Below are 70,333 nucleotides of genomic sequence, written 5' to 3' on the forward strand. Positions count from 1 at the left end.
GAACAAACGCAAAAACATACGCGTAAGCTTACAACAAGCGCAAGCAGTTCTTATTTTTCATTCCCAGCGCGAGATTGAAGTCTTGTTTTCGATCCTGAAAAATCCACCTTTTCCGTTAGCTCAGAGCATAAAACTACAAACAAGCGCCCTGGTTCGTATTCCCTGCCTTATTCCCTGCCATCACGGTGAAAAATACGCAAGAGAATCCCGCAACTCTCACCATTTGATCACGCAACGTGACAGCATCCACGCGAGAGCCCCCGACATGTGCGTGGATCCGCGCGGATATATGACGTCAGGATGGCACAATTTGTTCTAAAAATAGAAAAATTGTCCCATATCATGGGTGCGCGCGGATCCCAAGACCTATGGTCTCCGTCCCCGATTATGGCTCCTGATGATAGTCAATCTTCAACCAATTTTCGTTAACATTTCTTTCATTCAGCTATCTTGCGTTGACAATAGTCCTTTTCACAGTTAACTTTTCTCGTTTGCATTACAATGTAACAATAATTAAATTTGCAGCAATTTTCTTCTTCTTGGTTTTTTTTTTTTTTTTTTTTTGCCGCTTTCGCACGATCAGAAGGAACGAGAAGACCACAGGAAATAAAACTTGTTAAACCTATATCATGGAATACAGATATCGTGAAATATCTGTGGTGCTCGGCTTTGTCCCGTCAAAGTAAGTTACGTGTTGGCGATCTGTGAGAACTTTTGCGCGCGGAAAACACAACTGCAGTGTACTACTTTAGTCCTTATTTGGAACTGATTCAAATACGGTTTACACTACATGATTGCAAGAAAAAACCTTACCTGTGTCGAGATTCGTCTTCAATTGCTTTGAATACAGTTCATATTCTGCGAAGATCAGCAATACTCCAGTTGTTAAAAGAGCCGAAAGCAACGATTGCTTCTTCCACTTCATCGTCAGTACCTGCAACAATGATTCGACTTGGCCAAATTTAAATGTAATTGTTTCACTGTCTTTTCGTTAGCAGATCGATTTAAGCGAAGATTGGGCTTTTCTGAAGTGAGAAATAACCCTTTTCACGGTTAGTTTTCTCATTTCCATTAGAATGTAGTGCAAAGTAATATCGGACAGAAGCTACAAAATAGCCCGAATTTGCCTCACAAATGAGCAAAGTTAACCGTGAAAAGATATATTGCAACCCGTAAACGATCGATCAACCAATCACGTAATTTTTCACGCATTTCTGGAAAAGTCACGTGGCTTACAACACGATTGTCAACGGTAACACAGAGAGGCTTTCTCTGATTTTTTTTCTTCCGGTGAGGGCGGCTGTAACGTAGCACAGGCTAGCTCGAGTTTCGTTGCAATCCTCGGCAGGGCTGTTTAATTGTGAGAAGGAAAACGTACGTTACCGACCTACAATACTGCTTGTAAATTCTTCCATCTGATATGTATCATTTAGAGAGCCTCATCACCTGTTTTAATTACGTTAATTCAAGTGCTCGGAAATTATTCTAACTGAGGATTTTTAATTTTTAAAAGTGGATCGACCCATCAGGGGGGAAAAGTGATTGGAACCCTTTATTAGCCATGCACATTAAGCAAAATCCGCGTATGTAATGCTAATTTTCAGTTAAATTCTGACACAGTTTGGCGACTAAAAATTAGCATTTATACAAACACATAGGTATGATTTAGTTGCCAAATATCCAAAGGAGCGGTTTAATATTAAAAGATAAAACCCGTGAAATCTCAACTCCAATTTTCGACTCAAGCTGAGGTACTAACTTCGGGTCACAAATACATTTGAAATAGTGGTTTGAAGTAGTTTGAAGTTTTAACGCTGAAGAGATTGGCAACAGCCGAATAATTTATTAGTCGTTTCCTAGTAACGGTAGGTATTCGACAATAATTTAATTTCATCTTTTTGTTCCTAATTTCGCGCCACTTCTGAAACATACCATATTGCTTTAAAACCGGTAGCTGTTGCTTCCCGTGTTGTGTTAGCCCACCAGCAAGGACGCGGAATGTCCTTCAGATACGGAGGCTTTGAGGTACTGCGTAGTGGACCCTGCATGGGTTGCTGGTAGTATTCCAGGGTCTAATGGAACCAGTACAGCCTGATACCAACGTAGCTCTGAGCGTAGCTGCGAAAAGGTAAGAAGTGCCTCGTCCATTCACCATTATGGTTCCACTATGGATCTTTGGTCAGGTTTTACTCCTCGTTTTTATTTTACTCTTCACCCGGCCTCCCAAGCCTGCTAGATTTGACGTGCTGGCCGTTGACTTAAGGTGGTATGGTACCCTCAATATGGACCAAAAAGTTTGTTTAAATATGGTGAAGAAAGATCAGTTGCGTGCTATTGCACTCAAGAAGAGAAATTAAATTTCTAGAGTTTCACCCAAAATGGTTGCTATGGAAACCAGCCACAGCCTTTTGAAGTAGTGTTTTATAGTACTGACGCCAACACTTCCTGCTCTTTTACAAAACAAGAATTGACTGTCAAATAAGCATATCATGTAAGTTTCTGTTTTGTTCTGTGATATGAACCTAAGTTTTGACAGTTAACTCTTATTTTCAGTGCTTTTTACAGCTTTATTTGGAAATAACCTTATTTTTTTACCACACCCAGTGGACAAATCATCTCATGTCACGTGACAGACCTTAAAATGTTACGATTTTTTTGGTTTATATCATCACGACACTATTGGTCTTTGATGAGCCCAAGTTTCAGAAATTCTACTTTAAAACCTTGCAAAGTAGAAATGTTGACGCGAAGTCAGTCGGTACAAAAGTAAACTTTTGAGAAAAATGCACTTTAAGTTTTTTATACGAAGTATTAAGCATTTAACGAGCCACAAATAGTGGGGGGGGGGGTGCAGATTGGATCTCGGGGGAGGGGGTGCAATGGTTGTTCTATTTTGTAAAAAGTTACCGCAGTTGTGCGAAATATTCCTTGTCATAAGGGAAATGAATAAGGGAAATGAATGAGCCTGTGATGGCAATTTGAGGCAAAGCTTTTCACAAATAATTATACCAATCGAGTTTTGCATGTCTTAAAAGTTTTTTCTAAATAGTTTCGTTCATATAAGTTAAAAATAATTTATATTTTTGGTCACGTTCTTATAGTAAACAGTCGTTGCTATGGCCGTTGCCACGTGAAAAAACTTATACCACTGTGTACTTTCCTTAAATTTCACACTCATCTGGAAGGAAATTCTGCAAGATCGTTTCAAAATGTTTTTGACAAGTCCTCAAGGATCTTAAGTCTTGTATTTCCAAGAAATTGAATTTTTCATGAACATCGCCATATTTTAGGGTACCATACCACCTTAAGCTGGGCTCATCCGCCCTGTGATAGCTGTTGTTTTTCGTCCTAATGAATAGCCTGCGAGCACGCTCTTCGCGTGGAAAGAATGAAGGAGAGGAAAGGGGAATAAGAGGCTGCCATCATAGTAAATAGCTGCCATCGACCGCTTTGAATTTTGAATCGGTGCGCCCACATTTGGACGCAAAATGCTGATTGACTGAGATTGATTCGTTGGCATGATGACGTTACCTAACTGTGATCGGCTTTTGTTTAGGAAACCAAAATGATGGCCCGGAGAGATGAAGTTCAGAGCCGTGTGTGACAAAATTTCAGAGTGGGTCTTCAGAACATTTTTTCATGATTGAGATGCCCTAGACACACAACTTAAGATACATACAAACCCGATTAATGTTTTCTGTCAAGGCCTTAACATTTATATTTGATATATCAATAAATGTTGAATATTTAACAATTTTTTGCCTCAGCCTCAGTTAACCTTGGTGAATATTCACCAAGACAAAGTAGAGGTGAATATTCACTAATGCTCACTGGGCCTGAAGCGAATAATTTTTGTAGTATGATTTTCAGAGGTGAATATCAAGGAGCACAAAATAACGGACTAAATCATAAAAACACAGACGCAATGCATGGTTCCTTTGCAGACAAATATACAGCCGTAGTTTTAATAAGCTTGCATTAATTGGGTGCCCATTCTCTTCCTCAAGTGCAATAGCAATCGCAGCCACACTCGTGTCAGTAACTTTTACCGAGTTATAAAGCCTCAATCTTGTAAAATGGGGTTTCCTTGAAAAACGTAATAGTCTCCTTTGAAAGAGAGTTTCCGGAATTTTCTAGTCACTATGGTAACTCGATCAGAGTGTACAACTCGTTACTTGGTATAAGTTCTACGTAATATCGACTGGCTCCAATAACCGAACATGTCCTGATGTCTTAGGCAAATGCTCCTGAAATGTTCATGTTATGTCCTAAAGTGTTCATGGTATGTCAGGTTGCCAGCCTTCGACACTGTTCTCTCTTCTTTTACTCAAAAAGACTCTCAAGAGGTCCCGGAAAGTCGTAATTAAACATCTCAAAGCTAGCTCTGTACAACTGACCAAGAATGTCGATCCATTCTACGGGAATCTGCGAGTAATAATTGAGTAAAGAGGAGGCGGTATCGGATTTATTGCTGGCACGAGCATTGAATCTCTTTGCCTCTTCAGGTGATAACCCCGCTGCCTCTTTGAAATCTGCCAAGTCTTGATCGAAAGTTTCGTAATGACCTATAAAGTCATAGTTGATGGCACACATTCCACATATGTTGGCGTAATTATTCCAGTGCCAGTCCATAACACGCGTACTCTTGTTGCTTCCTTTGGTTACTAAATACTCTATGAACTCACGAAAAGTGATGTCATCAAGCTTTTCAAGTGCACTCTTTGAAGCGTTTGGACGGAAGTTCTTCAGGATCTCTCTTCCGTGAAATTCAAGAGTTCTGCGGTCTCCCTGTCTTAGATGAACAAACTTGTCTTTGTAAGCTGACAGAATGCGCTCGAACGGTTCACGAACAAACGTGAACTTGAAATATGTTTCCAACATCTGCTTTTGCTGGTCAGGAGGAAACTGACCCAATTTTATGATCCTTCGACCCTCGTTAAAAGGATACAGCATGCTCCTCCACTGCCTGGAAGCCACTTTAGGTGTTATACAGTACAGTATTTTGAGAGACGGAATCACTTCAATGTGAGAAGGGCGTTTCATGCCAATATTGTGCCCAGTCTTTTGACAATACGTTTTAACCAGCTTTCTACGTTCTTGTTGTCTTAACTCTCTTGGAGTGCTGAAATTAAATGAGTCCTATGAATAAGAAAAGAAGTAATAATAATAATAATAAGTAAGTAGTTTGTTAGTCTCAGCTGCAACCAGAATTACAAGAATTGCTCGTCCTAACAAGTAGTTCGAGAACTAATCGAGGCGGGGGAAAGAATTCTTGCTTTAATGTGCCTTCTTCATCCTCCTTTCTTTTCTTTCTATTTTTATTCGAAGAAATAACAGTTATTAAAACCGCTTCATTTCCGTTTTAAGTTGTTTCTTTTAGTGGGTCAAACAAAGCTTGAGGTCTCCCTTAGGAGTTTAATTCCAATTTTCCGACGAGCATTCCAGGCCTGACCTTTTCATATGGACACCCCTCCCCCGGTGAAAGATCAAGCAAGGTATTCTGGCCATGTACAATTAATTTCTAAGCCAAGCATGCACAACATGTCGACGTTATTGATAGGCGGTAAGCCTCTGTTAATTTCGCCATGGCCGGTCCCAAGCCCGGATGAGAAAGAAGGAAGGTTGGGCGTGAGGCTAGCAGCCTAACCCCGTAAAACAGCTCCTTGCTACAGAAACACGTACAAGAATCACTTAAGATACCTCCGCTATTGGGAGAGGAGGACCTTCACAAAGAAGACGGATGACGCCTCGTGGTGAATGGCGGAGGATTCTGGAAGTTACAAGGCCGAACACCCTTTTCGATAGAAGAGCTATCTGGATGGGAACTTCAAATGTCAGATCTATTTATGAAACTGGAAATACTTCCAAGTTGAGGCGGTGGTGAGGGCCCACAACCTAACACTGTTTGGAATCAGTGAGTCTCGATGGACTCAGTCCGGCCGAAGGAAACTGAATTCAAGTGAGTTGCTGCTGTATTCAGGACATGACGATGTGGAAAGCCCGCATACACAAGGTGTACCCCTGATGTTATCAAAAGCAGCACAAAAGGCGCTCATTGGATGGGCAGCGCATAGGCCGAGAATAATCACAGCGTCGTTCCATACCTCGAAGAGGAAAATTAGCATGAATGTAATACAGTGTTACGCTCCGGACAAATGACAGTGAAGATGAAGTTAAGGATCAGTTCTACAACAGACTGCAGTCGGTGATTGATACGTTTTCTGAAAGCGATGTCACCATTTTAATGGCGATTTTAACGCCAAGATAGGAAGCGACAACATTGGATATGAGGAAGTAATGAGGCAGCATGGGCTTGACGTTATGAACGACACTGGGGAAAGACTAGCAGACTTATGTGCTCTTAAAAAGCTGGTCTTAGGTGATTCAGTGTTTCCTCAGAGACGGATTCACAAGGCAACGTGGCTGTCACCAGATCAGTAGACAGAAAACCCGATTGACCACTTTTGCATTGGTAAGAAATTTAGAAGATCACTTCAGGATGTGAGAGTGAAAAGAGGTGCAGATGTTGCCCCAGATCATCATCTAGTTGTTGCAAATCTCAAGCTAAAACTAACGAAGAACTGGACCGGTGCAGTACCTCAACGAAATAAGAATGACATTGAAGGTTTGAAGAAAGTACGGAGGCTCGAGAATTTCAGGGCACAGTCAAGAACAGGTCTCAAATATTGCCGGATTTGATAGAAGACGACGGGACTGTTCATAGTACTTGGAAGGTGGTTAAGTAGTCCTTTGTGTCAGCTTGTAAAGAGGTGTTCGGCTCCAAGAAATACCACCACAAGGATTGGATCTCTGCTGAAACGCTTAGCAAGAGTAGGGTGAGAAAGGAGAAAACGGCAGCTAACAAGAACACCAAGAAGAGCATCAGAGCAGATGAGGGGAGATACATAAATGGACTAGCTGAGGCAGCTGATCCAGCAGCAGGAGTAGAAAATATGAAAGGTAGGTATGACACCACCAAGAAGTTGACAGGGAAATTCAGAAAGAAAGACCAGTAAAGTATAAGGCAGGTAGACAAATTTTGGGGGAGGAACAGCAAAGGTGAAGATGGGTACAACACTTCGAAGAGTTGCTCAACAGACCAGGTCCACAAGACCCACCTGACATCTTGCCAGCAGCCGAAGACATCGATATAGAGCGCGGCACACTGACCAGGGATGAAATAAGGACGGCAATCAGACAACTGAAGCATAGCAACGTAGCTGGACCCGACGGTATCCCTTGTGAGGCACTTAAGGCAGATATAGAGACCACCATGAATATACTATACCCCGTCTTAGAGAAGATCTTGGTAGTGGAAGAAGTTCGACTTGATTGGAAGGAGGGATATCTTATTAAGTTGCCAAAGAAAAGAGATCTTAGTAACTGCACAAGTTACAGAGGGAACACGCTTCTGGATGTTTCAGGGAAAGTATTCAATAGGGCCCTTCTAAATAGAAGGAGGGATGTGGTCGACTCTAAGCTTAGGGAGCAGCAAACTGGTTTTCGCAAGGATAGATCATGCGTGGACCAAATCGCCACACTACGGATCATCATAGAATAGTCCAGTGAGTGGAACTCTCCCCTATACATTAATTGGTTGATTTCGAAAAAGCGTTTGACAGTGTGGATAAAGATACACTTTGGAAGCTTCTCCGGCATTATGGTTCCTCGTATGAGGAGTTGACGTGCAGAGTCATTCATAGAGGGCAGCCCTCTGAAGCACTCAACGTGAGAACAGGGGTCAGAGAAGATTGTTTACTTTCGCCATTCCTGTTTTTGCTTGTAATTGATTCGATTATGAGAACAGCCACGGCACAGGCAACAAATGGAATCCAGAGGAGACCGTGGCTGCAGCTTGATTGTCTGGCACTATTATCCCACACACATCGGCAAACGCAGGAGAAGACCAACGGTGTAAGAGATTCGTCTTACCAAATTGGTCTTAACATAAACAGGGGAAACGCCAAGGTCCTCAAGATTATCACTATGATCACCGAGCCAGTTCGGCTGGATGATGACTTCTTGGAAGAGGTGAATTCTTTCACATATCTGGGTAGTGTAGTCAACATCCAAGGAGGCAAAGAAGCTGATGATTAAGCCAGAATTGGCAAAGCAGGAGCAGCTTTTCTGCAGTTAAAGAATGTCTGGAGCTCCAAAGATCTGACACTTCAGACCAAGATCAGGATCTTTCATAGCAACGTCAAACCTGTCTTACTGCATGACTCGGAGACCTAGAGGACAACCTTAACAACCACAAAGAAGATGCAGACCTTTGTCAACTCACGTCTACGAAGAATCTTACGGATAAGTTGTCCAACCACCATTACCAACAACGACCTGTGTCAAATAACCAACCAAAAGAAAGCCTGTAGATGCTGAGATGATGATGAGACGTTGGAGATTGGTAGGACACACTCTCCGGAAGCCTTCTACCAACGTCACAAAACAAACCTTGTCCTAGAACCCCAAGGGAAAGAGGAAAAAGGGAAGGCTCAAGGACTAATGGAGACGGGACTTGGATTTAGGCATCCAGAGATTGGGGCTGACCTGGAGTCAGATAAAAGGAAAGCCCATGACAGAGATAGCTGAATCGAAGGACTCTTGTAGGTGGACTATACCCCAGGAGGGGTACAAGGCGTAAATTAGTAAGTAAGTAAGCCTCCGTTGCAAAGTTCTCAGTAACACTTTAGTCCATTCGTTAGTACCAGTGTAATGACCATACCTGTATAATCCGAACATTTGAACCCTCTTTTATCGCTCGCTCATCTTGACTTGGCACTAGAATTAACGAAAACAGAGAAAGCATTATTACTTTTGTGGACTGGGTAGCTTGGTCTAGCGGCTAATTAGCTATAAGATGGATGGGGAGGGGTGGGAGCCCGGGAGAATAGGTAGCGGGACGCGGGAGAGGAAAGAGCGGGAGGTGGGGGTTCTAAGAGGGAAAGAATCGGGAGAGAAATGCAAAATGCTAATTTTTGTCATTTATTAAGCGTTAAAATATATTAACCGTCGGACGTTGAAGCTAACTCGGCGAGTGGCTAAACTTAGTGCAAGGCTTTTATTAGCGTTTGCAAAAAATTATCTTCTCCTTTAAAAGTCAGTGATTAGCGATATGATGATATTAGCGATATCTGTTCTGGTATTCCTGGCTTTAGTACAGGTTCATTTTAAACTTGATTTGATCACAGAAGAAAAAATTTGCTCTCATTTTAGTCGTGTACTTGGTAGCGTAGTTGTTCAGCCTAGTGCGCCTGTGGCATATAAACCATGTTTTGCGTGAAACGTAATACGTGTGCGTAGGAATTGTAGATGCCATACCAAAAGAATGGAGATTAATTATCAAAGAATCACATATTCAACATCAGCAACTATATCCTCAACAGCATTTGGATACAGTGTATATTTATATCGACGAAACCAAATCGGATCTGTTAAAAGCCTCTTCAAAACTTTTGTATAAAGGATTTAAAACAAAGAAACAAACTCCTCCAACCGCCAAAAGGAAGTTGAAGGACAAATATCCAGAGGTTATAGAAGACTGGAAAAAAATTTATTCTTTACCATTCACTGTCACACTTGAAACAAAAATTAGAGAGTTCCAATATAAATTATTAAACGATATAATTTTCACAAATGAGAGGTTATTCCGTTTTAAAATGATTGAATCACCAATGTGCACCTTTTGTTTGAAAGAGGTCGAGTCCCTCGAACATTTGCTCTTTTATTGTGATACAACAAAAGACTTCTGGCGGGCTTTTTCTTCTTGGCTTTCAAACCAGAATGTATCTTTGGACACTTTGACATTTGAAAATATATTGTTTGGAGTGTTCAACAACAACGAAGACTTTATTATCCTGAATCACTTGATACTACTAGGAAAGTTTTTTATTTATAAATGTAAATTAAATAAAATTAAACCAACATTAACAATATTTTTAGCAAAGACAAAAACCGTTTATTACATTGAAAAAAAAATAGCTACCAAAAATAACCAACTTTATAAACATTACAAAAAGTGGGAAAAACTAATGCCATCTCTTAATAATAGTTGAGCTTAATTTGTAATTTCTCCTTCTCAGCATGTCACTAACTTACTTTCTTTTTTTTTTTTTTTTTTTTTTTTTTTTTTTTTTTCTGTATTTGGGTAGCTGCACTTTTGTAAACAACGCATTGTATATTCTTTAGGTATAATTAGGCTACGATTAGTAATTATAATTTGTTGTATGTAATCTATTGTAGTTATGACGTATTGTAAGTATTGTAACTAGTGTTATGTCTTGTGTTGTATTGTATGTATTATAACCCAAAATGTTGAAAAAAAATAAAAATTACAAAAAAAAAAAAAAAAAAAAATACGTGTGCGCATTAACAAACGTATTTACCGTCCCTAACTGTACTTACTATAAAAGTTAAAAAGCCGTGAATACTTTGTTCTGATTTTGACATGTTGATTGTGTAGCCAACAATTAAATGGGAAATAACACCGCAAACAAAGCAAACAAATTAACAGTGTCTCTATCAGTCACGAAAGCACACTTGGATGGTTTTTCCTCCCGAAAAATGGCTGTTGCCCCGTAGTTTTATAGTTACTAATTTAACTTGTTCTATTTGTGTAAGCAAACTGGAAATTCGAGCGTCTTTAAATGAAGTGTGGCTCAAATTTGCACTCGAGGACTTGTAGCCTAAGGCTACAAAACAAGACAGCTCTTCTACATTCAACTCGATCCGCTGCTATGTTTGGCGACAAAAAATTCAAAAAATCTTTGCGCGGCCATGTGATACCTTCTATTTCTCTGGTGTAGTATGGATAGGGCCTGTATTTACACGTTTACGTAAAGCTGGCCTAAATTTCTACTTTAAACCAGCGTTACGTAGAGTTATAACGCTTTAAGTTTCATGTATAATGCAAATGCAGCGTTAAGTTATGCAAATCCACTGTTTTCAAGATACTGGCCTGCGATGTTTACGTGATCTTATAACAGTAAGGTGCTCCACTTTTAACCTTAGGGGCACCACAATACTGGACCTTCCAAAAGTACAATCAACAACTTTCGGCTTAAGATCATGGAGATACGCTGCATGGAAATTGTGGAACGCTATACCGGACGAATCTCGAAAGATACAAACGTACACTACTTTTAAAAACAACTTTTAAAAAAACATTAGATCTCACGGAACTCTGAGTGCGAAGTGGATCTACTCTAAATCAATTTTTACTGCTTTTAATGTTCATATTTTCTTATATATTTTACTTGTGACCACATTGTTAATTCTTATATTTTAATATTAGCTAGTTCTTAATCTTAATTTATTTAAATTTATATACCTTCAAAAGGCTCTTATAATTTCTTTTTTCTGTTTTTTTTTTTTTCGTGGCGTACCTATAAACTAGCTTTTTATCTAAGCGTACCGACCACGTTAAATGTATTGATTTTTTGATTGAAATCAGAGCAACATAGCAGCTTCACGCTGAGATTACGCCAAATTAAATTTTTTTTTTCTCGTGATGGGTTTCAGTCAGTGTTTTCCCGAAGTCTTGTCATTATCACAGTGCCCTTTCCAAGCTCCGCATCAGAAAAACGTCTATTCCATACTTCTAAAAAATAAACTAAAACCCAACTACGGTTATTAATTAAGACCATTATCACGGTCCAGTTCACATGCGAAGCAAAACATTTACATACCATTACTCTAGACTGACTTAATGCGCCCTCGACCTATATCCAGGATAAAGTGTGTTTTCAAGATCGCGAGACAAAAAAGGCAACAAACTAGCGATTGATCATTGATAATTTTTCTTTTCCTTTTTAATTACATATACCTCATTAGATGTGTTAGATGTAGAATAACTGTATGGCTTTCTGACAGCATCTTGGCGAGTAGTCGAGATGCAAATCACTTCACTTCACTTAGCTTCTTTGTGCCTCGTGGCACATAAGGCCTCCACAGAAAGCCTCCAATTTTCTCTGTTGGCTGCAGCAGCTCTTGCCTCATCCCATGTACGCCATCCTGCGCTGTTCCTCTCTCTCTCAACTGTTCTTGCCTTGCCCTTATACTTCCCTGTTCTTTGGGTTGTTGTTTTCTTAGTCTTAGCTTCACTTTCGTGCATACAAGATGGTGATCGCTTCCGATGTCTGCTGATCTATAGACTCTGGTGTCAATTACTGAGTTACGAAACTTCTTGTTTATCAGCACATGGTCTATTTGATTTCTCGTTTTTCCATCCGGCGATACCCAGGTGGCTTTGTGAATATCTCTATGTGGAAACCACGTTCCTGTTATTATCAAATCATTCATATCACAAAATTCGCAAAGTCTTTCTCCATTGTCGTTCATTCTCCCAATTCCTTGTCTACCCATGATTCTCTCATAACCTCGGTTGTCTTCACCGACCTTTGCGTTCATATCACCTGTGATTACCAGCATATCATGTTCTTTTTTGTTATTCAACACATCCTGTAGTCTCTCGTAGAATTCGTCCTTTACAGACTCTTCTGCATCCTCTGTTGGTGCATATACATGTACAATCGTCATCTTAACATGCTTGGAATAGAACCTGGCTGTAATTATCCTTTCGCTTATTGGTGTCCAATCTATGAGTGACCTTGCTGCGAATCTGGTCATCAGTATTCCTACTCCGCCTCTGTGGTTGTCATCTTCTCTGCCAGAGTATATGATAGTGTCTCCCCCCTCCAGTACTGCTTTTCCTTGTCCTGTCCAATGTGTCTCACTAATTCCCATGATTTCAATACCTCTCTTCTTCATCTCTCTTGATGTCTGTGCTATGTTTCCACTCTGGTATAGCGTTCTCACGTTCCAGTTCCTATCTTCACGACGTTCTTTATTTAACAATAATTTTATCTTCCAAATATTTTCTCAGTTCTCGAAAGTTTGACTTCGAGCAGTTTTTTGTAGCTCTCAAACGGTTAGAAGGAGCGTGAGGACCACAGGAAATAAAACTTATAAACCTGTATCCTAGAGTACAAATTTCGTGACATACATGATTTGTATTTGTTTCTCGTGATATTTGCAATCAGTTGGGTGTTAAGTTGGGCAATGCAGCAATGTGGTTAGCAATCTGTGAGAACGTAGAAGCTAAAGACATATGGGAATAGAGAACACAAGATCGGAGTGTGCTCTTTTAGTTCTGATTTGGAAAATTCCAACATGGTTTACATTGCGTGATTAGAAGACAAACCCCTTACCTGTGTTGAGATTCATCTTCATTTGCTTTTCATACAGTCCGACGATTAGCAATATTCCAGTAGTTAAAACAGCCAAAAGAAAAAATAGTTTCTTCGCTGTCATCGCTACCAACAACAATTCGATCTGGCCAGAATTAAATAATTTTAGGGAGCTTAAGCAACCAAGACGACGACCGGAGGACGACGAGCTGAAGTAACGTGAACGTCACTGCGCAAGCGCGAACCAAGAATTCTGTGGTGCGACTTTGAGATTTTCAAGTGCGCTTGGGCCAAGTGCTTACTTGAAACTAGCATAGCTTCTAATGTGAAGTCAAGTATTTTTAACTCCTGCCGTGCGTAAATTATTATAAACTAGACGCTTTGCTGCGTGTACCCAGGCAGTCGTTATACTGAGAAGCACTAGCTATATTGCAATTGAGCTAAATGTTCTACATTTGAAGTTGTACGAAATTCAATTGAATCGATGTGCTTAAGCTCTTCTGCTTTTGATTGCATTTCTTGTCATCGATTAATAGCTTATTACACGTTTGCAGGTCTTTAGGGCGTGAAAAGAGTCAAGGTCTTTCTATCAGCCTATAAACGTTTCAGTCTATTTTCCTCAGCCTTTGACGTTGTTATTTACGTTTCTCAAGCAAGCGAGACATTTTAAATTTCCGAGTTATGGCGGTGCGTGACATAGACCTACGAACGCGTTTGTCGAAAAACATATACTTATGTCGTGATTTTTAGCCCAATCAGCAGTTAAAGTACTAGGAAAAGAGCTTATGTAAATGTTTGTTTGTTCAGTACAGATAATCAGTCGCCTAGATAGCCAAAGTAAGCTCCAGATGATTACACTATTTTCCGGCCGCAATGTTGGCGTACCGCGGAGGTACTGGTCTCTGTAAATTTGTGCAAAATATTTCGACGAATATCTGAGCTTGGGAAAACGCACAGACTTAAAAATTAGCGAAGTGTCATCTTTATTAATCTCCTATAAGATCACAATTTCTTGATTTAATCCACTAAATGGTTGTCGAATAAATTTTTTATTGCGTCAGGATTGCGTGACAGTGCAAGCCAAGAATTGTTTTGCTGGGGTCAACATACATGTACATTAGTTTCTTTCAGCTTAAATGTACAATAATTCGCTACATGGGTTTCACTCTTGTAAAGACACATAACTCTGTTACAAGAAAATAACGAGAGAATATCGTTTAGTTCGAGATTTTATCTTTATTATACTTTACGAAGTTTCTCAGAGCGTTTTACTCGAACAGATACATTCGTAAACAAATCCTCTAACCTTTCTGCTCTTGTTGCTCAGACGTTCTTGAGATCTTGCTGGGATTCTACTTGGTTCACGATCATACGATGACGCTTTTGAAGATGCTTTTTATCAAGCTGAAGAGTTGATAGCCTCGGTTGATGGCTCCTTTGGTATAACACGATTCTTGATAAATTCACCCAAAATGTTCGCTCGTAACTTGATCTCTCGTAAATCTTGCAGACCGACCCGTTGCGAAAACGCTTAAAAAGTCCTTTAGTGTTGGTCTACTACGAACGGTGTGTTCGTTTGTATGTGATTTCATCGCCCTAGAAATCAAGGAATCCGTGCTAACTTTTCACGACGGCAACTTCTGTAAAATTCCATGTGCTGTACGCATGCAGGGGTGACGTATGCGCGTTAGAGACCAGACGGCGATTTGTGACTGAACGAGGAAAAAAAAAAAAGAAAAGAAAACGGAGCCGAAATTTAAACCCAGGCCTCACTGCCTGGGTAATAAAGATTAAGCTTAATAATTCCTTGAAGACTGCTGAAGTTCAAGAATTGAATAACCTACTCTCGAACTTTCGACATATAGGTGGAAATTTCTCCGCAAAATTAGATACCGTAATGCAGAAAAATGGCTGAGACATTAAAATTCTAGCACTCTACAATCTGAAATCTTTTCTGTTTACACTTTGGCAGAAATCCGCTTTGTTTGGAATAATGACCACGACATAGCTATGTGTCGGGAAGTCCTCGTAGAAGAACCGTACTCTTTTAAAATGAGAAGTACCGAAAGAGGCCATGCATGGGAAACAATAGCAGAGAATTTAAACGCAATGCCATCCCTAAAGTTTAAAGTTATAGCAAGGTCTGTGCGTGACCGGTATAACTTACTAACTAAGAGAATGCAAGCTAAATTGAAGATGGAGGAGAAAAGTACCGGTATTGATGTGGAAACTTCGGAGCTTGATGTCCTTCTAGAGAAAATTCTAGAAAAGGAGAAAGCGTCCAAGGAGAAGATGGAGAGCGTCGATGGAACTAAGCGTAAGATAATTGAGAATGCATTGACGGCAGCCGAGGATATGCGTAAGCAAGCGTTGGAACGTATGGAGCAAACTGCTAAAGAGAGAAAGGAGGTAATCCCTTAGAAGCTCCAAGAAAGAAAAGTCGCAGGAGCACAGCGGATGCTGTTGAGTATTTAAAGGAAAGGCGGGCTGCTAAAGAGATTGCTATGAAGGAGCAATAACTGGAACTGAGGAAGAAATAACAGAAGAACATGATGGAGAGGGAGAACGAAAAGAACCAATATCAAGAAAATTTGATCTCCACTATGCTCCAAGAACAACAACAACAACAGCAGCAACAGATGATGATGGCCATGATAAATCAACAACAGCAACAGTCGTAGGCATTGTTAACTTTTATGGAAAAATTTGTCTTCAAAATAATTTTTCCAGTTGAGTTTAGTGTTGAACGCCTCGTCAGAAAACGCGGTTTTTATTTTAGTATATTCAATACATTTATTAAATATATTTTATACGGATTACAAAATAAACTTTTCGTTGATTTAACTAGGAGAAATACTCTTCCATTGTTGGTGGATCATGATCAAGATAAAAAAAAGTAGATGTGTTGCTGCCATTAAAGGACCACACTCAACCAAAATGCATTGCGGGCGAGCACTGTACCGGCGCCATTTTCTGTAATACAGATAAGACGTATTTCCCGATTGTGTTCGATCATCGGACTGTATCATTGCAATCCGCAGAGACAGGCTGCTGTAGATGCCTCCTTGATGTTCTTTTAGAATTTATAGTTTGTATTCTGCGTATATTTGGTAGTTTTCCTTCGCCATTTACGAACATGAAGCGTTCAAACAGAGGACGTCCGCCGCGTAAGGAAAGTCGCCATATTGTATGGCTTACAACTTCTACGCTAAAGTTGTGGAACGAGCGTAAAAGAAATCTAGGATTCAAGGATAAATCCAATAGTGAATTCGCAGAGGCCTTGCTTCATGGTATTGCGCTAGGGGAAGGAAAAAAAGCAACAAGTCGATCGGAATCCAGTAGCCATAATAATCGAAACACGGGTCAAGGAAGGAAACGTGGAACGAATGTGGTCAATGTTAGCCCGGTTCCGTGTAAGTGGAATTATTTTGTTTACGATGTTGTTTGTTGTTGGACGCATTGAAAGCTGCATGTACATACAATACATATAGGCTTAAGTTATTACTAAATACTGTTAGCGTTGGGTAGCATAATATTCGCTATTGATTCATTCTTCATCAGGTAAGAGACCTTTATTTGAGTCAACTCCTCTGCCAAAGACACGTTCACAAGCAAGGCACACTCTTGCTGAAAGGTATGTTAGTGTTTTAAAATGTTTATTATTTACATATATTAGATATCTATTTGCCATAAGTTTATTTTTTTTTCCTTTCAGTTTGTACAGTTTTTGTGTGATGGTTTACTTTTGCACTTCATTCTGCCTTTTATGAGAGTTTCCGGTGGTCATAAGAAAATGTAATAATTTTTCTGCCTGATCCTATTTTTTTCAAGTCTAAAACAAGCATGCAATATTTGCCCTTTATCGTAGTAAGAATAATAGTTATTAAGTAGTTCTCCATCTTCATATTTTATTAGTACTATTGAGGTTAATGTCACTGGCTCCACCGTAGCTAGTCCTCAAGTGAATGACTCAAGGCAAACCTCCATGTGGAACCTTTCCACCTCCTGGGAAAAGGCAGCAACCATAAATCCTTCGTTTGCTTCGCTGAAGGGAAATCCTTTCAAGGACAGCCCTCTCTCAGAATCTGAGCACTCTGAAACTACATGTAGTATTGATGATGAAAGGTGTGTACTCATACATATTTGTCAATAATATTATTGTCTCATTTGTTTACAACATCTACAGTATATGAATTGAATACATGCAGGTGAGCCCACTGTTTGTGCATGCCAATTTTGACAAAAGCTTAGAAAGGCAAGTCACAGAATGGTGCACAAAGGAAGTAGGCTTGACCTTGTAAGGTGTATGAAGCACTAGTGCAAGGTTGTCAGCAAGATCTCTGTATAACCTTGCACTTAATTATAAAGCTGCAGACAGTTTTGAGGCCCACATTCTATTCATGACTATGCAAAGGATAGTACAAAATCTTACAAGGTTGTCTCTTTATTTGTGACTTCTGGAAAATACCTCATGCTACTTTTCCTTAAGTAACTTCATGGGCCTTTTACAGTATTCTGTTGTCATGATTCTTCTATTGATTTTAGTGAAATAATTTGTGAGTTTTTCTGTCATTTTCATCAGTTCATGTGAAAGTGGCCTATCTGAAGACGAGATGGATGATGACTACATCAGAGAGGACCCTTCACTTGTGTCATTCAGCCAATCTTTGTAAGTACAGCATATGGTACATTCATTGACCAAAGCTGGGATGTAAACAAGCTTCATTTTGTAGCTAAGTACATGTATTCTACATCTTTGAAAAGGGGAAGTGATGCATTTGACATTTGGCCCTAATAATTTATCACAAGTTGTAATTGATTATTGAACAATTATTGATTGAAGTTTGCATTCTTGTCTAGAACAATGCATGTAAAATTATGCATGGAGTACAGATTTGACATGTGGCTGCTATTGCAATGTTGGCTAATCTGCTAAAGCAATGAAATGTTTAGAATAGTGTCAAATATGAACTAGTCAGCAGTGATATAATTTTTTCTATTTTCAGCTCAGAGAAAGACCAAAGCACTGACCTAAGTGTGACTTTGAGTGCAATTTTTAGCAGTTACTCGGACAGTGAGGAGGAGGAGGAGGAGGAGGAGGAGAAAGAGGAGGATCCAAATAGTCATTCCATCAACTTAGAGACACACTCTACATGCAGTGATAAAGACCTCTGTCTCAACCATGGTGAAGCTGAAGCAAAAGCAAATGGATCTGTAGTAGCTACAGCTGTTGAACCTGAAATAATACTTCAACAGCAGAGTATTCAATCATCTAGCTCCAACCCTGTTACAGCCACAGCTGGTGAACCTGAAGTACAGCCTCAGCAGCAGATTGTTGAATCTTGTACCTCCACTCATGGTATTCCAGATGCTGCTGTTACAACTGATGAAAACACTCCTCAGAATAATATGGAAATGCTTCAGAAAAAAGTAGAGGATGTTATGAAAGAGGTGTGCAACATGGACAGTGATCTTGATGAATTTTTGTCACATTTTCATAAGGAGAGAATTATTTCTGAGGTGCAGGCGATTCTCAATTTATTTGAGAGAAACTGTCAAATTAATGGTTGTGTTGGACAGTGTTCTGTGGTCAATACAAAATCTGAAGGGGGTGTATTGATTGTTAGCTGGAAATGTACTGAGGGACATAATGGGATGTGGGAGTCTTCTGCTGTGCTTGGTGTTAAAAGAGGCCAAAAGGTCTATGCAGCTACAGTTCTTCTTGCTGCCTCAATTGTTGTGTCAGGGAACAACTTTGATAAGCTAAGCATGCTTATGAAGTTTTTGAATGTGAGTTTTTTGTCAGAAAGTACATTTTCTCGCATTCAGACAACATGTGTGACCCCAGTTGTAAAGGAACTCTGGGAAGCAATGAAAGAGGTGTGGGAGGTCCTTAAAGGTGAAGAGTTGGCTTTGGCAGGTGATGGGAGAAATGATTCACCAGGGCACAGTGCTAAGTATTGTGTTTATACTATAATAGAGCACTACTTGCATCTGATTGTGGACATAGAGGTGGTTGACAAGAGAGAAACTGGAGGTTCCTCAGCCACTATGGAGAAGCTGGCATTGAAGCGTTTGATTGAGAGAGCAATGACAGATCTGAAGATAGTAGATTTGGTGACTGATGCCTCCAGCATGATCATTGCCCTTATAAGAACCCTCAAAGGTACATGTGAGTCCATCCTAAATTTTTTTTAGTCCACATTAGTAATACTCCAAAATTTTTTTCAGTCCACTTTAGTAATACTGGAGTGAATAGATTTCTTTCATGATAAACTTCAATAGCACATTAATGACAGTAAGCTGATTCTCCTTGTAGTATAGCTTTTAAGTGAAATTTGCAAAGAAACCTATTCTAGTGGAAAAAGTGAAATAACATCCCAATATGGTTTGTAAGACTTATTTTCATTGAATGGTTTTTTGTTTCTGTGTTGTTTTCAGAGCAAAATCCAAGCCATCTTGAGGATCTATTCCACTCTTTGGACATGTGGCACAAGTCATGTAAATTGACTGCCAAACTGAGTGCTGTGAGTACTGCACACTTATGATACAATAGTAAATGAAGCTGATAACAACTTATAATGGCCTTCCCTTAATAGTTATATATGTATATGTATTTATATCATGCCATAGAAAATATAGCCAATCATATCACATTGACTCAAATATGGTATGCTACTTATTATGTTGAATTCTTATTGTAGGCTGCTAAAGTACGAGGGTGCGATGATATAAGTCAGTGGATTGAACCCATTAGGAACCACTTTTGGCACTGTGCAGAGCAGTGTGATGGCAGTGAAGAAACCCTCAGGGTAAGTGTCGAGTATATTCAATGTCTCCCTGAATGTACTTATTAGAGAAAACATTGACATACTTCCATCCAAGCAAAAGATTGTACTTTTCCTTGTACAGGAAATGGTAGCATTTATATCCAGGTATAGATTGGTACAAATCTTAATGGTTAAGACTTTGATTTGGATGTTTAAAAGTTTAAACCAAAGACAAATTTAAACTACAACATGCACATGTACATGTGAACAAGTGGGTAAACTGTGACTGTTTTTTTAAATAGTTTTTTAGCTGTATGCTGTTTGGTTTTGTTTAGGACATGTGGCTCGGTGTCATACATCATGTGTGTGGGGAGCATGAGTGGGTTGAAGGAGAATGTTCACATGGTCCCCTTGTTTCAACTGAAGAGGGGAAGACCTTCCTTGAAATGGACTCTAAGTCACACAAGGCTGTACGTGACATTGTTATGGATCGTGCTTGGCTCAAAACATTGGCATTTCATGTGAAATTTAGGTAAGTAAAGAAATTTTAATTAAAAAATTAACAATTCTTGGCATTTCTGTGACTCAAACTCAAATCAGTGTAAAGATTGATTTACACTAGTGCATAAATTATTAGCACGAACAAAAAGTTTTTGTTGGCACTAACAATTCATTCACTAGTGTGTGCATTGAACTGACAACAAGGACACAAAAGTACATTGTATTTATCCCAAGCAAGACTTTAGATTCTAAACAAACTTGTTAGTAACAGTAACTTTTGTACTTATTGTTCTACTCATTGTTTGCGTAGGCATACCAGTAAACTCGAAAGTTTCAATTCCATGATGCTGAAGTATGCTTCGAAGAGGATAGCATTTAGGTAAGCTGGCTCATTTAAAATATACATGTACGTGTACATTTGTCCGAACTACTAATGTTTTCCTTCAATAGGGTTGGCATCTGTCATGGCGAAATTGGTGAATTTGTTTTAACATTTATTCTTTCCTGGGTAGTGGAAAGTGTGGTAAATAACCAGCAAATGTTGTGTTCTGGAGTGTGAACCCTGTGCCAGCAAAAGAGTCAAAACCTACAAGAGTAGAAGTCACAGATCATAGTAACTTATTTTTGAATATGTTATTGAAGATCAGTTCCAACATTCCTTGTACCCCATGTTTATGTATCATAGAGAGAACTTATAGCAATGATTGTGATTAATCTTTTCACATTTCTCATCATTGAATTTTATTGCTCTTTCACATTGCAGCTATGATGTTTTTATGACAAGGATTCTTCTGGCAGCATTGGATCACAATGTTCATTTATTCCGAACTGATTTGGAAGACTCCAAGGGCCAGGTCCGGTACAAAAAAACCTACAGTAAGAGGTCCAAGAATTGGAGGGTGGAGCCAGTAAAAGAACCCAAGAAGTACCCACACTGGGCAGTGATGGCAGCTAAAATCCTTAAGAAGAGGGCTTCTGACACTGAAACAATTGTCAGACATAAAACATTTCTGCCAAATCACCCAAAGAGACTGGCAGCCACTATTGCTATGAAAGAGGCCCCTAGCACAGCAGAATTAGTTCAGGCTAGACTTTCCCGTTTCAGTAAAAGAGGTATCAAGGATTCTTCAAAGTGAAATTTTCTTTGCTTCAAAATGACTTTGTTCAGTGCGGGGAAACCGCCAAAAAAATGCAGGAATAAAATTAATCCTAATATTGTTGTACACATCTTGATTTTAATCAATGAAGCTCTCACTTACTATTGAATTTGACACCAGACTTTAATTAATAAAATCAGTCAATAGAAATTGAGAGTAAGTAATCTAACAATCTTTCTTATTGTTACAACTCCTGAGTATAAGGGCTTTAGAAGAACTATTGCTGTTCAGTGTCTTCTGAATCCCATATATTCCCCATCAGGAGCAGGATATGTTTGTCTCACTAGTCTAACAACACAAGATGGGCAAACTCTCCGATTGCCTTTGCCCAACTTTCCATATTCCAAAGGATGTATTGCCTGTATGCAGCCTTGCGATAGCTGTTCATTTCAAAGTCAGCATTTTCTGCTCTTATGTCACACCGTGCCCTGATAGCTATATTGAGAACTTCCCTGTCCAAAACAACATTCCTGAACATCTCGTATGAGGTTACACATGACCTCTTACCACAGCATTTGTTCTCTTCTTCGCTGGCCATATCAACACAGACATTGCAGACACACCAGTCTGGAGAGCCATCTTCACCCATTGGTCTGTCAGGTTCGGGGTCCTCGCTATTCACCAGCTGCCTTGCATATTCAAGACTTCCTCTCCCCGTGCATAACACTTCAAGCAGAAGTCTGTTGCGTTGATCGACGGTCAGTGATTCAATGAAAACCTGATAAGTAAAAAAAGTACTTTAGACCTGACAAATGCATCTCTGGTGTGAAGTCCAAAGCAGATAATTTATGTGGTCAGGGGTTTGTATGCTGCGATAGTTTAGGCTTGTGCTACGAATTCATTTTTGTTTTGCTTTTATTGTATTGAAAGATTTTTGAGCAACTGGTGCTCGAACAGAAATAAAATGAAATGAAGGTGGTATTTATAGTAAGGGAATTATAACTTGAGGATAAAAGTTTTCGTTCAACAAGGAAAGACCTCAAGGAAATTACAAACGACAGCAAGAAGATAAAATATTACAACGGGGATTGACTTTTAAGACGCGATACGAAATGTTTCCGGCATAAAAACGTAAATTAGAAGAGGTGCATTAAAAACTATTAAACTTGACTATGAAACTGGTGCAAGAGCAGTAGGAATAAAAGTACAATATTAGGATTTTCATCACAACTTTGACAACACTAGCTACACCAGTACACTGGAATTATGGCACACGTTTTACCTGGATACTTTCTCTTTCGCGTTCAAGGGATAACTGGTGCCTTTCGAATGCATTGCTAGGGCGTTGAGTTGTTGCAGTATTGCCTGGAGAATTCGCAGCAGGCACAGATTCTTTATTGTTTCTGCACGGCTTTGCAGAACTGCCACATACACATGTCGCCGCGCACCTCAAACCAGCATCACGACAAACACATCCACGGAATTTCCCACTTTTCCTGCTACAAGTGTTTTTGCACTGGCAAGTCTGTTCAAAATCATTAGAAAAATTATGAGTGTTACATACCCATTTAGAAATATTGCCAAAATCGATGGAACTCACCACTCGTGAACCTTCTCGAGAAGTTCCCGGTAGCCCGGTGCTTCGATGCGAAACCGCAATACGACCTACTGGAGACCCGTAACAGTTTATCAATCCTTCACCAATGTTACTATCCTCGCTATCATTAGTCACATTAACGGAAGTTCCTTCGCTTTCGTCCATCTTCTAGATTTCTCTCACTTCACGCACGTGTGTATGACAAGTCGACATGTGAGAAATGTCCGCGAATTCCCGGATAATAACAATCACAAAGGCGCGCAAAGCACACTGGTTGCGTGTGGTCCTTTAAGACAAGTTAGGGCATTTTGGAGAAGAGCAGAAACAATATACATTTAGGCGATGCTACTAAGTCCAAGTTTTATATTTTTGTTGAAGTCCAAAACTTGAAATAATTTACTATTTCCCCAAATCGCCATTCCAGAGAAGACCTTACAGTACTTATTGTTGTATTGTAAGCCTTCATTTCGTCGGTCAAAACTCCAAATCTAAAAAGGGCACCCTTAGCGGATAGACGGGATCGCCGTAAAGGCACATTGGCCGATCACCATGGAGAAAAGCGTGCCTGTAAGGATTGACGGATCACGTTTTCTGCCTGAAACAAGCAGATGAGAAAAAAAAAGTCAATAACGGGACCAAATTAATTTCACAGGAATTTGAAAACAGACACATAACGTTTCTAATTTATGTAAAAAAAAAAAAAAAAAAAAAAAAATACAGCTACATGGCTTTACTTCTCAGCTACCGGACCGTACATGTTTCCAATTAAACCATTTGGTAAAACAACGGACTGGAACTTTTTAGGCATGGACCTGCTTGTGTCCATTGTACAGAGATGGAATCCGCAGATTCTCTCCTGGTCGTGCGATTGGCCGTACGGTCCCATCGATAATAAATCTAAAACAGTTGTCTACAGGTGAACCGCTCGACGTGATGGCTGCCACGTACATCTCAAGATGATCGGGACTCAAGATGTCAAGACTCCACTGGGTAAGCCGTCGACCATGGATAGCATATTTGTGGTCAATCAAGATATTCGTAACCGTGCTCAATACAGGGACTGGCTTCGCAAATCGCTGAATCTGCAAGGATATGATAACCGCCTAAGCAACATACATAGCCCCTCTATTCCACCACAAATCGATCTTTGGTCGTATCGTATGGTTTATGGAATTTCCCAAAACTTCTGTCAGCGAGAGAATGTCCCCCTTCCTGAATCTACATGTAAACTCCGCGAGACTCTCAGACTCAGCCATCTCATCTAGGTTGAATTTGGCGTAAGCTTCGTGAGGGAAGTCCGGATTTCTTGGCTCGAACAGGTAGGTAGGTAGGTAGGTAAAACTTTATTTATGCAGGGTGGCCCATTCAGCACAGTGGCTGGTATCCAGAGGGGCCCTGCTAAATAAAATTTCTAAAAATATAAAATGTCTAATAGTTTAAAATAATTATAAAAATAGAGTTAAAAAAAAACTAATGTCTAGTAGTTGAAATAGTTATATAAAAAGAGTTTAAAAAATTGAAACGAGTTACAAGCATGAACTGTTAGGGAAAAAAAATAGATATCATAAATAAAAATAGATATCATAAAAGGTCGTATGGTATCAAGAATTCCGCATCTTCAATGAAATTTGATCCATGACTAAGAAGAAGAAGATTTTAGACGTCTCTAAACGATGTCATTTCTTAAACTGACGAAGCGAGAATAAACAAGATTTCAGACGTCGTCGTCCTTGAGCAACATCGCTGCTTAAGTTTCATTTTTCCCGCCAAAAACGACGTCCTCGTCGAGATCATGAGAATTTCAACAACGACAACAAAAACAACTAGCTTTTTGAAGGTAAATTGACCAACATGACACGAGCGTGGGGCAAAGAAAAAATCTGAGTCCCCGAAAGGAATCGAACCCATGACGTCACCATTCACATTTCATTACCGAGCTTAAAATTCATCATCTTTATTCACTTAACAACTACGTTTATTTCCATGACCATAAATACAAAGAGAGCTGCAAACGCTTTTGTAAACTAAAGCTAAAACGATGATTTCCGTGAACATGTAGTAAGGCTATGCAGAAACATATCACCTAGAACTAGGTGATATGCTTCTGGGCTATGATATAGCAATTAAGTTACATCGGTTTGATTTGAACGTAGAATATCGTGTTGATCAAAGCAGGATGGAATGAACTTTGCTCATAGACCACTCAGCAGTTGTCTGCTCAGTGACCTGGCTTTTGAATGGCAGCGAGGTTGTTTAGATACAGACCTCACTGCTCTTGTTGTGTAAATCAAGTAGTTCTAATGCGAGGTCTTAACATTTATATTTTATATATCACCAAGTGTACCATGTTGATTATCAATTTTTACATTCATCAGTACTTACAATCATGCAGAGTACGTAAGCCAAACCTATTATCATTTCTCTTATCTACAACTGGCAATTTAACAGTAGTTTGACCTACACATCGCCTTTTAAAAACTTTATCACCGCTTAAACCTGTGAAAATACCTAGAAATCAACAGCAGTAGCCACTGATTGCAACCACACTCGTGACAGTAATTCTTTGCCGTATTATAAAGCTTCAGTCTTACAAAATGGGATTTCTTTGAAAAAAGAATATAGTCTCCTTTTAATAGGGAATTTCCCAGGTTTTCTTGTCGCCTCAGACATATGGCAACTCGATCAGAGCGTACAACTCGCAACTTCGTATGAATTCTACGCAACATCGACTGGCTCCAATCTCCGAGCCTATCCTAATCCAGTCTTAATCTCTTAGGGAAAAGTTCCTAACATATTCATGTTACGTTGTAAAGTGTACATAGTTTGTTACGTAACCAGCCTTTCTCACTGTTCCCTCTTCTTTGACTCAAAAAGACTCCTAAGAGGTCCCGGAAAGTCGTAATTAAACATCTCAAAGTTGGCTCTGAACAATCGACCAAAGATGTCGATCCATTCCATGGGAATCTGCGAGTAATAATTGAGTAAAGAGGAGGCGGTATCGGATTTATTGCTGGCGCGAGCATCGAATCTCTCTGCCTCTTCAGGCGATAACTCTGCTGCCTCTTTGAAATCTGCCAAGTCTTGATCAAAAGTTTCGTAATGACCTATAAAGTCATAGTTGATAGCACACATTCCACATATGTTGACGTAATTGTCCCAGTGCCAGTCCATAACTGGGGTGGTCTCGTTGCTTCCTTTGGTTACTAAATATTGAATAAATTCACGAAAAGTGATGTCATCGAGCTTTTCAAGTGCTCTACGGGAAGCGTTTGGACGGACGTTTTCTAGAATTGCTGTGCCGTGACGTTTAAGTTTGTGTTTGGGAAATCTTGGATAAACAAACTTGTCTTTGTACGCTGACAGAATGCGCTCGAACGGCTCACGGACAAACGTGAACTTGAAAAATGTTTCCAACATCAGCTTTTGCTGGGCAGGAGGAAACTCACCCAATTTTATCTTCTTTCCACTCCTGTTGAAAGGATACAGCATTCCTCTCCACTGCCTGGAAGCAACTTTAGGCATGATGCAGTACAATATTTTTAGACTTGGAATAGCTACTATGTGAAAAAGGTTTGGCAGGGCATTGTTCCCAGTCTTTCGACAAAACGTTTCGGCCAGTTTTCTGCGTTCTTGTTGTCTAAACGCCCTCGGAGTGCTGAAACTATATGATTCCTATGAATGAGAAAAAGAATAAGTAGTTTTTTTTTCAGTCATAACAATCAACAGATTTTTTTAATGAGTGACATTTGTCAGCTTGTAACAAACTAGGAACACTGGGCGAAAGTAAAAGTGTCGTAGAGTAATCAAGCCGGAATACATAATTTACACCGCACCTGGAATATACAAATCAATAGCCAGGCCGGAAAAAAGATCTGATTCTAATAGGAAATTCAAGGTAGATTTCGAGTCGGGCGTTCTTGAATACCTCAGAATATTATGGTATACGCGGCTTTTGCTGATCCATTTAGGGTTTTGCGCAGTATGCGCTAAGAATGCACATATTAGCTTTGTGTTTAACCAATTTTCTAAATCAGCTGGTATAACAGTCAGGTCTACAATCTAATTATCTTTCAATACTTACGCTAAACTTAATTTGTTCTACCCGTTAATAATTCAAATCAACTCAATCCAAGTATCAAAATTTCTGTTTTATTGTCATAATTAATTGTTGCCCCCCGATGTTTGTCAAATTGCTTGTAGCAGAGATGGAAGTTCACAATAAGTACATTTAACCTCTTTCTCAAAGCGAGTCTTGTTGCCCTTCCTGTCATATGATAATGAGATTTCATTCACATGCGAATTAAACTTATTTTAATATGAATGGTTGTGCACCGGGCCAAGCTTTGATAGAGAACCTTGAGGCAAGTCGAAAATGGGCTATTGTGGCACGAGAATAGCCAGTAGTTATCGATCACTTCCCTGTCGTTTCATAGCACAACACATGTATGTTAACTGAACAAGGTCCACAACCAAATTACCTTGACTCAAAATGAACTGCTGATTCACGTATGCTATACATATTATAACCAGCTCCAACTCAATTCAGGAGATGTGAATGTGGCGATCATGAACTATCATTTAATGACTTCAGTCTGCAATAGACTGTGGTTCAAGTTGGTTTCATAACAGTGATCCAATGCCAATCAAAATTAATTGTATTCCAATTGTAATTTGATTTTTGTATTACTTGCTTAGTTACATATACTACTTGAACTTTCCAAAAGAGATTTAAGTAATTTCAAGAGTTACCCACTCTTAACTAATTATATCACGTAAATGTAAGCAGGCACATGTATTCTATGCAGACCTATATTTTGCCCTTTTTATGGAATTCTTCAACCTTCCGAATAACTTTCAATACTTCTTCTCAATCCACTAATTCCTCTGTTTTATTCGACCTACGTTTTTTTACACCTATCCAATTCATCCATGGGCTGTCTCACAGGAGCCTTAATTTCTTTGTATCATACCTGTGTAGTCGGCTCATTTGAGTCCTCCTTTAGAGCCCGTTCAGCATGACTTTGCACTAAAAGCAACGAAAACACAGGAAGCATTATAAATTTTATGTGGAGGGAGGCCTAGTAATTAGGATCCTGAACTTGTAATCCGGTATTTCCTTGAATGTAATTTTAAAATGATTGCAGAACAAATTCGTTGAATAATTCGCTGCTGCTACAATTTCTCCCACGATAGAATCAGCGCCGATATACAAATCCTCTCTGGGAAGGCGACTCCCATGCGAAAAGGTCAGGGATGCTTGTCTGAAAATTTGGATTAAACCTCTAAACGAGACTAATCTCGGCGTGGCTCCAGCGTTATTGTACCCCCAAAAGATACCATTTTAAACGGACATGACAGCGCTTCGTTATTTTGTCTTCGAGTGCAACCTTAAGAGATATTTTGACAGCCAAAAATTGTGGCGTCGTGTCCTGAACACCCCATAGCTAAGTGAGACCGAAATCCGTAAATTACAACCCAAAGCGAGACGACCAGCGTCCCTGACCTTCCTCACATGAGAGTTCCCCACCCCCTACCCCGGGTACAATTGTTTCAACTCAGCTTCACTTCGGACATTCCAAGGAGTCTCATCCATTCCGTCTTGGACCCATTCACCGCTAGCAAAGTATGCTTGCTGAGTATCAGTCCTCTGACGAGAGTCAGTTTCCTTTCCTTCCTTTTTCCTCCCAAACAAAGACCGTGACGCCGTCCCGGTTTTAGTGAATTGTTGAAGAGAGAGAAAATCAGTTGTAATAGCCAATTGGTCTGCCTCCTGCCGGTTAGGATTAATTTTTAACCATTTACGTTTATTTGAAATATTTGTTTCCTTTGTTTCAGTGGCATGCCTGTAGACTAGCTAAGCTTAATGCTTGTATTACTAAGTGGATGACCGCTATAAATAAGATTTACATTTACATTTTTACATTAGTTAAATTTTGGTTAGCGTTCTATCACGATTCCCGTTACTGGCTACGCTACACACTATCTATTTTGTTGCTGATAGTGAGTATCTTGAGCTCATGGTAACTGTTAAATAGAAATCTCGAGCTCATAAGACACGACACATGAGAACAGGCTTTCAAAAAGTGTACCACACTTTCTCAGTTGGACATTACAGCCTTGCGCATAGGGCAAATGAACATAATAATACCACTTTTGTAATTTTGTAGCGTCAGTGCGCGTATAAGATAATTTTTAACAATGTCACAATAGCCGGGTTTTTTTTTAATAAGAAGGTTTAAGTAATAAACATACGATCACTCAGTGTTTGTTATACGTTCGATCCTGTATTCATTATGTTCACGAAGATGCATATGGCTTTCGCTGATCGCGAGACAACCGAATGAACAAACTAGTTCTTAATAACTCATCATTTTAGTCACATACATGTCATTAGATGCGTTAGCACCTTGACGAGCCCTCGGACCCGGATCGAAAATAAAACATTTAGAGTCATACTTTACTGCTCAGTTCAGTAAGAAAAAAAAATTCTTCCGCGAAAGTTTGACTTCGAGTCGTTTTTGTAGCTCTGGAGAGAAAGGAATGAGAAAGCGGGCATGAAATTAAACCTATTAAACCTATAAACCTGTATATAATTCATTTGTATGATATTTTATTGTGTTTCACTAGTAGCAGGTAAATTCCACACGTAATTCAGTCGCATGACTGCTAGGTGTGTATTTTTTAGTAAAAGATTTGTCTATCTATCTAAGCATTCCCAGCCTTCGAATTTAGACGTATTAAGCTCCGGCCAAACGATCGCAACATTGTTGGGCGCAACAGTGTTGCGCGCGTTTGACTACGCTGTAGCAACGCGTTGTGACGTGTAGAGTGTTGCTGGCTAAAGTTTGAAAATGGTCAAAGTTGAACCAACAGATCGCAACACGGCGCCATAGGGTGACCAAACTCGCAATGTTGCGATGTATGTTGGTTTCAAAAGTTGCGATCTTTTAGTGTATTCCATTCTCGCGTTCATTACATGCACTCAGTTGGGTATTAAATTGAATTATAAAGTCATGTAGTTCACGATCTGTTTAATGAAACTTAAAAGCTGAGGGCCTGTGGATTATAGTAACCACAAGACCCGGGTGTGCTCTTTAAGTTCTTGTGTGGAAAAATTCTAACACGGGAACACGCTTTACATTGTGAATTATAAGACAAACCTTTACCTGTGTCCAGTTTAATTTGCCCTGGATGGCGCCCTAGACACAACTGGTATCTCGCGTAGATTAACAATATCCCAATAGTCAAAAGAGTGGTCAAAAAAAGAAATTGCTGTATCTTCCCGTTCATCGTTTCAACGATTCAACGTGACCAGATTTAAATATAACGATGATGAACTTAGGCTTCGAGAAAAATGAAAGGACCCCCTGGACAGAATTTTTGTGGAGAGCAAAGCTCGTCATGGTAATATAACAATGGACTGATGATTTGGAGCTAGGCAGTAAGTTCTTGAACACGAGGTACGGTAGGGTTTGGAAGTTTGTGCAACTGTTCAAAGAACACAGGAGTCCCTTGTAAGATGCTCTCGATTTCTTCGTAATATTAGCCTTGAAGTCTGACAAAATAGGTCACTAGCTCTTCGTTTATCTGTGCGGCGGTTTCAAATGGCTCTTTGAAAGGTTAAGTTTTGTGAAAACGTTGGCAACATTTGGAATTATTAATGCAACAGATTCATTTATACAAAATATTACTAGGGTGGTTTGTCTCCGTTGATTCATCTTTGATATTTTAAACTAAATATCCGTTAGACTATGCTGATTTACGCGCGCCAATTTTTCAAAATCAGACTAGTTTTCCACACGCTTTATCTCTGAAACGAAGTCCGTGACCTTAGTAGACGTTCGAAGAAAATATATCGAGTAGAACATTTTCGCGCTAACGTCCTTAAGTCTTTTTTTTTCAGTAATACCTAATGAACAGCTGTTGTTTCCACGGTGTTCATATGTTTCGAGGCCAAGGCGTGACAAACCTTAAGGAAGTTTTACTGTACCTTTCAATAACATGCGGACTCTAAAATTCAAATCTCGACCGACAAATGCGTTTTTCGCTACCGTCAATCAAGTGTTCGGCGGCTCCTCCTAGCTTCCGACTACTGCTGAGCGCGCGGTAATCAAATAGTTGAGCAAAGTTCAGACAGCGAAACAGTGCTCGGCAGTAGTCGGAAGCTGGGAGGAGCCGCCGAACATTTGATTGACGGTAGCGAAAAACGTATTTGTCGATTGAGCTTTGAAATTTAGAGTCCGCATGTTATTGAAAGGCGCAGTAACACTCGTGTCTTCTCTTTACATAAATTTATGGCATACGTGAAATTGAAACATATAGATTGTCACAAAATGTAATTCCGAAGATTGCTACGGACAGTATGGAAGAGGTTTTCGTTTTTCTCCCGCAATGGCCTTGGAGAAATTGTTAGGTACCTAATCTGAATATTGATAAAACCTCACGCGGTTTTGTAGAATAGCTCCATGTGATTGATACTGGGGAGGCAGCCCCGGGGATGCTGTAGGTTTGTTTTGTGCGGCGAATTTGATACCCGATTGTGCTCTTTCATGTTTACACGAACATGTTTTGTAAGAATATTTTAAGAATAAACTAGACGCTAAGATTTCGAATAGAATATAATTTTGTGCGTTGAAAATGTATAAATTCAATGCAAAGATATGTTTTCAAGGAAACTGTGTAAAGTTAGTTCTTTCTCTAAACAGCAAAACTAGTCAAAAACCAACAAAAACAGCATAAGACATATGCTCAATGTTAAAAACATTTCTGCAAGAAGTTATGTGCGTGATATGAAGTTTTAATGCCTGCAGGCTGGCTCCAGTATTCACCAGCCAGACACCAAATACATTCGAAAACAGAAATGCCATACGCTATAATAATAAGAATATTCGCAAGGATATTTTCAGCCTAAAATCGACAGAAAGAATATTCAGCCTCGGCCGGAAAAATAATATTCTCATCAAAAAGAGAGTACTTCATTGGAAGTAACGTCCGTTGTTTTGCGCTTCTAGGTCGCTGTTTTTGTGCAGTTTAGATGAAATCGGAGAGAAAAAATTCTTATAAGCCAGCATATATTTTAAGTTTTGCATTAATGGATATATAATTTGCGGTGGTTCACTTTAAAACGGTGCGTTGTCAATTGTTTTTAGCAAAGAACACCCGCGAAAGGTAACCTCAGCAACTGTTTCGTCTTCTAAAAATGTGTAATAATGGTAGCCCAGTCTTCTAGTCATTAGAAAAAGGGTGTTAGGACGCTCAGGGTGTGAGCTTTTCCTTGGAACCCTGCTTGAAAACTTAGTACTATCACAATGGGGATTACCAATGTGAAAGACGAAGCCTAGGCATTGTCTCCGTGAGAAAAACAAATGGTTTTCGACTTGACTACTCTCCTCTAAGCGTTGTTGCGTACACTTTTTTTATAATAATTTTGTTTTCCCGACAGAGGCTGAATGTATATATTCTTATTTTTCTACCGATTTTAGGCTGAAAATATTCTTGTAAATATTCTATAGCGTTTAGCATTTCTGTTTTCGAATGTCTATAGTGACTAGATGGTGTTAAAGTAATTTGGAGCCAGCCTGCACGTATTGCAGCCTGCTATGACGCACATAACTTCTTGCAGAACTGGTATTTGCTCTCACATGCGAAGATGTTGCTTTTTGGCTAGTTTTGCCGCTTGGAGAAAGGAAGAATTTTATACGGTTTAGTTAAAAACATAAACGATTATGCATTCACAAATTTTCAACACACAAAATTGTATTCTTTTCAACATCTCAGCCTCAGGTTTATTCTTAAAATATTCTTAAAATTTCGTAAATTTTAGCCTCCATATTCTTATAAAATATATTCTTACAAAAAGAAAAGTGTATTTGCGAAATAGGGCTGACAAAAGAACGAATGACAAAAGAAATGAATGAATGATGATAATCTTCTGAATAAGGATGCTTACTTCACTAAGAAAAAGAGATTTACAGAAGGGTCCTTTAAGACTAAAAACGTTTTAAAAATTATAATATACATAATAAAAGTTTCAAAACAATTAGATGTATATCAACAAGGAAACAATGCATTGTGCACATGGAAATCGAAGCCGTCGATTATGATGAAACTTAAGGTCACTCTAAACAGAAAAATACTCTCTAACATCATTTCAGGTTTGAAGGTTTCTAAATAATTTGGTGGTATAGATGTGACTAAAAGGAAGCCGCGGGAATTATTTTTTAAAATTAAAGAAAATTATTGTCGAATATCTACCATTGCTAGGAAACGATTATCATTTCAGTTCACTACAGGTTGGACTGTGGAATCGTTTCCATAATGAAGGTGATCAAGGGTTATGTGCAAGTTCGATAATTACAAGAATGTTTATGGCCATCAGGCCAATTCAGATCTAAAAGCGGCCTTAAGGTGGCCGAACACAGTTTTCGCGCGCGCTTTTGCTGATGCAATTGAGCGCGCGCACAACGATTGCAAAGAGCGATCATTTTATTTACTCAACACCCGCACTATATGCGCTATTTTTTCTCTATTATTGAACGCAGTGTATTGATGGCTTTAGTCTTTTATTACAAAGATATGTTAGAAAAGGTAACGACGCAAAGAAACCAGCAATTCTCAGCTTTCTCTTTGTTACCGAAAGAACCCAGTTAAATGCAGCGCATGCGCAGTTGCTCGAAAAATTGAGACCGATTGCTTTTGAAGAAACTTGCGGATTTCTGACGATCCAGTCGTTAGAATTTCAAGAAATTTGGCAAAAAAATAGTTCAGAAACCACGTGAATGATCTATCGCAAAAAATCTGGATTTTGACATAGGGAATTTTTAATAATACAGAACATGCGGTGAAAACGATTTACGGCGAATTACGAAAATCGCCTATGTCAAAATTTTATTAGAACAGTGTTGACAGAAGGGATTTAATGTCAATTCGTAGTGGGCAAAAGATGAAAAAAATCTAACGACTGGATTTTTTTTAAATAAACAAAAATCATTTTTTAAGCCTTGTTTTTAACCAGCCCCGTTGCCATGGCAACAGTACACACCTTAGCCAAAATGCGAGAATAAACTTTTCTGTGGTTAACCTTGACTCTTGCAAAAAACGAGAGCCAAAGTATAAATAGCTTAAAAGTAATGGTGAATTAAGCATAGGCTCTTGAAAACTGTGTTCGGCCACCTTAAATCTCTTACGTAATTCTTAAGCTGTCTCGATACAGTCTTTTTTTATCTGGGGTACACCAAGCATTTTCAATCAGCTTTTTAACAATCTTTCCTTTATCGGATCGATATGAAAATCAAACCAGTCATTGGAAGAGGACTGAAGTTTGGTGTTATGTATTTCTCAAGGCAGTCGAAAAACAACAAAAAATGTAAATCGGTAAAACCTGAATTTTGCTCGGACCAGATGTGATATGAACCCTCCCCCCTCCCTCTCACCTCCCTAGATCCGCCCTGGACGGACTTGCCCTTAGATTGCCGGGAAATCCCATTTCCGAGGACCTCAATTTTAAATTTTTTTCCGGGGGAGGATGCCTCCCCGGATACCCCTACAGGGGATCGTCATCAGGGAACAGTATTTCGAACCCCTTCGGAAACCTTTAATTTTGAATCTTATCGACTAGTGTCGGACTAGACTCCAGCGTAAAGCCAAAGCTCTCCTGAAATTACAGTCACTTTAAAAGTAACACCATCTACAAAACATAGGGCTAATTTCCACTGGCGCAGAGGCATAACTGACAAGCATAAACATAAGTGCGTGAGGGCAACCGAAACAAAAGAATTAGCGATACCACCCCTTCAGTTTGGGATAATCTGCGGAAGCCTGGATTAAAGTGAGCTATGATTGGTTGTCTTCTTTATGCTTCTTTTCATATGGCTTATACTGAACCAATTGCGAGGTCAAGATGCCTGGGTGTTGGCCAAGTTTTTGAACCGAGGGCCGAATACCTTCGTTGTACACTAAAATGGCAGCCGGATAATAGTGTAACCATCTTCAACTTACCTTGGCCATTGATGATCTCTACTCAGGACAAACAAACATTTACATAGCCCCTTCAGCCACTACTTAAAGTTCTCAAATGACTTAAAATAAAGTAGTTTTCGACAAACGTAATCACAACTTTGTGTCACTTACCACCATAATCCTGAAATTCAAAATGCGCTGGTTTCCAAGCGAAGGAAGCTGAGTGAGCTGAAGAGTTGCATACAGATATAAATTGAGCGCCTCTTATGCCTGACGAGGATAACATATCTCTTTCCAGTTCTAGATTTTAGTACTCGATGATGTCACGTGCAAGCGATCTATACTTATGCCTTTGCTCACTTTCGTATGCTTATGTTAAAAGGGGAATGTCTGTTTGCCATATTTACCTAATTAGTATGAGGGCTTCAGTTACTTAAGCAATGTAAAGCTCTGAATCTTGAAAGGTATGGCATGGTCAACTGGCTCAAGATATTTTAGGCCGATGTAGAAAATAGTTTTTGTTTAACGCTCATAACATTTTTCCGCATCAATTTTTGAGATTAAGAAAACCAAAGTTTTATTGGCGTAGCTTGATAACCAGGCATCACATGGGACGATGAAAAACTAGTTTCCAGGCTTTTCGCCTAAAGTAGGTTGGAACGCGTTTCTGGAACACTTGGACGTTACAAATTCGTCACGAACGAAACGGTGTGTCTTCGTCGCCGTTTTAGGAGTGAAACTACTTCAAAATAATCAATCTCTTCGAACGCTTCCCTTTGTATCAACAAATAAACTCCCTTCGAACGCTTCCCTTCGCATCAACGAATGTACTCAACGAACGGTCAAAGCACGAAGTCGCAGATTCAAGTCTGTCCATCTACGCAGTGGGGCCTGGGAACTGCTAACAAACGGATAACCTGAAGTCGAGATATCAGGACAGAAAGAGGAGGCTGCACTATGCGGACAGCAATAAGCATTGTGGCTTCACTATTCCCTTCAAATTAACGTCTCCTAATTTATAGCACACTAATACTTACTACATGTTATTTTTAGGACTGCTCGGATAAAATCGGTGCCCAAGGCTTTCATGTAGCACGATATCTTTATTTCGCATATAATAAGCCAAAGACCTTCATTGGTGTAAAAAATTTCCCTTCCTGTGAAGGTCTTTCACAAATGAACAAATTTCTCGTCAAAAAGGGCGCAACACTACGACAACGGTACAGAGCGACGTAATAGCAGCGCTAATGGACTCGCGTAAGGAGAATACCTATTGTCTAAACACACTAACAAATATAGCCTGCGTTGAAGGCGCAAACGTAAGTCACTTAGGGTGCGTTTCTTTAAGAAAATCCAAGAGTGGATTCTTACATCGGAAAACGGATTTTGCGTTTCTTTTCTAAGCAGATTAATCCAAGATCTCTCGGAACATGGCGCGTCAAAAGAACCGAAGAATCCACTCTGGGCAAGGATTCTTCGGTTCCTTTGATGTACCATGATCCGAGTGATCTTTGATTGATCTGTTTAGAAAAAGAAACGCAAACTCCGTTTTCCGATTTAAGAATCCAATACATACATACATACATACATCCTTTATTATCTTTCCCCATGGGGGCTTTTCGTAGACAATATGATACAATACTACAATTAAATACTAATATACTAAAATTAATAATATTACATTCTAATTTAGATAATCACGAATTTAAAAACTCTACAATTAATTTACGTTTCAATGCTTTTTTTAAAAATTGAAATAGTTCTACTGAGTTTTAAACAGGAGCCATAATCGGGGACGGAGACCGTAAGTCTCGGGATTCGCGCGCACCCATGATATGGGACAATTTTTCTATTTTTAGAACAAATTGCGCCATCCTGACGTCATATATCCGCGCGGATTCACGCACATGTCAGGGGCTCTCGCGTGGATGTTGTCACGTTGCGTGATCAAAAGGTGAGATTTGAGAGATTCTCTTGCGTATTTTTCACAGCGATGGCAGGGAATAAGGCAGGGAATACGAACCAGGGCGCTTATAAGTAGTTTTATGCTCTGAGCTAACGGAAAAAGTGGGTTTTTCAGGGTCGAAAACAAGACTTCAATCTCGCGCTGGGAATGAATAATAAGATCTGCTCACGCTAGTTGTAAGCTTACGCATATGCTTAAGAATATAGCAAGAAAACTCTCTACTCTGGTATCGAGTTTATTTGTGAGTTTCTCAGACAATGTTTAATCATAACTAAAACCTGTTTTGATGGTTTCTTATTGTCTCTGCTTGTTTGGTGAGTTTGCAAAAGTTTTTGAAAGGAAAGTCTGACGCGTACAATTAGCTCATTTGCATAGTGCATGCAGCTCGTGCACTTTCAAGTCCGAGTCGGTGTTTTCAATTGTCAACAAATCTCGACAAAGATTTCTTTCGTTATCTTTTGTGCTGAGATGCTGCAACAAATTTCACGAATGCAAAAAAGGCTACTAACATCATGTGTGTTTGTTCAACATAAGCATAGTGAAGTTTTACACTGCGAAAATGAAAATAGGCAAGGAGTTTTGATAACTCGATCATCAAAATCGAAATCGTTATTCCAAGTTGATTAAAGAAAAAGCGTCATCGTAACTTTGCTGATTGTTTCTGCTTTATTCACATATTTTCAGCTTAGCTTTTAATATGTTCTCAAACATTTATCAATCTTAAACATATTTAAGAACTATAGAGCTATTGTTTGAGTTCGATGTACGCTTTCACACGAAAGTGCGGCGCAAGTACAATTTGTCATGTTTACTGACTGTACAAAACACGCATCGGCGGGCGCTCTCATTCATCGACAACAGAGAATTTACTGGATTTTTACACGAATAAAACTGAGCAGTATCTACGGACGTAAAGTTATTAAGTCTTGATGAAACATCAAGCATTGCTTACAATTCAAGCGAAACTCAAACTAGCAATTATTTTGTCTTACTTTTCGGTCGCGATAGACTGACAAATTCCTCGCAAGCGTGTGGCAAGAGGAGCTAGGAAACTATGAAGTCCTGAAGCTCTGCTATATCTAAATATGTCCAGCTAGTATTTTGCTGTGTAATGGAAAAGCTGTTAATCTTCAACATATGTGAAATTTAAAGTGGAGTAATGTACAGCTCATGTAAAAGAAGCGTCAGTCGGAACACAACTTGGTCAGCGATATATATAAGCTTACAGCGGAACATACCTAAATTCGACACAGTCTTACTTCACTCAAACTGGAGCAGCTTACGACGAAAATACTTAAGCAAAATTCCAACAGACGTAAACGCGTTGAGTTGTGGGGCAAAAATATGAAACATTTCGGGAATTTCGGACGCCATTTCCCCCGCGCGATATCCGCAAAAATCCTCGCAGCATGTACGCGCGTGTGCCACAGGTGATGGCGCAATCTGTTCTAAAAATAGAATTATTGTCCCATATCATGGGGACAACCCCAATACTTGAAATGGCGCGCGCTTACGGTCTCCGTCCCCGATTATGGCTCCTGGTTTTAAAGTAAGGTCTAATGAGTTAAAACGCACCCTTAATCACGCCACTTTAGGATCCAGAATGCTCAGCAGCCATATAATTCATTCCACCTTAGCAGAGCAGAAAAAAAAAAAAAAAAAACAGAAGCCAAAATGATCACATCCTCACTGTGTTCTTTTCTTTTACTCAAACAGACTCTTAAGAGGTCCCGGAAAGTCGTAATTAAACATCTCAAAGTTGGCTCTGAACAACCGACCCAGGATGTCGACCCATTCTATGGGAAGCTGCGAGTAATAACTGAGTAAAGAGGAGGCGGTATCGGATTTATTGTTAGCACGAGCATTGAATCTCTTAGCTACTTCAGGCGATAACTCTGCTGCCTCTTTGAAGTCTGCTAAGTCTTGATCAAAAGTTTCGTAATGACCTACAAAGTCATAGTTGATGGCACACATTCCACATATGTTGACGTAATTGTCCCAGTGCCAGTCCATAACAGGCGTGCTCTTGTTGCTTCCTTTGGTTACTAAATACTCTATGAACTCACGAAAAGTGATGTCATCCAGCTTTTCAAGCGCGCTTTGGGAAGCATTTGGACGGCAGTTCTTCAGAATTGCTGTGCCGTGAAATTTAAGAACTGGGCGGTCAAATGGTCTGGGATAAACAAACTTGTCTTTGTACGCTGATAGAATACGTTCGAACGGCTCACGAACAAACGTGAACTTGAAATATGTTTCCCACATCTGCTTGTGCTGATCGGGAGGAAAATCACGCAATCGCAGCTCCCTACCTCCACCATTGTTAAAGCGATACAGCATTCTCCTCCATTGCCTAGAAGCCGCCTTAGGCATCACACAGTATAGTATTTTGAGAGAGGGGATCACAGCTATGTGAAATGGATCTGGCATCTCATTCTGGCCGGTTTTTTCACAGAACTTCTCAACCAGCTTTCTACGCTCGTATTGTCGCTGCTCTCTTGGTGTTGGAGTGAATGAATCCTGAGATTGACAAAAAATGCAAATATTTAGGTTTCATTTTTGGTAAAAATCAAAAATGCATGTACAGCTTGGTGTGTATGGCTCAATTTAAATTTAACTTGGAGCCAACGTTTTTATCAGTTGCCATTGAAAGACATCTTTGGCGATACAGCCTTTTTCGCAAAAGAGAAATTTGTACCATTCCCAGGTTCAAACCTCAGCATTAAACCGGCGTAGAAGTCATTACAAAGGGAAAAAAGTGCAGCTAAACTCAAAGCCTTTTGTTTGGATCACTCGTCGTGTCGCTCAGGGGTGCAAATTACGGATTTTGGTCTCACTTTGTGTGTTCAGGACGAAACGCCACAAGTTTTATATATTTGTCAAGGTATCTTTAGGGGTTGCACTCGAAGAAATGCGCTCTCATATCCGTTATAAAATGATATCTTTTAGGAGTTAACCAAAGCTTGAAAGATGAATTAAATAATAAAATTATTAACTAATTTAGTAATTAATTATATTTTTTTCTGTCTTCTTTGTGGGATTATTTAATATTTATTTTCTTCATTATTTTATCTTATTTGTATTTAGCTTATGTAGGAAGGTCCAGGACCGTGCACGATCTTTTCTTTAATTTTGCACAAACATCTAGTTTGTTTTGTGCAGATTGTAACTGTTGTTTTGCTGGCTTCTTAAGGAGTAGTGGAATACTGTTTCGGCGAATCTTTGTTTACAATATTGCCTCACTTTCTAACCTAGATACAAAAATGTCAAAAGAGCATAGCTTGATGAACTGTCTAACGAAATTTGACCCCGATGTAATAGATGAAACAGTTTTTATGCCGCGAGCCACCCAACAAACTTCTTTTCGAAAGTCATTATTAGCCAATCACCATGCGAGATTTGGTTGATTGATGGTGTCGCCTCTTTGAACAGTTTAAAAAAATGATAAATATGTAAATATGTAATTTGTTTACCCGAGGAGCATAGTAATGGTTTTTTGTTACCCTTTGTAGTCATTTTCACATAAAAGTTCTGGGAAGAAAATCAAATGCCACTTTAAACAAAAAAATTAACAAAGAAATGTTCCAACAGGAGTCCTCCATTTCCTCAATCTGAAACCCGACACGACTTATCAAGCAAGATGTCTTCTCTACGCAAATCCTATATTTACTACGAAGGCAAATATAAACGATGACTTCACAAAGGTTCCTCTTTTGCTTGTTGCAAAAACGAGTGCATGCTTTTCGTTTTGTCCCAGATATGTGGTCAATCTCAGCTTCCAAGTTCTTATGTAATATGTCAAATACGAGAGACAGTGTTTCATCGGGATATCCAAACATCAAGAAGAAAGTTGAAATACGACGCGCAGCGCTGTATTTTTGATGGAATTCGAGGTGTTTGGATAGCCGATAAAACATGTTCCAAGTGAATGATATATCTTCTCAATTGAAACAAAAACTAAGGAGTGAGAGAGGTAAAATCGTCAAAATCTATGCTCATTAATACCAGGTATCCAAACCTCCTTCACTGTTGTGATTTTCTTTGTTTTAACTTGATGAATTATTAATTAGTCTAAGAAGAAAACAATTCTGAGTACCTTACCTGTAAATAAGTATCCTTTATTATCGGCTTCTTGATGTGAATTTTCACTGCGTAAAGATAATGAAAACAAAATATTATCAATCCCTTAAGGTGGCCATGTATTTTATGCTTATTTATAATGGTTCTCTTTCTTTCTATATTTTTTAGATTGGTTCAGTAGTGATCAGTCATTGGTTAGAAATCTCGCCTCCCGGTTATGTGGTCTGGGTTCAAATCCTGGGCCGCTTTCCATTCGAACAGTTTTCGTAAAAGAAGACAACGTTGCGAGGAATGTACCGAGATTTTCGGAAATTTCTTTCCGGGAATTTCGGTTCCAATTGACTTCCTCCCGATTGAATAGTTCGCTTTACTGATTTCCAACAATTTCCGGATTTTCTGACAACTTTCCCAGAAAATTTCCGTTCCACTGATCCCCGTCGAAACTTTCGGAACTTTTGGTTGAGTGGAAAGCGCCCCTGGTGCCGGCGTCATAAGTAGGTTGGGTTAGCTGTTTGAACTTTCCTTTCTGCGAGGGTTTTTACCGAGTACTCCAGTTTTCTTCCCTTCGCTAGAACTTCAAATTTTGGCTACGTTTATGCAGTTAGAATCGTTATTGTTGATTTATATAAGTACACAACGCAGATAGTAAAGAACACGGCAGGAGTCATAGAAAAACTCGAGGCGAAGCAGAGTGCTTCTTGCATTTCACGAGCTTTCTTACGAGAAAAAATCACAAGTACTTATATAAATCACTTGTATAGAAATTGCGTTCAAACTTGTGAAGTGAGCAGCTGCGAACCTTATTTACTATAATTAATTATTTACCGAGATTGAGGTCTTGCTGTGTTAACCAAGGATAGCGAGGGCAAACACAGCAAGACCGAAGCTTGAGAGTTTTCCGTAAAGACCGAATGCTCAAGGTAAATAGGTAGTTTACTCTTTAAAAGAAAAGGATGATTAAAAGAGACGTGGTTAAATCCCTCTCTTTTAAAATTCGCCCTGCTTTGATGGCTGTTCAGTCTCGTTCCCAAGCCTTCACATTATTTAGGAAACTGATATACATGTACCGTTGCAGGTTTAATAAAATTGCGCTGCTGGAAACCTTACAGTGCAATTACCTGAACAGATTGTGCACTCTCTCGGGTACAATCTTATCAGAGCGCGCGTTATATAGCTGGTTTTCACATGACGTCACTAAAATTCGAACTACAAAACTATTGATATTCCTGAGATTTTACTTTAATAATGTATAGGAGCAGCTGAAAACTAATATTCATACAAATTTTCGCTCCGAATGGGTTCTTGGTTTTGTGATACACGACGCTTGAATTTCTAAGCTTTTGCGTGACGCGACATTTACATGACGGCCTAGAGAGCTGACGTGATGGTTAAAAAAGTGACTTATTTCGGGGAACGTAGCTATCTGAACAGTTCATGTCTTAGAAAAAAAAAATTTTAATGTTTTAGAGTTCCTCGAGGGATAAATTCACGCTTTTGTAGCAAAACTCAGTGACAGATGTTTCTGTTGGTTCCGGCCGCCATGTTGGTGCCCATACGGATGGGCACCAGCATGGCGTCTCCATACAAATCTCTATAAATTTGGGTGAAAAATTTCTCCGCATATCTCGCATAAGAAAAATTGATGTGACCAGAATTTTGGCGAGAGTCTTTGCATATTTACCTTCTTTCATTTCCCGGATTCTGGACTTTATCTATTGAGCGGTTTTGATTTTTATTTTGATCTATTTTGAATTGTGTGACACTGAAAACCAGCAATCGGCTACAAACACAAGCCATATAATGAATAGCCATAAAAGTTTAATTTTGTGTCATGAATAAAAGCATCATATCGTATTTATTTTGAATATTGAAGGAGTTATCTATCACAAATGCATATACAAAATGCGACTATTAATTGGTGAATAAAAAGAATGAAAAGCTCAGGGTTTTTTTCCTGAAAAACAATTACTTTTAAAATAAAATATATGAGACGATTTACGCCCAGTGTGATCCCACTGTTCCTGTTTGGCAGATGATATTTGCATTTCATTTAACGGTGGGAGCTTCGTGGAAAAAATAAAAATAAGACGAAGGGCAATAAGAGCTTTTAGAATAATTATTTATTGTTATTGTGACTATTTACTCCTCACTATAGTGTTTAGCAATTTGAACAGCGCTCTAACTTTAAAAATTACTCTCAAGCTCGGTTAAGGTTAATGATCATGAGATGAATTTCGGATGCGCGTTGTTCTCGAATATTTACAATTGTTGGGCATTAATATAAGTATGCATAGTTGCCGGACATCCCCGACTGCTTGGAAACAGCCAGTTAACACAGTGATAAATGAAATTTTCAGCATGGCGTTTCAGTTCGATATTTCAGCATTTCAAGACTTAAGATTTTTTTGGATAATGTGATAAAAATTGTGAACAAAATGCTACTTCTTTCAAAAACACAAACACCAGAGATCTATAGTTTACCAGGCTTTCCTTTGAAGCTCGCAATACTATGAAATACCAGCCATACAATGTTTGAGTACCTCTTTTTCATATAGATATAGATGAAATACCGGGATTTACCTTGTTCCTATTCCTGATCTTAGTCGCGCGTATTTACGTTACCGGTAACACGCTAAAATAATATTTACTTGAGAAGCAAACAGTTCTTTCCTTTGATTAAAACATTTCCGATTACGTTCCCAAACTCAGCTGGGGTGAGCACTGAATTCGGTGCTTTCGATTCAAAATGAATTCAAAACACGAGATGTGTTATTTCAATAAATTCGGATGTTTCATCCACATCCTTAAAGTAAACAGAGCATAACATATCCTCCATTTAAGCTATCGATTAAATAAAAGGGAAAACACTCTTTTCCGGGTATATTTCCACAAAAGTTAGGTCCTGTGTACACTACGCCGGAGAAATTTGAAAACGTTGTTTTCACTCTGAAAACGCATCAAATGTTTTCCGTCCACAGTGCGACGGAGAAATAGTCAATCTCTTGAGCACGTCGAATTGTATAATAATTAGGTCTTCTCGAATGTTACAACAAAGGGATCGAAAGGAAAGTTTTACTTTAAACATTGCTTTAAACATGCTGTTTATTTTTGTTTGAGAGCCATGTTAACAGAGAAAACCAAGCCATGGCTAACATAAGGAGGACCCTTGATCTCTGTTGTTCAGGGTAGGATCAGATTAACCAGTTACAGATTATTCAAACGATGGACAACGCTTGCGGCTGTCCAGGTTTTTCTATGCAGTGTTGCCATCTGTTCTTCCTGTTTTTTTTTTTCTTTCTTTTTTTTTTTAATTTAGTGATAGCATAGAATTATTTAAGCAATACTTGCGTGTTGAAAACACGAAAACTTACCGAAGTCGTAGCTGGTATTTTTCTCCTTCGTGGAATACAACGAATATCGACGATAACAAAGAAATATGGCACTTGTTAAAACAGACAGAAAAACCAGCTGAGCTTTCTTCATCGTGACAAAGGTCTGACGTAACTGCACTTCCTTCTCGGCTCCAAGATCGACAAGAGCGATGCGTGAATTGCGGTGATGTTACTGATCAGTGACGTTTTAAGTCTTGTTAATCTACCCAGTGAGAAACTGTCTTGCGCAGAGCCAGAGGCTTTCACCCATAACGACCAAAGCTGTTCTCGACACAATGGCTGAAATAATTTCCCTTTCGGTAAGTTCGCTGGAGTGGCACACTATATTACGAACTGTGGGTCGGCTTGTATTATTTTACGTTGAGCAGCGGTTGTAATAACGCAGTGTACAAGTGTCCGCGCCTTGGGTAATTCCGGTGGAATCATGGTGGAAGTGTGTTTTGCATAAGCAGGGAGCTTGTTGAGGTATTGATTTACAATGCTGTGTTTCACAAGAGTGCTGATGAGCTGTTGTTAGTCCTAAATGTACTATGACCCAACCAGTGTGTATTAAGCCTGCTTTGTAAGAAAAGGCCGTGGAAAAATTTCAAAATTCTTAAGAAGACCTCAGTAAGTATTCTTGCGGTCCTTGTGGGGAACAGATGTTAATAATTTTTGTAATTAACCGCGCGGCCATGGGCCGAGCGCGGTTCTAGGTTTACCCGTGGTTTATTATTATTAACCGCGCGGCCATGGGCCGAGCGCGGTTCTAGGTTTACCCGTGGTTTATTATTTTTTTTTGTATTTTTTTTGTCGGTGACCAGACGCAGACCTCCGCTCGGCCAAACTTTGAGTCACGCAACGTGTGATGTTTTTCCGCCAGAAGCTGTTAAAACATAAACACACGAACAATTTTACGGATATTGTTTTCTTTTTTGTGGGTAAAATATATTTTCTTTTCGCTTTATCAAAGCGTTGGATTTAAAGGGAATAATAAATACGCTGAAAAAAGGTATTACGTCAGCCATGGAATGCGCTGACGTTGCAGCTTTCACTTTCGCTACGTGACAAATAAGATCGTGTTTACTTTGCAAGTTTATTTCGGCAGAAGCGACGGTGATTAATTTATTTGTAATTTTGCGAGTATTTCTTGCGGTTTTAGGCAAATGAAGTAAATCCTTTGACTGTTTCATCGCAGCAAGTTCATAGATCGGAAAGAAAATTAAATGTTTGGAAGCCAAGCAAAGAACGTGTCAGAACGTGCAAAGATTACGTCATTGACAGGGAAATAACCACCGTACTAAAGATAGCCGTAGATAACGCAATTCTTGAATTATGTGACTCGTGTGACTTCTTTGCTAACCCTTAACTCAAGGGAAAAAAACAATTAAATTTAATCGTGACTTTAAAGAAAGAAAGCGGTTTGTAATAGTGTTCGTATCTTCATGCCCATACATATCCCGAAGAAACTTCCAGATTAAGACTATTACGTCATCGGAGATGTCACAACGGCTACGACTGATGGTGCGATAATAGAGTTTATGTTGATCAAGTGCTGTGATGTCTACAGTAATCAATGAATCATCAAAGATTGCTTTGGAATATGCACTGCGTTGCGACTGTAGTACTAAGAAAACAGTTAAATTTTAAAAGCGCGGTTATAAGATCTAACAGATCTTCTTGTTATTTTTTTTTTGTCGGTGACCAGACGCAGACCTCCGCTCGGCCAAACTTTGAGTCACGCAACGTGTGATGTTTTTCCGCCAGAAGCTGTTAAAACATAAATACACGGACAATTTTACGGATATTGTTTTTTTTTTGTGGGTAAAATATATTTTCTTTTCGTTTTATCAAAGCGTTGGATTTAAAGGGAATAATAAATACGCTAAAAAGAGGTATTACGTCAGCCATGGAATGCGCTGACGTTGCAGCTTTCACTTTCGCTACGTGACAAATAAGATCGTGTTTACTTTGCAAGTTTATTTCGGCAGAAGCGACGGTCATTAATTTATTTGTAATTTTGTAAGTATTTCTTGTGGTTTTACGCAAATGAAGTAAATCCTTTGACTGTTTCATCGCAGCCAGTTCATAGATCGGAAGGAAAATTAAATATTTGCAAGCCAAGCAACGAACTTGTCAGAACGTGCAAGGATTACGTCATTGGTAGGGAAATAACCACCGTACTAAAGATAGCCGTGGATAACGCAATTCTTGAATTATGTGACTTGTGCGACTTCTTTGCTGGCCCTTTACTCAAGGGAAAAAACAATTTAATTTAATCGTGATTTTTAAGAAGGAAAGCTGTTGTTAATAGTGTTCGTATCTTCATGCCCATACGTATCCCGAAGAAAGTTCCAGATTAAGACTATTACATCATCGGAGATTTCACACCGGCTACGACTGATGGTGCAATAATACAGTTTGTGTTGATCAAGTAATGTGGTGTCTACAGTAATCAATGAATCATCAAGGATTGCTTTGGAATGTACACTGCGTTGCGACTGTAGTGCTAAGAAAACAGTTAAATTTTAAAAGCGCGGTTATAAGATCTAACAGATCTTCTTGTTAAATCTTGAAAGACTGGCCTGCCTAGACTAGCTGTAGCTATCCCAGGGCCAGACTGATGTAAAAATGTAGATTTAGGAACTAAATAAGGATGTTGTTTTTGTCGTTGATTGTGACATGATATCGGGCATTATTTGCGGGAACACAGTTTGAGATCGAGCACGGTCTATATACTGTAAGCCCAAACTTCGGTTGTCGACTTATTAGTCTTTGCACTTAACCCTCGGACGAACTCATACTCCTACCGTGGTACAAGGAAGGCGGGGGTGGGGGTGGGGGTGGGGGGAGGGTTGTTGATGAAACTCCGCCTCTGGGTTTTGTTCTGTTAAGGTGGCCGAACACAGTTTTCGCGCGCGCTTTTGCTGATGCAATTCAGCGCGCGCACAAGGACTGGAAGAAACAAATATGCCGTCAATAGAGCGATCCAGCGATCATTTTATTTAATCAACATTCGCACTATCTGCTACTGTTTTCAGGTTTCCAACCATTTAAAGGTAATTTTGTGTTGTGGCCAAAATAACTCAAAATACCGTGACTGAGCTCCTTTTAGGCACAGCGACATAAAATTTGCATTGATTAGACAGCCCTGAGCTTGCTCAGCAAGATGGTACTATTTTTGCTGGTTATAACGTCGAATCACGGGTATACAGTTTGTGATCGAGCTCGGTTTGTAAGCCCAAACTTGGGTGTTGACTTATCAGTCTTCGCGCTTAAGATTCGTGTATGGTTTCCTTCGATGTAGAAAGTCTCTTTACGAATATTCTTTTACATTTCATTGTCAGTTTGAAATCGATTTCGTGATAAAAAAAAATACACCGTACAACGATCAACGGTCATTTTCAAGTTCAGTCCAAAAATAAAAATTAATATCAATAAAAACGTACGAAAAGGCGCTAAAATTTGTACATAGAAATAAAAGGCTAATGAAATAGCTTCGTCGGGATTGCATGCATAGTTACCGGATTACATAGAAAAATACAAAACTTTAAATCGTAAAACTATCAAAAAAAAAACAGAGACAATAAAAAAAAATTGATAGACCTAAAGAAATGATTTAGCTAGGACTGAGTCACTCTATTTGTTGAGCTTCAGCTTCGGGATTCCAATAACGGAGTTCCGGCGGAGCCTCATACCCATATGGGAAAGTAAAGGAAACCTATGAATTAACTTTGTCATGGTTATCGTGGCTACCGGCATTGCTCGTGGGCGCGTACGTACGACAACGACGACGACGGCGATGACAACGACGACGACGGCGACGACGACGACGACGACGGCGACGGCGACGGAGTCGCACAAGATGGCGACCATACTCCAGCTAATAGGTTGAGAGACATGCACCCGTGGTTTATTGCGTCCTTCTTTGATATTGGACATCCATGTTATGGTCAGTTGACATGTCTTAAACAAGGTATCCGCTCACCAGTATTACGTGACCATATCGCGGGTTCAGGTTTAGAGCTCACCTGTTTATATTAAGGTAATTCCTCTGAAATAAAAGGGACAATAGAGTTTTGTTCAAACTTTGTCCACTAAATATTTATCATATTATAACTTCTATTTTGAAATAAAAAAGGGGGGTGCCCATGCTCATTAAGGAGCAGTGAGGCATTGAAAATGCCCCATTTTGGCATTATTTAATGCTTATTATAAGAACGCATTCCCAGTAATTGTAAAATCTTTGTGAACTCAGACTCATAAGAACACGCATTAAGGTGGCCGAACACAGTTTTCAAGAGCCTCTGCCTAATTCACCATTACTTTAAAGCTATTTATGCTTTGGCGCCCGTTTTTTGCAAGAGTCAAGGTTAACCACAGAAGGGTTTATTCTCACATTTTGGCTAAGGTGAGTGCTGTTGCCATGGCAACGGGGCTGGTTAAAAACAAGGCTTAAAAAATGTTTTTTGTTTATTTAAAAAAAATTCAGTCGTTAGATTTTTTCATCATTTGCCCACTATGAATTGACATTAAATCCCTTCTGTCAACACTGTTCTAATAAAATTTTGACATAGGCGACTTTCGTAATTCGCCGTAAATCGTTTTCACTGCATGTTCTGTATTATTAAAAATTCCCTATGTCAAAATTCAGATTTTTTGCGATAGATCATTCAAGTGGTTTCTGAATTATTTTTTTGCCAAATTTCTTGAAATTCTATCGACTGGATCGTTAGAAATCGGCAAGTTTCTGCAAAAGCAATCGGTCTCAATTTTTCGAGCAACTGCGCATGCGCTGCATTTAACTGGGTTCTTTCGGTAACAAAGAAAAAGCTGAGAATTGCTGGGTTCTTTGCGTCGTTACCTTTTCTAACATAGCTTTGTAATAAAAGACTAAAGGCATCAATACACTGCGTTCAATAATGGAGAAAAATAGCGCATATAGTGCGGGTGTTGAGTAAATAAAATGATCGCTCTATTGAAGGCATGTTTGTTTTTCAATCCTTGTGCGCGCGCTGAATTGCATCAGCAAAAGCGCGCGCGAAAACTGTGTTCGGCCACCTTAAACTACAGTCAATACATTGTGTCGAACACAAATAAACATTTTAAGTTTGATTCAGGCAGAAAGCTAAATCCTTGATTAAAAATTTGAACCAAATTTCTTGACGTGGTTACCGACTGCAAAATAGAAAAGACCACAGTGTGTCTCTTATTTTTCTTATTTATTCAATTTTCAGCAATAGAAATTAGATCATTCTTTTCTCACGCAAGGCTTATGATTAGTTGATTATAATGACTGGAAAAAAAATTGGGGTGCCCGTGCTCGTTGGTGAGCTAGAGCCATTTATTAACTGACAGAGCTCAATATCAAGGCAAATCCGTCATGTTTTCAATATGCGCGTGCACGAGCGCGCGCTAATGACGCCATAAATTATGCGCAGTAAGGATGCGCAATGCAAATGTTAGGAATGACCTTAAGTCTACCGCCGACCAAGTGCAGGTTTTCGATTGGATATCGGGCTCATGTCAGGTTAACTTGTTGTAGTCAGGGCCGGGTTGTTTGGAAGCCGGTTAATGCTAACCCAGGATTATAAAAGTAACCAAAGTGTAATTTTTTCTTGTGTACAAATGGTTTTCACTGCTTTTGTTTTTGAGTATTTCGAGGACCTGGAGATTTGTCAAACTCAAACAACATAAACAGAAAACCTCACGTTATAGTTACAAAACTCAAATCAAAATTCTCGCTTATCCTGGGTTAGCTTAATCGGGCTTTGAACAACCAGGTCCAGGACGACTGGATTGACGACCAAGTTGTTTTTTATATAACGTCAAATCAAAAAATGGATTTCAGATGACGTCAAAATGTGGTACGATCCAAAAAGTGCCACACCAGGTCCCTCTCTTAAAAGACAGGGTCCGCTAGGGTGTTGGTGTATGCGGTATACTGGGCGATATTAAATCGAGTATACGGTATTTTGACGCCAACATTGGGCCTTAAATGGGTATAACGTTTACCATGTTTCTCCAAATGTTGGCATTCTACACGAAATGAGGGGACGTTTTGGTTTTTTTTTCTTTTCTGGTATATTGGCATACCACTATCCTCCCCTACCCCCTCCTCCACAGCCGATTCCGAAAAGAGAAAGTTTCTAAAAGAGTTCAATGTTTTACTGTTTACAAGGATTTTTATTTGTGGTTTTATAGTAATCATGCTTCAATAAGAGGCGTTTGACAACATCCTTTGATCGCCTCAACGAATATCCCGAAAACATCGTAGAGAAAACTAAACGCCATCACATACGTGACCCCCAAACTGCAAATACAAAATGGTTGTACTTTAAAATCTCATTCATTTCAGTCCGACTAGATTACAGAATAACCAGGATCTTCGGCAAAGAAGACCTCCCAAAAAAATACCCGTCGCTCACAAATCCTACACGCTGAGACAAGCCCTCTCTCACCACACCCAAAACACATGCACGAGAACAAACTGCCCTATAGCAAACACCAACCTGTGCCTACGAAGAAATACGTGTTCCAAGTCACCTGCAAGAGATGCAACAAATTTTACATCGGAAGCACAACGCGATTTGTACATGATCGCATTAAACAACACCTGAACAACAACAACTCGTCCGTAAAAAAACACATTACAACGGGTCAAGGGGCAGCTAACAACCAAAACAACCAAGGTGTTGATGTCAAAGCAATCGCACAAGAAAACGATCCTGTCAACTTGCGATTATTCGAGGAGTTCTACATCCGAAGGTGCAAGCCCGATCTTAATTCCCGTGAAGAATGCATCGAACTCTGAGACCTTCTATTTTGAACTATCTTGAACTGCTTTATCACTCATACTCATTAACGATTGTCCAGTTTGTAGTATATTATTTCAGAAAGAATGTATCGAACTCAGATAACTTTTATTCTATTTTATTTTATTTCATTTTTTCTTGAACTGCTTTATTTTTAACCGCTTCATCACTTATACTCTTTAGCCATTTTCCATACTATCGTATACTTTAATCACATTATATACACTCATTGTCTTTAATACTTCTATCATTCGCGTTACCTACACCACTTTTATATCACGCACTATGGAATATTTTCTTTCATTCCCTGATGACGCCGTGGAACGGCGAAAGCTTGGAATTAAAATACAGTACAGAGGCTCAAGGCCTTAATTGAATCAATATATTTATCTATTCTGAAATGCTACTGAAGGACAACTTCAAACGTTTGGGAGAGACAGTGTTTTACCAACGTGTTAAACACCAAGAAAAGAGTCGGAAACACTCCGCTGCGCGTCGTATTTCTGACGAAATGTGAGAGGCTTAAAATCAGTGGTACAACACGGACTCAAAAGCTTGATATACAATGGAGGACAAAAATCCTTGGAACAGTCATGGAAAACCTTGCTTCCACATCCTTAACTTATCAAATAATCAGATGTAGCGTAATATGCACTTCTCTAACCACGTGGATATCGAGAGTGGCCCTCCCCTCCCCAATCCGAACAATGTTGGGATGACGAAACACTTTCAGGACAGGTTAAAGTGTACAGGGCTGCACAAACTACAACATTGCTTAGGGGCGAGGGGCAAAGGAGGAGAAATTAAGGCATAGTATGTTAATTGTCCTAAGAATTTTGTCCCCCGTTGTATCTTCACAATAAAACCCGGCTAAACCTAAGGAGGAAACGGACAAAAGAAAATCTAAAAACTCGAAGCTAACTCAGATCGGATGCTGTCAAACATGGGGCGTCAGTGTTGAAATCAACCAAAACATCGAAAAGTGGGCAATTCACTTCACTTAGCTTCTTTGTGCCTCGTGGCACATAAGGCCTCCACAGAATGCCTCCAATTTTCTCTGTTGGCTGCAGCAGCTCTTGCCTCATCCCATGTACGCCATCCTGCGCTGTTCCTCTCTCTCTCAACTGTTTTTCGCCAGGTAGTCTTAGGCCTTCCTCTCTTCCTTTTTCCTTCAGGTGTCCATGATAGGGCTATGTTGGTATGGCTGTTTCTGTTTTGTCGTAAGACATGCCCTATCATCTTCCATCTTCTCCTCTTAACCTCTTCACTAAGGAACTTCGTCTCTGCCTTCTCAAGGAGCTCTCTAGTGGTAACGTGATCTTGCCATTTTATTTTGAGAATCCTCCTGAGGCATTTGTTGTGAAACACATCTATTCGTTGGTCATCTCCCATGTTCATCTTCCATGTCTCACATCCATACAGTAGTACCGGTACAACTAAGGTTTTAAACAGTCTAAGCTTGGTCCTCTTCATGATGTTCCTTGAGTTCCATATTCTATTGAGTCTGGCAAATGTCCCTCTCGCCTTGGACAGCCTGTTTTTCAGATCTTTCATTCCTCCTCCCTCCTTACAAATGGTAGCCCCCAGATAATTAAACTCCTCAATTTCGCCGATATCTTGCCCATCTACTGCAACCTTCTCTTGACTCTTCCCGTTGATCCTCATCACCTTTGTCTTTCCTTTGTTGATTTTCAGCCCGACCCGTCTTGCTTCCTCATTCATTTTAGTAGTCTTGTTCTGTATATGCTGTTTAGTAGAAGACAAAAGCGCCACATCATCTGCAAAATCTAAATCATCGAGTTTAGATGTAAAGTTCCACCTGATTCCGTTTTCTCCTTTTCCTACAGTCCTTCTCATAATCCAATCCATAGCTATCAAGAATAGAAATCCAGACATATTGCATCCTTGCTTGACTCTTCCAATGCCTGATATCTATTCTGCAAAGTGATCATAAAGGTTTCCAAAACGTTCTTTTCTTTCAACTTGTTGGTGTCATACCTTGCCCTTATACTTCCCTGTTCTTTGGGTTGTTGTTTTCTTAGTCTTAGCTTCACTTTCATGCATACAAGATAGTGATCGCTTCCAATGTCTGCTGATCTATAGACTCTGGTGTCAATTACTGAGTTACGAAACTTCTTGTTTATCAGCACATGGTCTATTTGATTTCTCGTTTTTCCATCCGGCGATACCCAGGTGGCTTTGTGAATATCTCTATGTGGAAACCACGTTCCTGTTATTATCAGTTCATTCATATCACAAAATTCGCAAAGTCTTTCTCCATTGTCGTTCATTCTCCCAATGCCTTGTCTACCCATGATTCTCTCATAACCTCGGTTGTCTTCACCGACCTTTGCGTTCATATCACCTGTGATTACCAGCATATCATGTTCTTTTTTGTTATTCAACACATCCTGTAGTCTCTCGTAGAATTCGTCCTTTACAGACTCTTCTGCATCCTCTATTGGTGCATATACATGTACAATCGTCATCTTAACATGCTTGGAATAGAACCTGGCTGTAATTATCCTTTCGCTTATTGGTGTCCAATCTATGAGTGATCTTGCTGCGAATCTGGTCATCAGTATTCCTACTCCACCTCTGTGGTTGTCATCTTCTCTGCCAGAGTATATGATAGTGTCTCCCCCCTCCAGTACTGCTTTTCCTTGTCCTGTCCAATGTGTCTCACTAATTCCCATGATTTCAATACCTCTCTTCTTCATCTCTCTTGATGCCTGTGCTATGTTTCCACTCTGGTATAGCGTTCTCACGTTCCAGTTTCCTATCTTCATGACGTTCTTTGGGTGGACTGGTGATCTCATCTGCCCAAGGGCCTCCGTTTGGCTTTCACCCCCATGCGTCATCGATCCTCTCATGGTGTGAGGAGTGACCACGACGTCCCCCAGATCATTTGAAATTATTCTGCTTCTGGTTTCGGTAATAATATGTTTTTTACAGGAGCGGGTTATCAGCCCGCAGCCCAACCCCCAACCTGGAGGACCAGGGAGCCTCTTCGTCTGACCCCTACCCTTTGACCTGTTCGGCATGGGTGACCCTACCAGGTGCACATGGCACCCGCCGACATAGCTCTAGGGGTCACTGGGGCACGCAAACCACTCCACCACGATCAGGTCAAGTGGGCAATTGGTACGGGTATTTCCCTCGAAAGATTCTGGAACCATTTAACTAAAAATTTCGCGAGGAAAATGAAATTTTGAAAAATGAAAATGAAAGGTAAGAAATTTTTAAAAATTTGGATACACTTTTCCCCGTGAACTTCGCAAAATGCTATTTAATTTTTCAATGGAAATCAGTTCCAGAAATTCAAAGCGGAAGTGTTAATGAAATGGAACGTGCCTACCGGCGGCTTTGATCTCCTATGTTGAAAACGTAATGTTAGTAGTTGATGTTAGTTAGCAACGAGTCTGAGAAGTTTCTGTTAACCGTTTCACTTCGACAAGGCATGGCGCTCAAAATGCGCGTAAGGCACTATGGGTTGATGACGTGTAACATTCATACAATAGGTTAAAGTATTGATGACGTAGTTATCCAAGTTCTGCTTAAAGTCTTCAAAAATCGAACGATTTCTGTAAACTGCGGGAGTTTCTTGTTTAATCGTTTCAATGTAGTCTCGCCAGTATATCTGAATGTTCTTAAGTGACTTTGGATAAGAGCGATGCGTAGGATTTCCAGCGGTAACCGGCACAAACATCAGTGCTTGTCCACGGAATTTCAGTTCAACAGCAGAAAACAAGTACCTGTGTATCGACCACCAGCTTACTTTTTCGTATTGAACATGGTAAGGAAAAAGGCGTTGTATGGATTTATAATGGTGCGCGTTGAAAACACCATCAAACCATACTGCGGGTATCACCAATGATTTCTCGGTAATCCCACAAACTGCTTCTCTTCTTCCAAATGTCCACCAGGCACCGTGATGTACCCCATAGTTCAGGACACCCACTACAGGCTCGTAATCTAGAAGCCATCGCTCTACCACCCTGAACGGCTTATGTTTCTCCATCTTTGGAGGAGTAAATTCGTTAAAAGTAAGAATTACATCTTCGTCTACAAATATGTAATAATGGTACCCTGGGGTTCTGGTTATTGCAGCAAAGTAAAGAACATTTCGTCCTGTCCCCCATCCAGTGTTCGGATCAAACAAATAGGTGATGTGTGATGAATTTTGATCCTGACACTTGTTTTGAAAACTTAACACTATAACGTCGCAGTTGCATGTATCGGGATTGCCAATCTCAGAAGAACTAGCTAGGTTTTGAGGAAGGCATTGCTCGGTCTGGGTAAGATAAATGAATGTCTTGGTGAATTCCACCGTTGTCGTTCTCACTGTGGCATTCGCTTCTTCGCTGACATTAACCTGGGTTGGTGTTATCTCTCGACTAACGGCTTTAGCTGCCAAAACAAAAGAGTTCAAATAATTAATAGCACTCAATATCATATAAGAGGTTTCATATATGAGCGATGGCGAACAGTAACTGCGAGACTATGCGAGAAGGCTAGACTAGCATTTTTCCTCGCGGACCCAACGTATTTCGACTTTCCATATCGTGAAGCCGAGACTTGGTAATGGTAATTCTTTATTTATAGTGACAACTCTACTTAGCTAAAAAGCTACCTCACAGGAAGCCCACTATTAAAATAACATAACTATACATTACTTAATAAACAAGTAAACAAAAGAAAATAGAAACTAGTTAAAATGTAAATACATAAAATTCAAATGTTTATTTACAATAAAAGATGCAAAAACATACCGTTGTCAATATATTAATGTTTTTGCAAATCTCTTGCTATCCTTGTGGTGCTATTCTCTTAACAACAAAAGGAATTTGATCTAAACGTATGCGCAGATTAGTTAACGTCAAAGTCGACTATAAGTTAGGTGAAAGATACATGCCATATCCGGGACTACGTTCGAACGTTGAATGCTTTTCCTTGTGGTAGAACACAACACATAAAACGCATGCGCTCCAACGTTGCTAGTGTGAAACTCCGTTGTCGAGATCAGATCCACGCTTCGCTGGGGATGGCAGCTATGTTTCAGGTAACGTCAGTTCTCCCTTTGTTTAGTGCAAAGAACGTTACTGTGACTGCTTATCGTCTGGAATGTTTCAAGAAATGTCGTCTGCTCTTTTAATTTATAACTATTGTGTTTCTGCCAAGGTGCCAATAAAGAATGAAAACATATTGCTTCCCCTCAGCAGTTTACTTGTTTCTTCTTCTATGAAAGAGAGCCAAAAGTTCATATTCAGCCGAAACTTTCCCGCGTTCGTTGCTTGTAAAACTAGTAAATTTGCGACAAAAGAAACTTCGTTATTATTGCGGCAGACTCCGTGGCGCTTAATGAAACTGCCAATTAATTTCATCAGTCTATGACGTGACTCGGTCACCGATGTGGGATATAATTTCCGTAAAGTGACGATTTCTAACTTCAATACTTCTCGTTGAAGCGTTCCTCAGTTGTATTACTCGATAGCATTGTGTATTAGTTTGACTTGGTTTTATTGTTAACGCCAAAGCTGGCAAAAGAATATGAACGCACTATTCCGTGATTCGACGTGATTATTTGACAATTAGATTAGTTCTTGTTTATCGTTGAAATGAAAATATGCGTTTTGAATTAAACAAAATCGTTCCTTTTCGACTTTTCAGCAGATATTTAACTTTTATATTCCATTTATCTCCAGCAGTGAGTAAAAACAAAAATAGACGTTTCTTATATTTTCGAGGGAACAAAACTATCTTGTTGCATACGTTGATATTGGCGAGGAAAACAAATGTATCAAGTTACAAACGGTGACGTGTAAGTAAAATTGTCACATTTGCTACTTCTACGTATTGATTGAATTTAAAATGAACGAAACTCAACGTAAAATACCACAATAAAATTTAAAACCGTCTTGACTAACGGTAATTATTGTAAGTTATTTTGGGGCCTTGAACGAATATACAAACATGGAACATACACACTGCTAAGATTATGTCTTATCACCTTTTGTCTGCTCATATTCTGCCAAGGGGAAAGGCTTAGTTGACTACCCAAGGAGAGAACGGCATAGGTGAGGACCTGTGTGACTACTGTGTCAGAGCCGTAAATTGCACTATGCACTATCTAAGATTGTATCACTAGTTTACCTTTTTTAGCAGTTGGCAAGCAATCGAGACCCGAGAAAGCTTTGTGAAAAAATCGAGACCACGAGACGCACATATATCCGCTAACAAAACGAAGCTGCCAGACCCGTGAAGTTTAACGATAACTTTTGCGAGAGCTATGATTTTTAAAAGACGATGCGATAGCATAGTCAAATGATAGTCGCTAAGAAATCTTTAAATATTGGCTAGCATGTTGAAAACATCTTGCGAAAAATTCTGGAGGCCACACTCGAACATTGCAACTCTCTACCTTCGTAAAATCTTAGACATGTTACGGAAACAGCCGGTTAAACACAACGCGGGATTAACTTCCATAAGTGCTTTGTATTCCATGTATAGGGAAAGTCTTCTACCATAATCGAAACATGTCCTACCAATTAAGTTATCAAAACTTCAACAGTCCTTACCTTTTCTGTAATTTGTCTGTCTCCCTCCAATCCCCGTGTTGTTCGACGTGTACATGAACAAGATGACGAGAATGAGAGTAAGGAGGAAACCTATGAGTTTACCTCGCGTTATAAAAGACATTACGGATACCGTTTGGCTTCAGCACGTACGTTTAAACTAAAGCAAACTCGAAATATTTGAATTTCGATTTGAAAATATTGCGCGACCGAGGGAGGCATGCAATATTCGCATAACCGTGACAGCGCGGTAGAAAATAAACCATGCTTTCAAAATTGTCCTACTAATCAATTCAGACAAAGACGCGTTTGAAATTGCCTTGGCTGTTTCCAGCGGGGGATGATTACCCATGGAGGCCAGCCTGACATATCATAGACAACAGAATTTATTCGAATTTCGGACTGGTAATATTATTACAATATCTCATTGCATTTCGCAAGCGATGTAAAATTCTCTGTTCAGAATTAACAGCAAAATAAACTCTTAGTCTCGTCCGCCAATATAGGTCACTAGAAGAAAAAGAAAACAGATAAAAAACCTTCATAATGGATTCAAAGTTTAATAGCGTCCAAATGAAAAATTTATTTAACTTATTTGGACAGTTCCCTCTGAAAATAATTTGAAAATTGGACTCCAAAAATTCTTCTCACAGCTAAATTTGACTCGGACTACTGTTTCGTCGAATTTTGCCTGCGTTGTCCTCGGAATGTGTTTTATCAAAACGGTTTTCAAACTGGACAGCATAAAGTTATATTAGATACACATTGATGTGAAGTTTATATGAAATAATTCATATATGAACTGCGGTTGTAGATGAAAGTGAAGAATGATCATCGCAGTTAATCTTCCAATTTAAGCAATTGGAAAGAAGAAGCCTGAAAAAAAAATCAGGGCTTCAACGGGATTCGAACCCGTGACCTCCACGATACCGGTGCGACGCTCTACCAACTGAGCTATGAAGCCACACATTGGGAAGATTTTTTTTTTTTTTTTTTTTCAGGCTTCTTCTTGAGAATTGTAGTTTTTATTTCACTGTATATTATGTTGATTTCTTTTGTTATTTTCACTCGGAAAAGTTAGCTTGTATATATAATCCTCCTCCTATCCTATCCTATATCTCTTTATGCCATAAGGCACATAAGGCTTTGACATTCTCTTTCCAACCACTACGGTTTGCTGCGAGGTTTCTGACATTCGCCCATGACTGCCACCCAGCTGTTTTCCTTTCATCTTCAACCATTCTCCTCCATGTTGTTTTGGGTCGACCAGGCCTTCTTTTCCCTTCTGGCCTCCATTCCAGAGCTGTGACGCAATGTTCCTCTTTGTCTTTCCTCATTATATGTCCAATCCAATTCCATCTTCTACGTCTGATTTCATCACTCGTTCTGTTCACTCCTGTGTTCTCCTAAATTTGTTGGTGGGAGATGGTCTGAGGCCACCTTATTCTTAAAATCCTCTTCATGCACTTGTATTGGAAACCGTCCAGCTTCTTTGCTTCTGTTTTCGTAAGTTTCCAAGCTTCACAGCCATACATCAAAACTGACCTAACAATTGTTTTAAACAATTGTACCTTCGTCTTTCTGCCAATCTCACTGGTGCCCCATATTCTTCGCATCCTATAAAAAGCCTGTCTAGTTTTACTCAGCCTTTGCTGTAGGTCCTTGGTTGTTCCACCTTCTTTGTCCAGCAGTGCGCCTAGGTACACAAACTCTTCCACCTCTTCTACCTGTTCACCATTAATCTCTATTCGTTGGTCGTTTTTGGCATTCACCCGCATGACTTTTGACTTCTTTGCATTGATCTTAAGATCGACTCTTGCAGCTTCATCGGCTAGTCTGTTGGTCTTATCTCTTATGTCGACGTACCTAGACGACAACAAAGCGATGTCGTCTGCAAAGTCTAGGTCTTCTAAGATCGAGGTGAACTTCCATCGTATACCAGTTCTTCTACCTTCCGTAGTTCTGCTCATGACCTAGTCAATTGCAAGTAGAAATAGGAAACCAGACATGACACAACCTTGCTTTACTCCTGACTGGACTTGAAACCATTCTGTTGTTTCACCCTCATCTAGAACTGCACACACACAAAGTTGTTGTACATCGCCTTCACCAATTCGATAAGCTCTTCTGGGATTCCGTACATTGACATGATGTTCCACAGACTTTCTCTATGTAGAGAATCGAACGCTTTCTCAAAGTCTATGAAATGGGTGTACAGAATTGCGTTCCATTCGTTGACTTGTTCAAGTATATTCCTGAGAGCAAAGATCTGATCAATGGTACTTCTGTTCTGTCGAAAACCTGCTTGTTCCTTCTTCAGGATGTTGTCGACACCTTTTTTGATTCTACTTATCAACACTCTTCCAAAGATCTTACTGATGACTGGTAACAGTGTAATACCTCTCCAATTCGTACATTCGCGTAGGTCACCCTTCTTGGGTAACTTTACTATCAATCCTCTATTCCAACTTTTTGGTGCTACGCCCTCTTCCTTCACTTTGTTAAACAGTTTTGTTAGTTCCTGCGTTCTCTCATCTAAATCTGTTTTTAGAAGTTCGGCTACTACGTTATCGAGTCCAGCTGCCTTTCCATTTTTCATTGCTTTTATACCACTTTTCACTTCGGTTGGTCGAAATGGTCCAATATCAAATTCTCCGTCATTTTGCCTTCTTTCCATTTCACGGGGCTGAATGGGCCTTTCAGGTGGGTCTTTGTTGAGTACTGCGTCAAAGTATTCTTTCCAGATCTTCAGTCTTTTGCTCCCCTCATTTGTCGGTCTTCCGTTTTTATCGTTTACTGCTGTACTCACTCTTCTCGTCTCACCCGTCAAGGTCTTCACTATTCGATGTAATTCCCCAGTTCTTCCATTTTCTGCCGCTCTCTCAGCGTTTCCTGCCATCTCATTCAACCAGCGCCTCTTGTCTTCACGTGCACTCCTTTTCACTTCCCGGTCCTTTCCCTTATACTGCTCCCTTATTCTTTGTTTGACTCTTTCTGAACGTGTACTTTCGAGCTTCAGTTTAAGTTGTCTCCTTTCTTCTACTTTCTTCCACGTTCCTCCGCATAACCAGGGTTTGCTTGCCCTCTTGGCTGTCCCTAGTACCATTTTGGCAGTTGCAACATAGATATTTTGTATATATAATAGCTACTCTTAAATTAGACTGTGTATATAATTAGATTAGATTGTATATGTAATAGCTACTCTTAAATTCGGGAAAAAATAAAGTCTATGTATGTATGTATATTACTCTGCCCGATCTTTAATCAAACAGAAATGCAAAATGACCGGTGAATGATGCGTTTTCAAATTTCTCCGGCGTAGTGTGGACGGAAAACATTTGATGAGTTTTCAGAGTAAAACTTCCGATTTTTTCCTCCGGCGTAGTGTGGCGCCTAATACTAATTTACATTTTCTCGGACCGTGAACATGCATTTAAAACGGTTTACGGGATCAGCACGGTGAAGACATACTTTGAAGACGTTTATGGCCTTTGTATGGCTTTATTACTACCTTGGTTATGGTATAATTGAAGAAACTGCAGGTTTTCTAGAAATGTTCGAGTAAATACGTATGCACGGGTGAAGTGAGGTAACAGCTATGGCCTGCCGGAGTTGCTTCTCACTGTAAATGAACAGCCAGTCGCAGGATCTCTTCTTTATAGTTCGTGTCCACTAACTGTTGCAAACTTGGAAATGTCTCGAAGCTCTTAGCGTTCAAATTGTACTCGTTTGAACGTCAATCATTTATAAAAAGGATTCATAATTTGATTTCATTGCAACATCATGGAAAATCCACGGATTCCAAAATCCTTGGCCCTTAAAACCACGTTTAATCGATACGCTTGAATAACGCTACAGACGTTACAGAGCTTAACTAGCTACTTTTAGTTATTTTAAATAAAAATACTTCAAATAAGTTTTAATAGCATAAGTCCTTGCCGGCCATAGCGTAACAATGTGTACAAGTTTATTGACATGTACCAAGTATAAAAAAGAATTAAAAGAGCGAAAAGAACTTGAACTTTAGTGCGTCCTCTTTCTCGCTAAAAAATAGATCGTTTTCACTGTCACACAATAAAGGAAGTAAATCGAAAACCATTCGCTGGATTAAGTCAAGAAATTGTAATGTTATAGGAAATGAATAAAGAAGACGCTTCTACAAGCTTAGGGTGTCTGCGTTTTCCCAAACTTGATATTCGTTGAAATATTTCGCACAAATTTACAGAGCCCAGTATGCACCGCCATATTGGTGCAGCTTGGTAAACCAATATGGCGGCCGGAAAATAGTGGAACTTACTTTGCTCAGAGAATGGCGACTGATTATCTGTACTGAATAAACAAACATTTACATAAGCACTTTTCCTAACACTTAAACTTCTAGAAGGGCTAAAAACCACGAGATAAGAATATATATTCTTTTACAAATTACGCGATCGTAGCTTTATCTCACACACTACTCTGAATAACTCCAAAAAACTCTGAAATTCAAAATGCGCTGGTTTCCAAACGAAGCACGCTATTGAGCTGAAAAGTTGTAAACAAATATAAATTTAGCAGCCCTTATTTATGCCTGACGGGGATAAAAACTTTGGTGGCTCTTTCGTTGTAGATTTTTGAACATGATGATGTCACGCGAAAACGATCTATCGTCGCAACCACAGTATAAAGCCAAGTTTCACTCATTCCCAGTCCTGACCCGATTCAATCATCAAAATATATTGTGCCCCTCCCCAGACTCCAAGAGCGATTTATATTTCCGTACGAGGTAAATGTTAAAAGCTTTCTCTCTTCGCTTAACTGTCCTGAAATTTTGTTTTTTCTGTCCTGAAAATTTCCTGGAACCAAAACAAAAAACAGAGCTTCTAGAAGGTAGTTCCAAGAGGTATTGCTCTTGGTGAGGCTTTCCAGTGAAGTGAAGCGGAAATTACAGTTAATCCTCTACCATTTTACCTAAATTTCTAGAATGTTTAACTAAATTAAAACCAGCCCTGTGCCTAGTTGTTCAAAAGGTAGGTAATGCTATCCACCGGATAAATCACTATCCAATGGATAAGTCTTCCCAAAGCAAACCACACTATTCGCTGCATAGTAATTTATGGAGTGGATAGTGTTATCCACTTTTCGCACAACTCAGGCCAATGATTGGACGATCAAATCCAGTGCAGAAGACTTGAAATGCTCTCCTCGCATGATGTCGACTGTTGATGTGGGGAAAGGCGTTCATGTTGTTGTTGTAATTTTCATGGCGTCTTTCACATCGACTGACACCAGAGTATAAAGAGGGTACTCTGTTACACGCTGCACTGTGTACTTGAGGGAATTCAGACCGTCTGTACTCATTCGCTTGACAGAAGTTTTAAGGCTAGCAAGGCTGTAGGTGGATTGAAAAGAAATATATCTGTTAAGATGGCCTGGGACGGGATGAAGCGGAATGGGGCGGGACGGAACGGGATGGAATGGGATAGAATTAAACGGGACGGATGGGACGCGAAGAGATGGGTTGAATGAATAAATGAATGAATGAATGAATGACTATATGCGTGTCAATGGTATTTAGCGTTAAAAAAGCTAATTGGGGACACTATTTACACATTAAAATATATCTTAGCTACATAAAGTTAAAATTATTTACAATTTAATTCGAGCAAACCTTAAGTTGGTCTTACACAAATTTCTCTCCCAAAAAAGACATTTTTTCGAAACATAAAGATTCTCTGACCATTCTCCGACCTTTTGCAAAACGTATTTTGAAATGATTTTCCTCTAATTGCTCCTTGATTTGCGTTTAAATTACGAAATCTGCACACTGGTAGCTATACTTTAACATAGCAACGCCCCTAGCAACGGATGTTTACAGTCCAAAAGTACTTATAAAATGGATTCAATTTAGTACATTTGAATTATACTTGACAGGAATTCTTTAAAGATTTGTACTTATGCGAATTTCTCTATCACTATGGTCTGCGATGGTAAAGGATGGAATTAGATGGGATGGGAGAAGACGTGACGGGGAGGGACGGGACGGGATGGGATGGGATAGAATGGGACAGAATAGAATGGGATAGGATGTGATGTGATGGGATGGCATGGGATAGGATAGGATAGGAAGTAAAGGTATAAGACAGAAGAAAATGGGATGAAATAAATCGACAAATGTGAAAGCTTACAGTTTGAAAGGTAAAACCATTCTACGTTCCTTCAAATGTTGTTTGTATTGAATACGACTCAGGATGAAGATATATCTCTCAATGTAAGAGGCATAGATAACTGTACATACCGATTTGGATTGGCCCCAGTGCTGCGGAAGTGAAAAGTTTTCAACATTTTGTACCTGCCAGCTTGCATGGATGGTCGCATAAGCTTGAGCTCCTTGGCAGTAATTCTGGTAAACGAAACATGTGTGGTTAGAAACCTTGTTATTCATCAACTTGAAGTTGATCAAGATAAATTACATTAGCTACAGTAGCGATTTTGTGAAGCTGAAGTTTCGATCGTAAGCTCTTCGTCGCTGAAAACAATGCATGGAAAAGCCGGATTTTTGCGAAAACGGTTAAAAAGAGAAAAAGAATATTAAATGAATTTCACAATCGAGTTGTTATAGGAAATTGAAAATCGTTTGCTTCGGCCCCGTCCACACTTCGCCGGAGAGATTTGAAATCGCAGCTTTCATGAAAAAAGAGCTTTTCGAAAGCGTTCTTCAACCGGAGAAATTTGAAAGCCCCAGCTTTGCGATTTTAGTGTGGTGGGAAAACATTTCGAAACCGGAGCTTTTCAAAAACGATGACGTCCTGATTATCATGTGATTTTAAAACCCTAATCCTTCAGGGCGCACTCAACCTATTCTGCCGTCGTTGATCGTTGCGTGTAGTGTTTGGATGGGAAATTACTCCGTTTTCGGATTGAGAAAACGCCGTTTTCGAATTTCTCCGCCGTAGTGTTGACGGGGCCTTGTACCCTCCTCTCATGTGTAAGACAGCAAGCGACCTCACTGATTTGTTTATTAAAATACACTGATTATACCTTTTATAAAGGTCGTCATCTTCTCCTCCCCAGCCCCAAAACTCGTTTGAAAAGCCATTGATAAGTTCAAAGTGTTCCCTCGTAAAAGAACCAGCTCCTCCAAAAAGACCTTGATATGGGAGACTGGAAAAAAACAGACAATCAGCTCATAAATGAGCAAACTATTGACTTTCACTCAGAAACTTCATGGCCAGAGTCAGCAGACATTACTATTTTTGTATAGTGTCTGGGAGATGAGGGACAGGTGTATTCATTACGATCATCCTCTGGTATCAAGTCAACATCGTGAAATATAAAGCAGTCGTATTGGTCAAACTTCAATGATTCGTTAAAGCCAATGTTGAACAGGATTGCACGGTTAAACGGTGTATTTCCTAACTGGTGATGAAATAATTCATGTTAAGCGATGTTTGTATTCATCTTGTAGGTGACAGACTACCAACAGGCCTTCTATTTCTCAGTCGCTTGCCTGACGCAAGAACAATATTCGCAATTCGGACCGAATAACATAATAGAAAAACAAAATTAAATTCATCATCCATTTTGGGTAAAAGCGCAAGCCAGAGTTAAATATCTATTACTATTTTCATTTTTCAGTTCGCTTTCGAAACATTTGACGGGAAATTGTCCGCCAGGCATGATTGATCATGTGGGAAATAAGATTTCTACTTACCAAGAAATTGTTCTCTATGGTGCAGTGTTGGTTCTTTTGCAACAAATCATAATACTTTGCATCTTGCAGATGGATCGGACCTTTCCAATAATTTTTTTCCACAATTTGTGGCATCGAATTCTTTCAATGATAGCTTGCATTCATTCCACAAAAAGTCCGCCCCGGGATTCCAATTCTTACATTTGGAAAAGAGACATTTCCAATAGATCACAATCATTGCTCCTGGGATAGCTAATGACAATTTTAGTTATTCTACGTAAACTTACCTGTTCTACTACAAAGATTCTGTAGTCGACATTCTGTCTCTTCAAGAAAGGGTGCATTTGTCGAACAAATATTGATAGCTGTCCATAACGATTACGGTATGGAATTATTAAGGCCATCTGTGGAGAAAGTATCTCTTCGTTAACAAAGGACAAATAGAAAACCTAACTATGTCGGTTTTACCAACCGACACCTGTACTAACGCGTTATCGAACACACAAGCTCCAGATCTTCGATTGGCAAACATATGAAACAACATGGAGTCGAGAAATCAACTATCGCGGACAATTTTTCGGTCCTCAAAAAGTGCCGGAATAAACTACACTACTTTTTGTTGTCTAATCACTCTGCAGTGAAACGAAACAAAATAATTTCTAACTTAGTATAAGTAAGAAAACATCAGTCATATAGGAGGGGGCATCTCGTTTATTGATCAGACATAAATTGCCCTAGGATAGTTATTAACACAATAAACGTAATAAACAAAAACACGGAAATTTACTAAAAAGAAAAATTTCCAAAATGAACAGATCAAAAGCGGAGATGCCGTCAAAGTGACAACTCCTAACGGACAAACTCCTTAAATATTAACTTCTTAGCATAATTACGTAACTTGCATACCAACGAATCTACATACCAGCACAAAATTATCTTACAATAACAACGTGAAAAATCATATATTTACGAAAAGTTGTTTTTTCTCAAAATCTCAAACCATCATTGAACGTGCAATCGGACTCGATTCGCGGGAAACTATATCATTAGCACAATTATCGCGCACGTAGGAATTCCACCTAATGATATTTATAACTCAACTCTTTAAACAACTTTGACATTCAACGATTTTTATTCTTGATAATGATGTTGGATACATCGAAACGTCGAATAACGTTACTCTTTATATTTCTTGTTAAATTACAAAAACAAGAAAAATATTTAAGATACACTATAGTATGCACGCTCTAATTGGTCAATAGGTGCGTTAAGGTACGGCTATGTTAACACGGAAAAAGTCCTCTATTGCTTAGATGATGCACGCTGATATCACTAATATCACCCTTTATCTCTGCAAAGATATACTTTACATACAGCAGAATCCAAAAATCCTTTAAAAATTCAAATTTATAGTTAAGCTGATCAAAAAATGAAGAAATTTGGATAGATACCTCACCTTGACTCTGGCTTTGCATTCAGTAGGTTTCCAACATCCGCCATTACTGACCCAGCCGCCATGCACAATAGCCATTTCCTTCTCTACTTCTTCCATTCTAGGAATCGACTCGTTTACATATACACGGCCCACTGAAATATAATCAATTGGATATATTTTGAGCTTATAATATGAATGTGTAAGATGTTATATTTTTTCTCAATTATGGACTAAAAGATTGTTATTAGTATCGAAAAACGGCTCTTTGAGCCGGTCTTGTATAACAAAATATGCTAGGTTTAGAAACATCAAATTTCCGCGGGACAATTATCAGGCTGCTCCAAGATAAACACTCTATTGTCTTTATTTCTCACCACCAAATTTTCTTCCGCGCTCCAGTTCAAAAACCATATTGAATTATTTTCAACTTTTTTAGAGGGAAGGCGTGAAAGCCAAATGTAAAATTTGGAAGTGTAAGAGAAACAAGACAGATTGCGTCTTTTAATTTTTTTTTTTTCTATAAGCCTGCTTTTTTACAAAAAAATTTTTATGGACGAGTGCTATCCATCCGGGTATTTTCCTCCGACAAAACAATAGAGTGTTTCTTCTGAGGAAATATCGGCTGATAGTTGCTCCGCGGAAATTTGATGTTCTTGAAACAAATATTTATTGCATTCTTTGGTCTTTATTGCTAGTGGTGAACTATAATGGCTGATAGTGTACAATGGTTTAACCAAACAGATTGCAGCATTTGCATTAGTATAACAGAAGAATTTTACTCCTGGCTGATAGTGTATGATAGCTTAGCCAATCAGACTGCCGCCTTAGCGTTACCATACTAGTAGAATTCTACTAACGTATCTTATAAATCACCTGAATGATTATAGGGATATCAGTGTACTAGACAGAGGCAACGTTTGACTATGTCTAGGGGCAAATTAGTATGTACAGCTGTATTTGCCCCCTGAGCATCCCATAATAGCTTTTTGAAACAATACAATTCAAAATGGCCGCCGTATCGCCGTAAAGGTCCATTGTACTGTTTGAATGAGGGATTTTGAGACAACAGTGTTACGCATCACTGATGCATATTAACCGTTCATTGAAATGTTTGCTGAAGAATACTGACATTTCAGCCCAGTTAACCATTCGGTTGCTTTCTTCAAGTTAGATAAAATGTAAAACTCTGAATTATGCTTTAAATGCAATAATACGCTCAAAGTGATATGTATGTATATATATTTAATGCCATTGTTCCTACCGAAAGTAAGTTAACCGTAGCGACTTGCAATTAAACCTATGTCGCTAGAAAGTTTTTCAAAGCGCAGGACAGCAAAAATATCTATTTACCGTTTGTTAGAACTTTCGCTCCGAAAATCCCGGTGCAAACTTTTGCACATTTAATTTTGTAAGTGACAATGTCGTGCCTGTGTAAATGGTCCTAAGTCATGTCGTAGGACTGTCGTAAGCTTGTCTTATGCGACAAAGTCGTACCGTGTAAATCGGCCCTTAGAATAGTTTTTATCTTATTTGCATCTGAATTAGTTTGTGTAAATTAATTCATTGACAGAACGCAGTCCATTTTGGTCCGAACGAGGCGACTGAAGGCAGCTAATAAAGTGAACTTTAAAGTAAACTAGAATATAACATTGAGAAATCGGGACTCACCTAACGTCGAAGGGCTTTTAGGACATAAGTTGTCTTCAAGATCTTGTACTGTTTTGCCTCCATCGCTCGCTACTCCAGCCTTCGCTTCACCTATAATTGAGCTGTTTTGTTTGTGGTTATCGTGAATTGCTACTGATCCATCGGCTGAATGATTAGTTAAACTGTTGTTGGAGGTTCTATTTCTGTCATTTTTATTATCAATCGCCAACACCGTCGTTTTCATCTTCTGGTCGGAGTGCTTTGAGCTTGAGCTCTCTTGAAGCAAATAAACTTTGTCGCTCGCTTGTATCGAAGAATTTGTTCGCGACGTATTCGTTGACGTTACGTCAGATTCAACAAAATCGTTTCCAATCTTCAAGTTCAGCGTTCCCAGATACTTAATCTCCAGTCTCGAAGCATATGAATATCTCAGAGAGTAGCAAAACATCGCAATGATAGCTAACACCGCGATGAAAAATGTACAAAATATGAACGTTTTTAGCCTGCTTATAAAACTGACCATTCCTCCGTCCACTGAAAGGAAAATTCCTCTTCGGCTGTCTCGGTAACTACGTCAGAAAGTAGTTCTGGGGATCATAAACGAACGTTTGCTTCATCTAGAACAGTAACATTCAAAAATACGGCCATGATAATGGCAAAGATCTTTAAAATTTTCCTCGTTGTGTGGCTGTTGGTGCATGGTATTCAAAAATGTTATTGGTTCGTCCGCACAATCACCTGACCGCCCTTGTATAGCAAGACAAGGACATGAAGCTATCGTGCGTTTGTTGTGTTTCAATATAACGAACGAAGTAAGAACAACAGAAATAGGCTGGGCGGGGGGGGGGGGGGGAAGTCTCTCTGATGGTTTGGATTTTCGTTTATGAACGGTCACGGACTATGAGACCGAAAGACTACACATGCACTATACCATGGCCATCTGATGGGTATAGATCGTTTTCACGTGACGTCATCACTTTTTAAAATCCAAAACTAAAGAGCCACCAAAGTTTTTATCCTCGTCAGGCATAAGAGGCGGTATATTTATATCTGTTTACAATTTTACAGCTCAATAGCGCGCTTCGTTTGGAATCCAGAGCATTTTGAATTTCAGGATTATGGAGATGCGTGACACAAGGCTTACGATCGAGTTTGTCGAAAAATATATACTTATCTCATGATTTGGAGCCTTTTTAGAAGTTAGAGCATTATGAAAAGTGCTTATGTAAATGCTTGTTTGATCAGTACTGATAATCAGTCACCTAGACAGCCAAAGTAAGTTCCAGATGTTTACACTATTTTCCGGCCGCCATATTGGTGTACCACGGAGGTACGCCAACATGGCGTTTTCATACTGGGCTCTGTAAATATCTGCGAAACATTTCGACGAATATCTGAAGTTTGGGGAAACGCACATGCCTAAAACTTGGAGAAGTGTCTTATTTAGTTATCTTCTATAACATCATAATTTCATAGCTTTTTCCACTGGATGGTTTTCGATTTATTTTTTTGTTGCGTGATAGTGAAAACGATCCATTGCTGGTTTTCAGTGTCACGCAATTCAAAATAGATCAAAATCAAAATCAAAACCGGTCAATAGATAAAGTCCAGAATCTGGGAAATGAAAGGAAGTAAATATGCAAAGACTCTCGCCAAAATTCTGGTCAC

The 70,333-nt window shown here is 39.3% G+C and overlaps 7 protein-coding genes and 1 pseudogene across 8 annotated transcripts; 2 read left to right on the top strand and 6 right to left on the bottom strand.

The window, feature by feature from the left end:
• Window positions 1-3,693: 3,693 nt before the first annotated feature.
• On the bottom strand, window positions 3,694-13,764 carry LOC110059296 (carbohydrate sulfotransferase 14-like). Its single transcript, XM_020765994.2, has 3 exons — window positions 13,206-13,764; window positions 8,723-8,778; window positions 3,694-5,139 (listed from the first exon to the last, which is right to left on the bottom strand). The coding sequence occupies exons 1-3, from the start codon at window positions 13,306-13,308 to the stop codon at window positions 4,324-4,326; spliced, it is 975 nt and encodes a 324-aa protein (XP_020621653.1). The 5' UTR covers window positions 13,309-13,764; the 3' UTR covers window positions 3,694-4,323.
• Window positions 13,765-15,194: 1,430 nt separating this feature from the next.
• On the top strand, window positions 15,195-15,774 carry LOC149109855 (uncharacterized). Its single transcript, XM_089293743.1, has one exon. The coding sequence runs from the start codon at window positions 15,195-15,197 to the stop codon at window positions 15,603-15,605; it is 411 nt and encodes a 136-aa protein (XP_089149869.1). The 3' UTR covers window positions 15,606-15,774.
• A 329-nt stretch (window positions 15,775-16,103) lies between these two features.
• Window positions 16,104-21,668, top strand: LOC149109856 (uncharacterized). Its single transcript, XM_089293586.1, has 10 exons — window positions 16,104-16,597; window positions 16,746-16,818; window positions 17,100-17,309; window positions 17,767-17,853; window positions 18,191-19,350; window positions 19,626-19,711; window positions 19,889-19,996; window positions 20,290-20,486; window positions 20,766-20,834; window positions 21,219-21,668. Exons 1-10 carry the CDS (start codon window positions 16,321-16,323, stop codon window positions 21,589-21,591), a joined length of 2,640 nt encoding a protein of 879 aa, XP_089149712.1. The 5' UTR covers window positions 16,104-16,320; the 3' UTR covers window positions 21,592-21,668.
• On the bottom strand, window positions 21,160-23,879 carry LOC149109857 (uncharacterized; annotated as a pseudogene). Its single transcript, XR_016208426.1, has 3 exons — window positions 23,153-23,879; window positions 22,835-23,077; window positions 21,160-22,330 (listed from the first exon to the last, which is right to left on the bottom strand). The product of XR_016208426.1 is annotated as an uncharacterized LOC149109857 (transcript).
• Window positions 23,880-25,073: 1,194 nt separating this feature from the next.
• On the bottom strand, window positions 25,074-28,459 carry LOC110059297 (carbohydrate sulfotransferase 11-like). The gene is made up of 2 exons (XM_020765996.2): window positions 28,120-28,459; window positions 25,074-26,821 (listed from the first exon to the last, which is right to left on the bottom strand). Exons 1-2 carry the CDS (start codon window positions 28,201-28,203, stop codon window positions 25,994-25,996), a joined length of 912 nt encoding a protein of 303 aa, XP_020621655.1. The 5' UTR covers window positions 28,204-28,459; the 3' UTR covers window positions 25,074-25,993.
• Window positions 28,460-36,684: 8,225 nt separating this feature from the next.
• Window positions 36,685-41,212, bottom strand: LOC110059299 (carbohydrate sulfotransferase 11-like). The gene is made up of 2 exons (XM_020765999.2): window positions 41,172-41,212; window positions 36,685-39,590 (listed from the first exon to the last, which is right to left on the bottom strand). Exon 2 carries the CDS (start codon window positions 39,498-39,500, stop codon window positions 38,778-38,780), a length of 723 nt encoding a protein of 240 aa, XP_020621658.1. The 5' UTR covers window positions 39,501-39,590; window positions 41,172-41,212; the 3' UTR covers window positions 36,685-38,777.
• An 11,287-nt stretch (window positions 41,213-52,499) lies between these two features.
• Window positions 52,500-58,836, bottom strand: LOC149109858 (uncharacterized). The gene is made up of 2 exons (XM_089293590.1): window positions 57,915-58,836; window positions 52,500-55,746 (listed from the first exon to the last, which is right to left on the bottom strand). The coding sequence occupies exons 1-2, from the start codon at window positions 58,033-58,035 to the stop codon at window positions 54,782-54,784; spliced, it is 1,086 nt and encodes a 361-aa protein (XP_089149716.1). The 5' UTR covers window positions 58,036-58,836; the 3' UTR covers window positions 52,500-54,781.
• A 3,883-nt stretch (window positions 58,837-62,719) lies between these two features.
• Window positions 62,720-69,434, bottom strand: LOC110059152 (beta1,4-N-acetylgalactosaminyltransferase A-like). Its single transcript, XM_089293594.1, has 7 exons — window positions 68,687-69,434; window positions 67,040-67,170; window positions 65,871-65,987; window positions 65,137-65,309; window positions 64,932-65,054; window positions 64,189-64,293; window positions 62,720-63,282 (listed from the first exon to the last, which is right to left on the bottom strand). The coding sequence occupies exons 1-7, from the start codon at window positions 69,186-69,188 to the stop codon at window positions 63,132-63,134; spliced, it is 1,302 nt and encodes a 433-aa protein (XP_089149720.1). The 5' UTR covers window positions 69,189-69,434; the 3' UTR covers window positions 62,720-63,131.
• Window positions 69,435-70,333: the final 899 nt, after the last annotated feature.

Source organism: Orbicella faveolata, unplaced genomic scaffold, assembly GCF_042242905.1.
Source record: "Orbicella faveolata isolate gen_17 unplaced genomic scaffold, um_ofav_v1 contig_25, whole genome shotgun sequence".
Lineage (NCBI taxonomy): Eukaryota > Metazoa > Cnidaria > Anthozoa > Scleractinia > Merulinidae > Orbicella > Orbicella faveolata.

Excerpts from the sequence above, each read along its gene's own strand:
- LOC110059152 (XM_089293594.1), bottom strand. The coding sequence starts at position 69,188 with ATGGTCAGTTTTATAAGCAGGCTAAAAACGTTCATATTTTGTACATTT. Across the intron at positions 65,988-67,039 it reads AATGCAAAGCCAGAGTCAAG|ATGGCCTTAATAATTCCATA; the intron begins GTGAGGTATCTA and ends CTTTCTCCACAG. Across the intron at positions 63,283-64,188 it reads ACTGGGGCCAATCCAAATCG|CCTTGCTAGCCTTAAAACTT; the intron begins GTATGTACAGTT and ends ATCCACCTACAG.
- LOC110059299 (XM_020765999.2), bottom strand. The coding sequence starts at position 39,500 with ATGCCAGATCCATTTCACATAGCTGTGATCCCCTCTCTCAAAATACTA.
- LOC110059297 (XM_020765996.2), bottom strand. The coding sequence starts at position 28,203 with ATGCTTCCTGTGTTTTCGTTGCTTTTAGTGCAAAGTCATGCTGAACGG. Across the intron at positions 26,822-28,119 it reads CAAATGAGCCGACTACACAG|GAATCATATAGTTTCAGCAC; the intron begins GTATGATACAAA and ends TCTCATTCATAG.
- LOC149109858 (XM_089293590.1), bottom strand. The coding sequence starts at position 58,035 with ATGTCTTTTATAACGCGAGGTAAACTCATAGGTTTCCTCCTTACTCTC. Across the intron at positions 55,747-57,914 it reads ACAGACAAATTACAGAAAAG|CTAAAGCCGTTAGTCGAGAG; the intron begins GTAAGGACTGTT and ends TTGTTTTGGCAG.
- LOC110059296 (XM_020765994.2), bottom strand. The coding sequence starts at position 13,308 with ATGACAGCGAAGAAACTATTTTTTCTTTTGGCTGTTTTAACTACTGGA. Across the intron at positions 8,779-13,205 it reads GAAGATGAATCTCAACACAG|TGCCAAGTCAAGATGAGCGA; the intron begins GTAAGGGGTTTG and ends CGTTAATTCTAG. Across the intron at positions 5,140-8,722 it reads CAAATGTTCGGATTATACAG|GACTCATTTAATTTCAGCAC; the intron begins GTATGGTCATTA and ends TCTTATTCATAG.
- LOC149109855 (XM_089293743.1), top strand. The coding sequence starts at position 15,195 with ATGTGTCGGGAAGTCCTCGTAGAAGAACCGTACTCTTTTAAAATGAGA.
- LOC149109856 (XM_089293586.1), top strand. The coding sequence starts at position 16,321 with ATGAAGCGTTCAAACAGAGGACGTCCGCCGCGTAAGGAAAGTCGCCAT. Across the intron at positions 17,310-17,766 it reads TGTAGTATTGATGATGAAAG|TTCATGTGAAAGTGGCCTAT; the intron begins GTGTGTACTCAT and ends CATTTTCATCAG. Across the intron at positions 19,997-20,289 it reads GCAGTGAAGAAACCCTCAGG|GACATGTGGCTCGGTGTCAT; the intron begins GTAAGTGTCGAG and ends GGTTTTGTTTAG.